Below are 72,089 nucleotides of genomic sequence, written 5' to 3' on the forward strand. Positions count from 1 at the left end.
TCTCTCCTTTGATGTGTTCAACATTTGTCTTGCCTTTTCCTTTGTCAAACTTGGAATTGGGTGTCTTTAAATTTGTTGGATAATGTTTGCTAATGTGACTAGTCTTTAAATAGCTAAAGCATGTAGTTTGAATTAAACATCTGGTGTAGTTGCCACTAAAGTGTGCCCTAATGCAAATTCTTAGGGATATGTCCATATTCTTGACAATAATGATAGCTTTGTCTTGTGTTGTAATCCCAATTATAAAAGTGTCCATGGCTTCTTCCTCTTGTTAACTTATTTGGTGACCACATGGATTTGGATCTGCATTCAAAGGCTCTATGTACATATTTATGAAAATTGTAGCAGTAACTTTCAAATCTCAGAGAATGCACGGTTCTGGTTCTGCATTCATGTCCCTAATGACCTTGCTTATTGCACCTATGACAATGAGTCATTTTCTTATGTTTGACATGCTAATTTTCATTCTTAGTCCTACACACATTAGCAGTATGTCCTTTCTTACTATAATAATGAAAAGTGGGTTTGGAGTTCTTACCTTTGTTATTCCTCTCTTTAGCAAATTTGGATGATTCTCAGGTTCTTCAGTGCTTGTGTAGCTTAGTCTTGATGTATCAATGTTGGATCTAGGGGATTTTAGTAATTGCTTAAAGTACTTGATGGCTTCATTTGGCTTGTTGGAATTTTTAGAAATCTCCCTTTCTCTTCTTAGGTCATTTTGCAATTGTTCATTTTGCAACTTCAATGCAATTATTTCAATATCTTTGACATTCAACTCATGATGAACATTCATCATCTAGCTTAGGGTATCCAATTGCATGTTGGATATTCTGGTAAGCTCTATTGACTTATCTTCTAGTCTATTTGTTAGAGTTCTTTTGTCTTATTCAATCATTGCCTTGTCTTCTATAACTCTCTTCTTTTTTTAAGTTACTTCGCATAGCATCATGGCTTGAGATTCTTGTTCTAGCTTGATATTTTTGATATCCTTAACTTGCACTCTATTCTTTTCCCCATTAGATCTAAAATTGTTGCATCAAATTCATTGGAGTCTACACTTGAAAATAGCTTGGTGATGTCAATCTCTTTGTATTGTGTGTCATTCTCTAAAATGGCTATCTCTTTCCTTCTCTTTAAGGATTTCCTTAACTCCTCTCTGGCCTCATCCAATAAATGCAGAATGAGTTGTATCTTAATTCCTTGTTTCTCAATAATCTTTCCTAGTTGTAGACTTCCATTTCAAGATCTTTTCTCTAAGATGCAAAGTTTCTCCTTCTAAGAACTAGGCTCTGATACCAATTGTTGGAATTACAAATGGGAAACATATACTTCTGAGAGGGAGGGGGTGGTGAATCATAATTTCAAACTTTAGAAATTAAAATGTTCACCATTCATTAGATACATTCAATAAATAAACTGAAATAGCATGTAAATAAAATGCATCTAAAACATGTAATCACACACACATTTCACACTTGATATTATTACTCAAAAACCATCCAAATGAGAAGGTAAAATTGGGTTGGGGATGACACCCACAAATATTTACTCCTGCAACAATATTGTGTAGCTAATTAAGGTTACAATAGGTTGACCATGAAACATGATCTGCCCTATTAAAAGCTTACAAAGACTATTAAGTCCCACCTTGTAAGAGGATTTTAGCACCCTATTAGAAGTGTACCTAGTTAAAGGACTTTAGAACATCCACTTGGAATGTCACCCTATTAAAGAATTTATTATAGCCTATTAGGGCTACTTTGCCTAGGAGATTTTACTGAAATGAACTATTAGAATGTCTCAGCATAGATCTTATGAATGGCACTAGATTGCTTGATCAAAAATCTAATTTGTACAGTGTCCTTCATGATCTATTCTGATCTCATATAACAATGTTTTGTCTTCTATACTCTGTTCGACACTTAACTGATTCTACAATTCTTGCACAATACTAAGTCACCCTGAACAATTTGATTATTCATCCCTTTCACATCTTCCTTCTATTACTACTCTCTCTATATAAAATGTTTGGGGCTTCATCTTCCTTATAAAGACTTTGGTGGCTTAGGGTTAGGTATGAATCTACAATGGAGATTCATCCATTTTGCCACTTAACTCTTCCTATTTTTTTGATTGGTTGCATGTGATTACATAAGTTAGCATAAAAGATTGAGATCTATCCATAAGTTGGCATAAAAATAGTTTATATAGTTGTTTTTTGTGCGATCACAAACAAATATGTCCAATCTAAGTTACTTGGCACTCAAAGATACTCATGCTCGACACATACTATAATCCTACTTCTAGCTCAGCACCTGAACTGCTCGACATTAACTATCTTACTTGGCACTTGAATCATCAACATTGTTTATCTGCTCGGCACTTGAGTGACTCAACACTCATTGCAACTTGGCATAGTCTATATTTACATGTTGTACTCAATATGTATGATTGGTTTGACATGAACTGAGTGAATGATTTAAGTATGTTGACACTTGATTGTCAAAACCAATATGAGATCAATAGCAACCACCTCCAAAATTTTAATTTTTTTGGTTTATAAGTAGAGGATACATTTCTCTCAAATGTCCAACAAGTGGTTTTGACAAAATTTGTAGGATTGGTGTTGAATTCCTTGTAGACTGAATAGTTTGCAGGTATATTTTTAATAGCAAAGAAGAGGATAATGCTTTATGTTTCTATTTTCATATTTGTTATTTGATTTTCATTAAAAAAATTTATTAGAGGTAGAAGAAGGGTTATATATTGCTGCTTCATTCTTTCATATAAATATTTGATCAAATATTTTAATGGAAAAGAAAGTATATTTGGATATTGGATGTTTTGAGGAGAATAGCAATACATCATACATTATTTTTTCACCAAGAAGTTGAAATTAGTGATTTATGATTTGTGTTGTAACAGATATGACCCTTTGATTTCATATCTCATTTGTTCATTTTGGAAGTTGGTGCTTCTTGTATTCATGAAGTTGGTACTTCATTTGTAAGGGATTGGTGTTTGTTGAAATTGGTATTTCTAAAATAGGGTGTTGGTGCTTCCCAAGGTTGTGGCTCTAAAAATTTTCCCAAGAGGCCAATAAAGTTTTAGATTCAAAGTTGTTTTTTTAATCCTAAGGTGTTTTCCACATTCAAATATTGTGTCACTTTGTTATTCATTAACAATCTTCCTCGTATGTTAAATTTCTATAACTTGTAATTGTTTCAAGTTTTGAAAAGTATTTTAAATCACTAATTCACCCCCCTCCCTAGTCGTGTTTGTATTCTAATATAGAGTTCCTAGGACCCCTAGGAACATATGTTGTCATTGAATGTGTCAAAATGCATCATATGTTGTCTTATGACACCTTTAGACCTAGTCATTCAAATGAAATAGGTCCCTAAGGACATATTTTTTCATAAAATGTGTTGAAAGGGGTCATAAGTTGTCCTATGAACCCTTTTGACCCATTTGATTAAACAAAATATGTCCCTAGGTACATATGTTGTTATGAAATGCATCAAAATTGGCCATAGGTTGTGTTATGACCCCTTTCCAGTTGTTTGATCAAATGAAATAGGTCCCTTGGTGTACTAGAACCCCTAAAGACATATGTTGTCACAAAATGCATTCAACGGAGTCATAGGTTATGTTATGACCTCTTTTGAGCCATTTGATCAAACAAAATAGGTCCTAGAGCCTATAGGGACATATGTTGTAATAAAATGCATCAAAAGGGGTCATAGGTTGTCCTATTACCCCTTTCAACCCATTCGATCAAAAAAAATAGGTCCTTAGGATTCCTAAGACATCTAGGGACGTATGTTGTCATGAAATGCATCAAAAGGGGTGATAGGTTGTCCTAAGAAACCCTTTCAATCCATCCAATCAAACCAAATAGGTCCCTAGGGGTCCTAGAATCACAAGGGACATACATGGTCATGAAATGTATTGAAAGAGATCATAGGTTATCCTATGACCCATTTTGACCTATTCAACCAAATGAAATAAGTCCCTAGGGGTCCTAGGACACTTAGAGACATGTTGTCATGAAATGTATCAAAAGGGGTCATATGTCATCCTATAAACCCTTTTGATCTAGGAGCCTTAGGGACATATGTTGTCATGAAATATGTTGAAACGGGTCCTAGGTTCTCTTATGACCACTTTTGACCCATTCGATAATAAAAAATATGTCCCTTGGGGTACTATGACCCTTAGGGACATATGTTGTCATGAAATGTGTCACAAGGGGTTATAGGTTATCTTATGACCCCTTTTTACCCATTCGATCAAACAAACTAAGTCCCTAGGGTTCTTATGACTCCTTAGGATATATGTTGTAATGAAATTCATTGAAAGAGGTCATAGGTTATCCTATGTCCCGTTTCAACCTAGTCAATAAAATAAAATAGGTCCCTAGGAGTCCTAGGACACCTAGGGACATATATTATCATGAAATATGTCAAAAGGGGTGATAGGTTGTCTTATGACCCCTTTCGACCCATTGACCAAATAAAATTCATTTGTAGGGGTCCTAGGAACCCTAGGGACATATGTTCTCATGAAATTCATCAAAAGGGGTCATAGGTTGTCCTGTGACCCCTTTCAACTCATTAGAACAAAAAAAAATAGGACATATGTTGTCATGATTTTTTGAAATGGGCCATAAGTTGTTCTATGACACCTTTTGACCCATTCAATCAAACAAAATAGGTTTTTTGGGGTCCTAAGACCCCTAGGGACATGTCTTGTCATGAAATATGTCGAAAGCTATCATAGATTGTCCTATGACCCCTTTCAACCCATTTGATCAAACAAAATAGGTCCCTAGGGGTCCTAGGATCTCTAATGACATATATTGTCATGAAATGTCTCAAAAGGGATCATACGTTGTTTTATGAATCCTTTTGACCCATTCAAACAAACCAAATAGGACATATGTTGTGATTAAATGCATCGAAAGGTGTCATAGGTTGTCCTATGACACCTTTCAACCCATTCGATCAAATGAAATAGGTTTCTTGGGGTCTTAGGACCCTTAAGGACATATGTTGTCATGTAATGCATTGAAATAGGTCATAGGTTGTCCTATGAGCCCTTTCAACCCATTCGATCAAACAAAATAGGTCCCTAGGGTCCTAGGATCTCTAGTGACATATGTTGTTAAGAAATGCATCGAAAGAGGTCATAGGTTGTCCTATGACCCCTTTTGATCCACTTGATCAAAGGAAACCTTAGGGGTCATAGGACCTTTAATAACATATGTTTTAATCAAATACATTAAAAGGGGTCAGAGGTTGTCCCATGACCTCTTTTGACACATTCAATCACATGAAATAGGTCCCTAGGGGTCCTAAAACTCTTAGTGACATATGTTGTCACGAAAAACATTTATAGAGGTCATAAGATGTCCTATGACCCCTTTCTACCCATTCGATCAAATGAAATATGTCCCTAAGGGTCATAGGACCCCTATGGACATATGTTGTCATGAAATGTCTCGAAAAGGGTCAGTTTTCTTCCTATGATCCCTTTCAACCTAGTCAAACAAATGAAATAGGTTCCTAGGAACCCTAGGGACATATGTTGTCATGAAATGCATCAAAAGGGGTCATAGGTTGTCCTACGACCACTTTTGACCTATTCAATCAAACAAAATATGTCCCTTGGGGTCCTAGCACCCCTAAGGACATATGTTATTGTGAAATGCATTGAGAGGGGCCATAGGTTAACTTATGACCTGTTTCAACCCATTTGATAAAAAAAAAAGTTCTTAGGGTTTCTAGGACCCCTAAGGATATTTGTTGTCATGAACTACATTGAAAGGTGTCATAGGTTGTATTATGACTCCTTTTAACTAATTTGATCAAACAAAATAGATCCCTAGGGGTCCTAAGAACCCTATGGAGTTATGTTGTCATGAAATTTATCAAAAGGGGTCATAGGTTGTCCTGTGACCTCTTTTGGTTCATTGGAACAAATGAGATAGGACATATATTGTCATCAAATGTGTCAAAAGGGGTCATAAGTTATTCTATGAGCCCTTTTGACCCATTCGATCAAACAAAAATAGGTCTCTTTGGGTCCTAGTACCCCTAAGGACATGTGTTGTCATTAAATATGTCAAATGGTGTCATAGGTTGCCTTATGACCTCTTTCAATCCATTCAATCAAACAAAATAGGTTCCTAGGCATCCTAAAAACACTAGTGATATATATTGTCATAAAATGTGTCAAAAGGAGTCATAGGTTGTTCTATTACCCCTTTCAACCCATTCGAATAAACCAAATAGGATATTTGTTGTAATGAAATGCATTGAAAGGTGTCATAGGTTGTCTTGTGACCCCTTTTGACTCATTTGATCAAACAAAATAGGTGTCTTGGGGTCCTAGGACCCCTAACGACATATGTTATCATGAAATGTGTTTAAAGGGGTTATCCATTCGATTAAACAAAATAGGTGCCTAGGGGTCCTAGGACCTCTAGTGACATTTGTTGTCATTAAATGCATCAAAAGAGGCCATAGGGTGTCCTATGACCCATTTTGACCTATTTGATCAAATGAAATAGGTTCCTAGGGGTTATAGGACCTATAGTGACATATGTTGTAATCAAATGCATTGAAAGGGGTCAGAGGTTGTCCTATGACCTCTTTTGACACGTTCGATCAAACAAAATGGGTGCTTAGGGATCATTAAACCCCTAGTGACATATGTTGTCATGAAATACATCAAAATAGGTCATAAGATGTCCTATGAACCCTTTCTACAAATTCGATCAGATGAAATAGGTCCCTAAGGTTCCTAGGACCTCTAGGCACATATGTTGTCATGAAATACCTTGAAAGGGGTCATATGTTATCCTATGATCCTTTTCAACCTATTGAACAAATGAAATAGGTCCCTAGAAACTTTAGGGACATATGTTGTCATGAAATGTGTCAAGAGTGGTCATAGGTTTTCCTATGGCCACTTTTAGCCCATTTGATGAAACAAAATATGTCCCTTGGGGTCCTAGCACCCCTAGGGACATATATTGTCATTAAATGCATTGAAAGGGGTCATAGGTTGTTTTATGAGCCCTTTCAACCCATTCAAAGAAATAAAATAGGTAACTAGGGTTCTTAGGACCCATCAGTACATATGATATCATGAAATGTGTCAAAAGTGGTCATAGGTTGTTCTATGATCCCTCTCAACTATATCAATGAAATGAGATAGGTCCTCAGGGACATATGTTGTCATGAAATACATTGAAAGAGGTCATAGGTTTTGTTATGAATCCTTTCAACCCATTTGATCAAATGAAATGGGTTCCTAGGCATCCTTAGATTCCTAGGGACATATGTTGTCATGCAATGCATTGAAAGAGGTCATAGGTTGTCCTATGACCCCTTTTGACCCATTCAATCAAATGAAATAAGTCTCTAACAACATTTGTTGTCATGAAATGCATCAAAATTGGTTATAGCTTGTGCTATGACTCCTTTCAACCCATTCGATCAAACTAAATAGGTCCTTTGGGGCCTAAGAACCCCTAAGTACATATGTTGTCATGAAATGCATCAAAAAGGATTATAAGATGTCCTATGACCCCTTTTGATCCATTTGATCAAATAAAATAGGTCCCTAGGAGTCCTAGGACACCTAAGGACATATGTTGTCATGGAATATGTTAGAATAGGTGATAGGTTGTCCTACGACGCATTTTGACCCTTTCGATCAAACGAAATAGGTCCCTAGGTACATATGTTGTCATGAAATGAATCAAAAGGGGTCATAGGTTTTCCTATAACCCCTTTCAACCGATTCAAACAAATGAAATAGATCCCTAGGCATCTTAGGACTCCTAGGGACCTATTTATTATCATGAAATGCAATAAAAGGGGTCATAGTTTGTTCTAAGACCCTTTTGACCCATTTGATCAAACAAAATAGGTCTCTTCAAGTTGTCAGACCCTTAGGGATATATATAGTAATGAAATGTGTCAAAATCGGTCATAGATTATCGTATGACCCCTTTAAACCCATTCTAGCAAATGAAATAGGTCCCAAGTTGTCCTAGGACCTCTAGGAACATATGTTGTCATGAAATGCATCAAAAGGGGTCATAGGTTGTCCTATAATCCTTTTCAACCCATTCAATCAAACAAAATAGGTCCCTTGGGGTCTTAGAACCCATAGGGACATATGTTGTCATGAAATACATTGAAAGGGGTCATAGGTTATCCTATGATGCAATTCAACCCATTCAAATAAATGAAATAGGGTCCTATAGGTTTTAGGACCCTTAGGGAAATATGTTGTCATGAAATGCATCAAAAGGGGTCATTGGTTCTCCTATAACCCCTTTTGACCTATAAAATAAGTCCCTTGGTGTCGTAGGACCCCTAGGGCCATATGTTGTCATGAAATGTGTCAAAAGTTGTGATAGATTTTTCTATAATCACTTTTGACCCATTCGATGAAATGAAATTGGTACCTAGGTGTCCTAGGAACCCTAAGGAAATATGTTGTCATGAACTTCATTGAAAGGGTTCATAGGCTGTGTTATGACACTTGTCAACCCATTGGAACAAAATGAAATAGAACATATGTTATCATGAAATTTGTCAAAAGGGGTCATAGGTTTTGATGCATTCAATAAAAAAAAATAGGTCTCTTGGGGTCATAGGACCCCAAAGGACATATATTTCCATGAAATGCATCCAAAGGGTTTATAGGTTGTTCTATGACCCCTTTTTACCCATTCGATCAAACAAAATAGGTCCCTAGGGTGCTAGGACCCCTAAGGACATTTGTTGTCATTAAATGCATCAAATGGGGTCATAAAAAAAACTGGTACCCTTTTCAACCCATTCGATCAAATGAAATATGTCCCATTGTGTCTTAGGACCCCTAGGGACATTTGTTGTTATGAAATATGTCAAAAGGAGTCATATGTTGTCCTATGACCTATTTCAATCCATTCAATCAAATGAAATGGGTCCTTAAGGGTGCTAGAACCCCTAAGGACATATGTTGTCATGAAATGCATCAAAAGAGGTCATAGATTTTGTTATGACCCTTTTTCACCCATTCAATCAAACAAAATAGGACCCATAGTGTCAAATGTTGTGATGAAATTCATCGAAAGGGGTCATATGTCATCCTATGACCCCTTTCAACCAAGTCAGACAAACAAAATAGGTGCCTAGGGGTCCTAAGATCCCTAAGGACATAATGCATCAAAAGGGCTCATAGGTTGTCTTATGTCCACTTTTGACCCATTTGATCAAATGAAATATGTCCCTTGGGGTCATGGGATACCTAAGGAAACATGTTGTCATGAAATATGTTGAAAGGGGTCATAGGTTGTCTTGTGATCCATTCTGACCCATTTGATTAAACAAAATAGGTCGCTAGGGTTCCTAGGACCCCTAAGGATATATGTTGTCATAAAATGAATCGAAAAGGGTCATAGGTTATCCTATAACCCCTTTTGATCCAATCAATCAAATAAAATAGGTTCCAAGGGACATATTGTCTCATGGAATGTATCAAAAATTGTCATAGGTTGTACTATGACCCCTTTTAACCCATTTGATCACATGAAAGATGTCCCTAGGAATCCTAGGAGCTCTAGGGACATATGTTGTCATGAAATATATTGAAAGGAGTCATAAGTTGTCCTACGACCCCTTTCAACCCATTCAATCAAATGAAATAGGTCCCACGAGACATATGTTGTCATGAAATGCGTAAAAAGTATTAATAGGTTGTGCATGACCCCTTTCAAGCCATTCAATCAAATGAAATAGGTTCCTTGAGATCCTAGAACCCCTAGGAGTATATTTTGTCATGAAATGCATCAAAAAGGGTCATAGGTTGTCCTATGACACGTTTCCATCCATTTGACTAAATAAAATAGGTCCCTAGTGGTCCTAGACCCATAGGGACATATGTTGTCATGAAATATGTCACAAGGACCTATGACCCCTTTCGTCCCATTCGATCAAACAAAATAGGTTCCTAAGAGTCCTAAGATACCTAAGGACATATGTTGTCATGAAATGCATCGAAAGCAGTGATAGGTTGTCCTACGACCCCTTTCAACCCATTAGATCAAATAAAACAGGTCCCTTAGAGTCTTAGGAACCCTAGGGAAATATGTTTTCATGAAATCAATAGAAAGGGCTCATAGGTTTTCCTATGACCCCTTTCAACCTATTTGATCAAATGAAATAGTTCTCTAGGGAAATACAATGTAAAGAAATGTGTTGAAAGGGATCATAGGATGTGTTTAGACCCCTTTTGACCCATTCGATAAAATGAAATAGGTCCCTTGGGGTACTAGAACCCCTAGGAACATATGTTGTCATGAAATGTGTCAAAAAGGGTCATAGGTTGTCCTATGACCCCTTTCTAGCCATTTGATCAAATGAAATAGGTCCCTAGGGGTTCTAGGACTAGTAGGGACATATGTTATTACGAAATACATTGAAAGGGATCATAGGTTGTATATTGACCCCTTTCGTCCCATTTGATTAGACAAAATAGGTCCCTAGGAGACCTAAGATACCTAGGGACATATGTTGCCATAAAATGCATTGAAAGGGGTGATAGGTTGTCCTATGACCACTTTCAACTCATTCATTCAAACGAAATAGATCCTTAGGGGTTGTAGGATCCCCAGGGACATATGTTATCATGAAATGAATCGAAGGGATTCATATGTTGTCCTATGAACACTTTTGACCCATTCAATCAAATAAAATATGTCCCTTGGGGTCCTAGGACCCTTAGAGACATATATTGTCATATGTTGTCATGAAATGAATTGAAATGGTTGATAGGTTGTTCTCTAACCTCTTTCATCCCATTTGATCAAATGAATTAGGTTCCTAAGAGTCCTAGGATCCCTAAAGACATATTTTGTCATTAAATGAATCGAAAGGGGTCATAGGTTGTCCTATGATCCCTTTCGATCCATTTGATCAAACATAATATGTCCTTTGGGGTCCTAAGTGTAGACACCTAAAAACTTTTAAAAAATAAAGTATTTTTATTTTTGGAAAAATTCTTGATGACATCATCATTTATTATTTAATTATTTATTTAATTAATTTATTTATTTTTATGCCATTAAATCTCTTTATCTTAATTAAAAATATTTAATTAAGGAATCCCTCTAAAAAATGTTTAAATCTTATTTAAACATTATTTCCTTATTTATTAATTATTTAATTAATAAATTGACCAAAAAATCCAAAATAAATAAAAAATTTATTTTTTTCCCAAAACTTGGCCACTTTCCTTAAGACCACTAACCTCTTCCAAAATCTTCTAATCCTTCTTTAATTTTGATTAAAGGCTAATCTCATCATTTCCTACCCCTAATCCCAACTCAAAATATTTAATTAAGATTAAATATTAATCCTCATGTTTATTAAAAAAGTTTTAATAAATATCTCCTCCTTCACCCACCCTCATTAAATGCCATCCACTTGCCTATCCTTAAGCTAATCCTAAACCATCCTAATCCATCCTCTAATCATTTGCACAATCCTAAGCAAGCTTAAAAACCTCCTAATCAAGCCCAATTCGAAATTGCTCTCATCTCCCTCAAAATATCCCAACCATAAAACTTTATGAAGCCCACTAGGCCATAAATGACTCTTCCAAGCCCTTTTATTGCTCTTAAAAGCCATTATGAGGGTCTTTATGAAGATTTTATCCCTTGTGCCTCCTTTGTTGACTCATCCTTCCCCTTTCCTACATCCTCTCACCCTGTGACATGTGTCACTCCCTGATTGGATGTAAGGAAGCACAATCCATGTGCTCTCTTCTCATGCAATCTGAGCCCTCCATGAGCTTTTTCCCATCCTTGCATCTTAGCCCTCAATACCTCAAGCCTCTTGCCTATAAATTGGATCCTTCCCCTTTGCAAAATAACACAATCCATGAAGTAAAGTCATAATGTCATTTTAAGAAGCTATTTTACATCAAAATCATACACTCACACCCAAATTCCAACTCCATTTGAAGCCCTTTTTGAAGCATAAGCTTGAGCATACATCCTATCTATTTAGACAAAGCCACTCAACAAGAGAGCTTCTTATTGAGAGAGTCCATTAATGGCTCATATTCTCAATTGAGAGCTCATCTTAGTCTATCTTGAAGTTTATGAATTTTGTTTAGTTTGTAGAAGCTTTATTTAAATTTGGTTTCTATTAGCATACTAACATTGCTCATATACATTTTGGCACGCCCAGTGGGACCTTGCATGGGTCATCTTCATTAGCTTTTTTAGTCAAGTTTTGTATGTCGTTTGCTAATTTTGGCTAATTTTACTTGTTTTTGTGATTGGTAAGATTGTATAAATTGGTTTTGTAGGTCCACATGAGCATGAAGAAGACAAAGGAACTCATAGTCTATCTCATAGTGTTTTCAAAATTTTCAAGCTTATAGGTGGACAAAGCACTTGGAATTCTTCTTCCTCTTCTTGTCTATATTCTTCTTATTCCATCTACTTCTTCTTCTTCTTCTTGTGGGAGATCTTGGCCATTTTTTTTGAGGAAGCAAAATCATACACACTTCTTTTTAGTGCTTAAAATGAACCCCCAAATCATTATTAAATCCATTAAAAAATTAAAAATTTGCAAAAAAGAAAAAAAAAAAAAACAATTGAAACTAAACCAATCCAATCATTTGCATCCTTGCAACATCAAAGTTTTAGATGCATTCATGCAAAGTTAGGAACACTTCTTTTTTGGGAATTTAAAAAGAACTTCAAGTTTCCATTTCAAAAGGTTCAAAATCAACACTAAGTGCACACTAAAATCTAAATCAAACTCAAAGCATCAATCAAGGATAAAATGAATCTCATTTGCAAATATTTTAAAGTTTTTTTAAAAATCTCATGAAAACTAAGAGTCCTAAATGGTTGCCAAAAATTGTCCTAAAAGCTTTGTTATTTGTTCGAAACAAATGTCTTGTTGCAAAATCTTGAATGTTTCTTAGGTTTTTCATGCATCAAAAGAATCTAGGATTATCATTTTTGGGCTTAAAATATGCAAACTAGAACACAAAATCTTGAATGAAAACCAAAGTCCAAAGAGTCATTTTCACTTTTGAGTCCAAAACAATCTTGAATGATCTAAGGTTAAAACAAAGCACTTCAAAGTTCTTAAAACAACACACAAAATCTCAATCTTGAATGCTCAAAGAAAAAAACTTGAATGTTTAATCACTTGTCTTTGAATGCATGTTGCTAAAATCACTCTTGAGTGCCATGGATTAAAATCAAGTTTTTTTTTATTTTATGAATGCATGATTAAAACAACAAATCCAATCTTGAATGCCATAGATCAAATAATCATCTTTTGGAGCATAAAAAGAATCTACATTTTTGTAATCTTTTAAGTTATAAAAACAAATAAAAATGCTTTGAGTGAGTTTGTCATTGGACTCACCCTCTTTAATCACCCATCAATTTAACCATTGGTTGCAATCTCAGCGCCATCTATGCGGATGGGTCCACCTAAGAGGGTGTTAAGTGCTCCACACAAATCAAACTCCACTCACTTGGATTTTTAGTGGTTTTTCTAAGTTAAAAAATTCCTTGAATGTGCATTAATCTCGCTCACACTTCATTTGGGCATAAAAATTGGACAAATTTTGATGTGGAGGGCCTCCGGGTGTCCACTTGGCAATCGAGTTTCACACATCTTTGTTTTAGGCTTAAAAAAAACTCACACTCAATCTTGAATGCCTAACAATCAATGAACATTGCATGGTTTGGACGCATTTTCAATGACGCTTGCATTTCTTATGGTGACGATCTCTCAACTTTCATTATGCTGACGATGCTGTCAAATTGGAATGAACATTGTATGCCATAATCACAAGTGTCTTCAATCATAGCTTACAAAATCTAAATCATCAATTGGAATAAATGCCTATCTTTTAAAGCCCAAGATCATGTATGTGGTCTTGTTTTACACTTTTTAGGAGGCCTGCTTGAGGATTTCATCACCCCTTGGGACGACCTCAACTCCAGCGTTCTGGCAGAGTGTAAAAATTGGGAGGTGAATCCAAAGACACCTCTCTTGGAATCAAGATTTTTTCACTCGAGCTAAGCCTCAAGGAACTTTATACCCTTGAGAAGTGAAAGAGGAGAAGTGGGTTACCGCTCCTCTCGGCTATATGACATCTTTTTGGTTTCATCTATGGATTTGGGCCTCATGTACCTTGTGTATATCGAGGACTCCCTAGCTATAAAAAATTTCATCCTTGTAGAAGCTTCCTAGGATGTTGGTGTGTTTGATGTGCTTGCTCCAAAATTTTGTCTTCTTGTTTGTTCATAGCTTTTGAATGAATGTTTGCCAACTTTGGTCAAAATCCCAAAAAAGAAAAAATCTCCCAGCTCAAGGCATACTTAGCATAGTCACTGCCTCATCAGAAAATCATCCAAGCTCCCCCGCTGCAACCGAATCTATCTCTAGTTCCTTGCTTTAGAACAATCTCAAGTCCAAAGTCTCTCCAAATCATCCCCCCCAGCCAGCTAGCAACCCAATCCAAAATCACACCCAAGCCTTTAGAGAGTTATTGTCATTCTGCTAGAATTTTCTATCAAATCAATCCAACCAATCCACCAACCTCACCAAGGTTATCCCTTTGACAGAGCTTTGTCTAGGGTAATCTAGCTTTGTCACTTGTTAGCCCTCATCACCTTGAGCTAAAGGTTGGGATCCACAAGTGGCCAATCTCATGTCATGCCCATAGGATCATTAGTCTATCCTTAATTTGACACAATCTCCACCAATCTAGCGCATAGGAAAGAAAAACTCACTTTTTGACAGCATGCCCCTGAAGTCTTCCATCCACAGGAAAGCCAAAAATCTCCAGCCAATCCTCCTTAGGTCTGTCATACAACTTTGACTCTCCCTAGGAAATCCTTCATTAGCCAATCCAAATTTTGTGCTTAATCCAAATCCAACAATGAGCTTCTGTGTTCATCCATATGCAAGACCCCATCCCCATCGGACTCATCATCAAAACATGAAATCCCAAACCTATCATGATGTGTTCGGTCATATTGTCCTTGCTCCTGCCACCTCCTATTCCAATGATGATGAAAATCTTGTTGACTATGACGGGTATATTGAAAGCCTTAGAAACATTCCCCCAAGCATCCCACAAAATCCATGCATTCTTCCAAACTATCTAGTCATGACATCTGATATCCCAGCTTCTCCTCCATCACCCAATCAACCAAGATTCCAATCTTCCACCCCCATCACACTAGCTATTCCTGTCAATCCACCTCCACCTCTGACACACGAGTCTCCAAGGAATCTCCTAGAGGAAATACAAGAAAAGTCATTTCCAGTAGTCGATAAGCCATGTCATCTAATCCAACCATGTGAAGTAGTCAGTAATGAAGCTTCCCCATCTATAATATCACCTCCATCTCCCATAGCTATCATCCCCATACCATCCATCAAATTGCTTAAAATCCTTCCACTTCCCGCAAGCATCAAAATCCCACCATCTGTCAAAACCCTCCAAATCCTATCCACATCACCTCCAAGCATTTCCCAAATCTCCCATAATGGCCCTTATGCATCCATCTTCTACTCAGCCTTCTCCACTACTAAATCTCCAATCTATCCATCCGCTGCCTTTGAAGAGTCCATCCCTTCACCTCCTATCACACCATCCACTCCAAACCAATCCTATCAAAATCTTGCCCAAAATCATGTTGACATCCCCCAAAGCATAAATGAAGATATCATCGTACCATGTCTTCCATCCATAGTGCAGTCACTATCCCCTCCATCTCCAAAACCTCAAGCCATACTTCCTCTATTGCAGGATATCTTTTCATCCCATCAGCTAAATCAAGATCCTATCCTACCATCTCCTCCACTCCGTGCTTCCATCTTACCACCTATCCAAGCTATTTCACCATCTATAATATACCTTCTTGGTTCACTTACATTCATCCATAGTGGCCTCCTCTTAGCAGAAGAATTAAGAATAGTATCTCCCTATTGCAGTACATTTGATAAAGCACTTCCACCATTTTTTGCAAGCAAAAAGTATCCTCAGCTAGTTCAAATGCTCAATCAATGGCATTATCAAGGTCAAGGTTTAGGACTACAAGAGCAAGGAATTCGAAAGCCTATTATTGCACAAAAAAATCTAAGATTTCATGGTCTTGGATATGTATCCAAAGGCTCACCATCTAAAGGTGTTGGTACACCACACCCCCAAACCAAGCCTATCTCCAAACCCCCCATGCCAGCCTCCCATCACTCCTTCAAGAAATCTTATGTCATCCCCCATCCACCATCTTTGCAACCTAAAATAACCTACCATATCCCCCCTTCATCTGCTAAATCCATTTTGGGTCCCTATGTCCCAAAATCTACCATCCTCCATCCTCCTATCAGCCATGATTCAAATCCTATTCCCTCCATTCCTATGCAAGATCAGCAAAGGCACATATCGAGGCACATCATCCATCATCATCCCCCTACATGCTCTCCCATATCCTCTCCATCTCACAAAGCTTCTCCTAACCATCTTCTCAAAGCTTACCAAAAAAATCTAAATGCCAACTTCAAAATGCATAAAGCTAAAAATCCACATCCTAGGCAATCATATGTCTATTCTAAAAGACATACTCCAAAAAGGAAAAATCCCATCAAAGAATGCAAAATAATGCAAAAGAATATGAAAAGAAAATCCAAAACCATGTGGATCCTAAAGAAAAAAGTTGAAAACCAATGCATAATGGCATCCACCATTGCTAATCCCCTATCCAGTGACTCATGTCCCCTATCTCCTAACTCCATCTTGGGTGCCTATATCCCCAAGCGCGCTTCCACAAATCCTCCACCAAGCCTGCATCTACTATCTATCCCTCATATGCTCTTTTCACACCTATCCCAACATGTGCCAATTTTGATCTTGCAAGCATCCCCAGCTCATGCTCCTTTCCAGCCTTTTCATTCCTCCATATCCTACCATTCATCCCATCTAATCCCATCTGTTGCATAAATCACACATTTGGTGTACCAACAACTAGCAACAAAATTGAACATTCCAACAGCCAGTGAAAACTCCCAAAAAAGCCAAAAATAGCTGAAGAAAGCCAAAATCATTCCAGCTAAGTCCAAAGTCAAATAATAATAATAATAATAATAAAGAAAAATAAAGCGTCCACTAGTGAAAACTTGGCAATTCAAGCGCCATGGACAAGTACCATGATGAAAACTTGGCAAACAAGCATCATGTGTAATCCAACCATCCCCAGCTTAGCCTATCATCCTCATTCTTTTGGTCACATCTTGCCATCCAACTCCATCTTCCAATTTATCCACCTATCTGTCATCCTCCAGCTTTTATCTATCACCATCCACTTATTTCCTGCAGCTTCAGCTAACCATCCCAGCTATCATCCATCTCCCTAGCCCCTTCAGCTTTTTCCATCCTAGCTTCAATCCTATCACATCCATCATAAGACCTCCTTCTGCATGTTATCTTCTGATTGGGGGCACTATATTCCTTGGAGATCTTGTCTTGTCCATCCTCCCTTATCATTAGTATCTAGCTCTAGGCTATCCTCATGCAAACCCTATGTCATCTCCTTATATCCATCATAATCCTAGCTATCTACCATCCTATCCAACCATCTCATCCTACTCCTCTAGCTATCCTTGGTCACAAAATCTCTCATCATCACTGGATGCATCCTGCCAAATCCATATTTTTCGCTATCACCCCACCCTTAGCTTTCGCATCTTGCACAACATCAAACCATCCCGCTATCCTATCATCCTGAGATTTTGCTTGCTTGTAACTATCTTGGTCAGCTTTAGCTTGTAAATATCTTGGTTCATTAGCTTGTACATCCTCTTTAGCTTAGTACCATTGTATCTATCCAGCTTTTGTGTTAGTTCCTCCTTGATCAGCATCTTGCACACATCGCACAACCCTTGGTTAGCTATTCCAATGCATCCTTTAACTAGATCTCCTATCACCAAAGTGTTATCCTTCTTAGTTCAGCTTGCCAGACCCATCACTCATCCAGATCCACCAGCTTAGGTGCTCTCCAATAGATCCTTGTAGGATATAGCTTTCCTCATGTCTGATCTTGGTCTGTTAGTACCTCGTCCTACCCATCTCATTGGAAAATATTTCTCTTTTGGATTTTCACTTTCTTTTGATTTGGAATCTTCCCTTTTGGGTCTTGAAATATCTTTTCCAAGCAATCTCCTTGTTCCCTCCTCAAGGTTGCCACGATCTTCCATATCATGGTATACTGTGAATGGGGCAATCAGAGCGTAAGGTCTTGATCATGTCTTTTGCTTGTTTTCTTTTCTGCTTGTGGGTTACCCAGTGTCATTTCCACACTGCTTCCTCTGGGATTCATGTGTGATACTAGGGCAATCCTTGCGTGTTTGTTTTGAGTCAGTTCGTCAGTCCTCTAGACAGTTGGTGAAAAGGCATTGATGTTCTTGGTAACCTTGGCAATTAACCAACAGTCCTATAGCAAATCTAGTGCTCAACTACATGGTGGTACTTCTATTTGAAGTATCCCCCTGCTCAAAAAGCTTCAATGGTTTTCCTTCATCTCCATTATCCCCCATCCATATCCAACATTTGTCTCTCCTACCCAAGCTTATGTATCAGTATATCTTTGAATCACTCCTCAGCTTTAGCTTTAGAGATCCACAATCTTAGTCTTAGGGATCTACCAATCCAAATCAATCCACCAAGCCTCATCTTTCGAGATCCACAATCCTAGTCCTAGGGATCTCCGAAACCCATCTTTCGCTAATCTGACTCTTTGAAATCCTATTGCATCAGCTTTATAATCCCCTCATCCATCTCCCTATCTTGGATTCCTTTTTATAGCACTCCGCTCCTTCATCCTTCACCTTCCCTAAAGTCTTAAGCTTGCTTCCTCTTGTGCATCTGATTCTCCTTTATCATTCTCCCATAGTTAGAGTTTGAGCTAATTCAGCCCCTTCTCTTTGCCAATCTGAGTTTCCTTGCTCATCCAAGATTCTTGTACTTTTCAAGAAGCCATCGAGCCTCGCTTTCTCTCCCCGCCGCCTTCTCTAAGGGGCATCTCATAGTCCATTCTCTCCTCTTCTGCTCTAGCCTTGGGCATCTTATTTTCTTATCTTTGATGCCATGCCACTTGCGGCATCACATCAAAGAGGGGCAAAATGTAGACACTTAAAAACTTTTAGAAAATAAAGTATTTTTATTTTTTGAAAAATTCCTGATGACATCATCATTAATTAATTAATTAATTATTTAATTAATTTATTTATTTTTATGCCATTAAATCCCTTTATCTTAATTAAAAATATTTAATTAAGGAATCCCTCCCAAAAATGTTTAAATCTTATTTAAACATTATTTCCTTATTTATTAATTATTTAATTAATAAATTGACCAAAAAACCCAAAATAAATAAAAATTTTATTTTTTGCCCAAAACTTGTCCAATTTCTTTGAGACCACTAACCTCTTCCAAAATCTTCTAATCCTTCTTTAATTTTGATTAAAGGCTAATCCCATCATTTCCTACCCCTGATCCCAACTTAAAATATAAAATTAAGATTAAATATTAATCCTCATGTTTATTAAAAAAGTTTTAATAAATATCTCCTCCTTCACCCACCCTCATTAAATGCCAATCACTTGCCTATCCCTAAGCTAATCCTAAACCATCCTAGTCCATCCTATAATCATTTGCACAATCCTAAGCAAGATTAAAAACCTCCTAATCAAGCCCAAGTCAAAATTGCTCTCATCTCCCTCAAAATATCCCAACCATAAAACTTTATGAAGCCCACTAGGCCATAAATGACTCTTCCAAGCCCTTTTATTGCTCTTACAAGCCATTATGAGGGTCTTTATGAAGATTTTATCCCTTGAACCTCCTTTGTTGACTCATCCTTCCCCTTTCCTCCATCCTCTCACCCTGTGACATGTGTCACTCCCTGATTGTCTGTAAGGAAGCATAATCCATCTCTTCTCATGCAATCTGAGCTTTCCATGAGATTTTTACCATCCTTGCATCTTAGCCCTCAATCCCTCAAGCCTCTTGCCTATAAATTGGATCCTTCCCCTTTTCAAAATAACACAATCCATGAAGTAAAGTCATAATGCCATTTTAAGAAGCCATTTTACATCAAAACCATACACTCACACCCAAATTCCAACTCCATTTGAAGCCCTTTTTGAAGCATAAGCTTGAGCATACATCCTATCTATTTAGACAAAGCCACTCAACAAGAGAGCTTCTTATTGAGAGAGTCCATTAATGACTCATATTCTCAATTGAGATCTCATCTTAGTCTATCTTGAAGTTTATGAATTTTGTTTAGTTTGTAGAAGCTTTATTTAAATTTGGTTTCTATTAGCATACTAACATTGCTCGTATACACTAAGACCCTTACAAACATATGTTGTCATGAAATACATTGAAAGGGGCCATAGGTTGTCCTATAAACCCTTTTGACCCATTCAATCAAACAAAATAGGTCCCTTAGGGTCTTGTGACCCCTAGTGATAAGTGTTCTCATGAAATGCATTAAAAGGGGTAATAAGTTGTCTTATGATCCTTTTTGACCAATTTGATCAAATAAAATAGGTCCCTAGGACTCTCAGGACCCCTTGGGATAGATGTTGTGATAAAATATATTAAAAGGGGTCATAGTTTGTCCTATGATGCCTTTCAACCCATTTGAATAAATGAAATATGTCCCTTAGGGTCCTAGGACTCCTAGGGAAATACGTTGTGATGGAATGTGTTAAAAGGGGTCATAGCTTTTCCAATGACCCCTTTTGACACATTCAATCAAATGAAATAGGTCCCTAGGAGTCCTAGGACCCCTTGGGACATATGTTGTCATGAAATGGATCACAAGGGGGCATAGGCTTTCCTATCACCCCTTTCCACCCATTCAAAAAAATGAAGTAGGGCCCTAGCGGTCTTGGGACCCTTAGGGACAAATGTTGTAATCAAATGTATCAAAAGGGGTCATAGGTTGTCCTACAGGCCCTTTCTACCCATCTCATCAAATGAAATAGGTCCCTTGGGGTCGTAGTATCCCTATGGACATATGTTTTAATGAAATGCATCGAAAGGGGTCATAAGTTGTACTATGACCCCTTTCGACCTATTTGATCAAAATAAATTGATCCTTAGGGGTCCTAGGAACCCTAAGGACATATGTTGTCATAAAATGCATTGATAGGGGTCATAGGTTCTCCTATGACCCCTTTCGACCCATTGAAACAAATGAAATAGGACATATTTTGTCATGAAATGTGTCAAATCCATTCAATCAAACTAAATAGGTATCTTAGGGTCAAAAGGGGTCATAGGTTGTTCCATGACTCCTTTCAACCCATTCGAACAAATGAAATAGGATATACATTATGATGAAATACATCGTAAGGGGTCATAGGTTGTCCTATGATCCCTTTTGACTCATTATATCATACAAAATAGGTCTCTTGGGGTCTTAGGACCCCTAGGGACATATGTTGTCATGAAATGTGTCAAAAGGGGTCATAGGTTGTCCAATGACCCCTATCATCCTATATGATCAAAAGATAAGGTCACTAGGGGTCCTAGGACCTCTAGTGACAATGTTGTAATGAAATGTGTTGAAATGGGCCATAGGTTATCCTATGATCCCATTTGACCCTTTTGATCAAATGAAATAGGTCCCTTGGGATCTTAGAACCTCTAAAGACATATGTTATCCTAAATTTCATAGAAAGGGGTCATAGGTTGTCCTCTAAATCCTTTCAAACCATTTGACCAAAACAAAGAGGCCCTTAGAATTCCTAGGATCTGTAGGGACATATATTGTCATGAAATGGGTTGAAAGGGGTCATAGGTTGTCCTTTGACCCGTTTCGACCCATTTGATTAATCAAAATAGGTCCCTAGAAGTCTTAGAACATCTAGGGACATATGTTGTCATGAAATGCATTGAAAGGGGTGATAGGTTTTTCTATCACCCCTTTTGACCAATTCGATCAAACAAAATAGATCTTAAGGGGTCCTAGGATTCGTAGGGACATATATTATTATGAAATACATCAATAAAGGTCATAGGTTATCCTATGACCCCTTTCGATCCATTCGATCAAATGAAATAAGTCCATAGGGGTCCTACAACCCCTAGGGACATATGTTGTCATGAAATGTGTTGAAAGGGGTTATATGTCCTATGAACCCTTTAAACTTAGTCAAACAAAAAAAATAGGTCTAGGACCCCTAGGGACATATGTTGTCATGAAATGTTTCAAAAGAAGTTATAGATTGTCCTACGACCACTTTTGATGCATTCAATCAAAAGAAATAAGACCCTAGAACCTCTAAGGACATATGACATCATGAAATGTGTCGAAAGGGGTCATAAGTTGTCTTATGACCCATTTTGATCCAGTCAATCAAACCAAATACGCCCCTAAGTTTCCTAGGACTCCTAGGGAGATATATTTTCATGAAATGCATCCCTTTTCATGCAGTCAATAAAATGAAATAGGTCTCTATGAGTCCTATGATACCTAGGGACATATGTTGTTATTAAATGCATCGAAAGGGGTGATAGGTTGTCCTATGACACCTTTTGACCCGTTTGATCAAACAAAATTGGTTCCTAGGGATCCTAGGAAGTCTATGGACATATGTTCTCATGAAATTTATTGAAAGAGGTCTTAGGTTGTCTTGTGACCCCTTTTGACTCATTAGAAAAAATGAAATAGGACATATGTTATCATGAAATGTGTCGAAAGGGGTCATAAGTTGTTCTATGACCCCTTTCAACCCATTAAAACAAACCAAATATGACATATATTATAATGAAATACATCAAAAGGTATCATAGGTTGTCCTATTACCCCTTTCGATCCATTTGATCAAATGAAATAGGTCCATAGGTGTCTTACAACCCCTAGGGACATATGTTGTCATGAAATGCATCGAAATGGGTCATATGTCGTCTTATGACCCCTTTCGTGTTAGCTAACCAAATGTAATAGGTCCCTGGAACCCCTAGGGACATATGTTGTCATGAAATGTGTTGAAAGGGGTCAATGATTGTCCTATGACCACTTTCAACCCATTTGATCAAGCAAAATATGTCCATTGTGGTTTTAGGACATCTAGGGACATATGTTGTCATCAAATATGTTGAAAGGTATCATAGGTTTTCTTATGACCCCTTTTGACTCATTTGATTGAACAAAATTAGTCCCTAGATTTTCTAAGGACACTAGGGATATTTGTTTTCATGAAATGAATTGAAAGCAACCCATTCTATCAAATAAAATTGGTCACTATTGGTCCTAGGATCCCTAGATATATATGTTGTCATAAAATTTATCGAAAGGGGTCATAGGTTGTGTTGCGGTTCCTTTTGACTCATTAGAACAAACAAAATATGACATATGTGGTCATGAAATGCATTGAAAGGGGTCATAAGTTTTTCTATCACTCCTTTCCACCCATTCAATCAAACAAAATAGGTATCTTGGGGTCCTAGGACCCCTAAGGACATGTGTTGTTAGAAAATATGTTGAAAGGTGTCATAAGTTGTCCTATGACCCCTTTTGACCCATTAGATCAAACAAAATATGTGTCTTGGGGTCTTAAGACCCTTAGGGACATATGTGGTCATGAAATATATAAAAAAGTGTCATAAGTTGTCCTATAACCCCTTTCAACCTATTCAATCAAACAAAATAGGTCCCTAGGGGTCTTGGGATCTCTATTGACATATATTGCCATGAAATGTGTCGAAAGGGATCATAGGTTGTTCTATGACCTCTTTCAAGCCATTCAAACTAAACAAATAGAACATATGTTGCGATGAAATGTGTTGAAAGGTGTCATAGGTTGTCTTGTGACCCCTTTCAACCCATTCAATCAAATAAAATAGGTGTCTTGGGGTCTTAGGGCCCCTAAGGATATATGTTGTCACAAAATGCATTGAAAGGGGTCATAGGTTGTACTATGACCCATTTCATCCTATTCAATCAAATAAAATAGGTCCCTATGGGTCTTAGGACCTCTAGTAACATATGTTGTTATGAAATATATCGAAGGAGGTCATAGGTTGTCTTATGACCCCTTTCAACACATTTGATCAAATAAAATAGGTCCCTAGGGGTCATAGGACTTTTAGTGACATATGTTGTAATGAAATGTGTTGAAAGGGGTCAGAGGTTTTCCTATGACCTCTTTCGACATATTTAATCAAATGAAATGGATCCCTAGGGGTCCTAAAATAACTAGTGACATAAGTTTCCATGAAATGCATTAAAAGAGGTCATAATATGTCCTATAACCCCTTTTTACCCATTCGATCAAATGAAATAGGTCGCTAGGGATCGTAGGAACCCTAGGGACATATGTTGTCGTGAAATGCCATGAAAGGGGTCATATGTCATCCTATGATCTCTTTTGACCTAGTTAAATAAATGAAATGGGTCCCTAGGACCCGTAGGAACATATGTTGTCATGAAATGCATTAAAAGAGGTCATAGATTGTCTTATTAACCCTTTTGATCTATTCGATCAAACAAAGTAGCTCCATAGGGTTCCTACGACCTGTCGGGACATATTTCTTCATAAAATGTGTCAAAAGGAGTCATAAGTTATCCTATGACCCCTTTCGAGTCAGTCAGTCAAATGAAATAGGTTCGTAGGAACATATGTTGTGATGAAATGCATCAAAAAGGGTCATAGGTTGTTGTATGACCACTTTCAATGCATTTTATCAGACAAAATAGATCTCTAGGGGTCCTACGACTCTTAGGAACATATATTGTCATTATATGCATTGAAAGGGGTCATAGGATGCATTCAGTCAACTGAAATAGGTCCCTATGAGTCCTAGCAAACCTAGGGATGTATGCTATCATGAAATGTATTGAAGTGGTGCTAGGTTGTCCTATGATCCCTTTTGACCCATTCAATCAAATAGAATAAGTCCCTAGGGGTCTTAGTATACCTAGGGATGTATGTTGTCATGAAATGAATCAAAAGGGATCATAAGTTTTGCTATGACCCCTTTTGACCCATTCATACAAATGAAATAGATCACTAGGTCTCCTAGGACTCCTAGGCATCTCTTTGTTGTCATGAAATGCATTGAAAGGGGTCATGTGTTGTCCTATGACCCCTTTTGACTCATTCAATCAAATGAAATAGGTCCCTTGGTGTCCTAGGACCCATAGGTACATATTTTGTCATGGAATGCATCAAAAGAGATCATAGGTTGTCTTATGACCCTGTTTGACCCATTCAATGAAATGAAATTGGTCTGCAAGAGTCCTAGGACCCCTTGGGGTATATGTTGTAATGAAATGTGTCTAAAGGGATGATAGGTTTCCCTATGATGCCTTTCAACCAATTCAAATGAGCAGAATAGGGCCCTATAGGTCCTAGGACCCCTAGGAACATATGTTGTCATGAAATGCATCAAAATGGGTCATAGGTTGTCTTATGGACCCTTTTGACCCATTCAATCAAACAAAATAGGTCCCTTGGGGTCATAAGATCCTTAGGGACATATTTTTTCATGAAATGCATCAAAAGTGGTCATAGGTTGTCCTATGACCCCTTTCAACCCATTTAATCAAATGAAATTGGTCCTTAAGTGTCTTAGGAACCCTAGGGACATATCTTGTCATGAAATTCATCAAAAGGGGTTATAGTTTGTCCTATGACCCCTTTTAAGCCAATGAAATAAAATGAAATAAGACATATGTTATCATGGAATGTGTCAAAAGGGGTTATTATTATTTGTGCATTAAATCAAATGAAGTAGGTCTCTTGGGGTTGTAGGACCCATAGTGATATATATTACCATGAAATGTATCCAAATGGTTTATAGGTTGTCCTATGACCCCTTTTGACCCATTCAATCAAACAAATTAGGTTTATTGTTTGTCCCTAAGGTTGCTAGGAGCTTTAGTGACATATGTTGTCATGAAATGCATCAAAAGGGCCCATAGGTTGTTCTATGACCTCTTTTGACCCATTTGAGCAAATAATATAAGACATATGTTGTGATGGAATGCATCAAATGGGTCATAGGTTGTTGTATGACCCATTTAAGCACATTTGGTCAAATGAAATAGGTCTCTTTGGGTCCTAGGATGCCTAGGGACATATGGTGTCATGAAATGGATTGAAAAGGGTCATAGGTTTTCTTATGACCCCTTTAAACCCATTTGATTAAGTAAAATAGGTCTTGAGGGGTCCTAGGATGTCTAGTGATGTATGTTGTCATAAAATGCATTGAAAGAGGCCATAGGTTGTCCTATTCCCTTTTTGGCCCATTTAATCAAAAGAAATAGGTCCCTAGGGGTCTTAGGACTCCTAGGGACATATGTGGTCATGAAATGCATTGAAAGGGGTCATATGTCATCCTATGACCTACTTTGATCCATTCAATCAAATAAAATGGGTCATTAGGAGTATTAAAACTCCTAAGGACATATGTTATCATGAAATGCATCAAAAGAGGTCATAGTTTGTCATATTACCCCTTTCCACCCATTCGATCAAACTAAATATGTTGCGTAGGGTCTTAGGACCCCTAGAGACATATGTTATCATGAAATGCATTGAAAGGGGTCAAATGTTGTCCTTTGACCTATCTTAGCCCATTCAATCTAACGAAATAGGTCACTAGGAGTCTTAAAACCCCTAAGTACATATGCTGTCATGAAATGCATCAAAAGAGGTCATAGGTTGTCCTATGACCCCTTTCGACCCATTTAATCAAATGAAATGGGTCACTAGGGGTCATATCGCCTCTAGGGATAGATGTTCTCATGAAATGCATCAAAAGAGGACATATGTCATCATATAACCCCTTTTGACCTAGTTAATCAAATGAAATAGGTCCCTATGGGTCCAAGGACCCCTAGGGACATATGTTGTCATCAAATACATCAAAAGGGGTCATACATTGTCTTATGACCACTTTCAACCCATTTGATCAAACTAAATATTTCTCTTTTGGTCCTAGGACACCTAGGGACATATATTGTCATGAAATGTGCTAAAAGGGGTCATAGGTTTCCTTATGAACCCTTTCAACCTATTTAATCAAATGAAATAGGTCACTAGGGTTCCTAGAATCCCTAGAGATATATGTTATCATGAAATGCATCAAAATGGGTCACAAGTTGTCTTATGACCCCTTTCAACCTAGTCAATCAAAGGAAATAGATCCCAAGGGACATATGTTCTCATGAAATTTATTAAAAGGGGTCATAGGTTGTACTGTGACACCTTTCAACCCATTTGATCACATGAAAGAGGTACCTAGGCGTCCTAAGACCCATAGGGACATATGTTATGAAATATATTGAAAGGAGTCATAGGCTATCCTATGAACCCTTTTGACCCATTCAATCAAATGAAATAGGTCACTAGGGACATATGTTGTCATAAAATGCATTGAAAGGGTTCATAGGTTTCACTATGATGCCTTTCAACCCATTCCATTAAATGAAATAGATCCCTTGAGGTCCTAGAACCTCTATGTATATATGTTGTCATAAAATGCATCGAAAAGGGTCATAAGCTTTCGTATGACCCTTGTCTAGACATTTGATGAAACAAAATAGGTCCCCAGGGGTCCTAGGACTCATAGGGACATATGTTTTCATGAAATATGTTTAAAGGACCTATCCTATTCGATCAAATGAAATAGGTTCCTAGGAGTCCTAAGACACCTAGGGACAAGTGTTGTCATGAAATGCATCAAAAGGGGTGATAGGTTGTCCTATGACCTCTTTCAACTCATTCGATCAAACAAAATAGGTCGCTAGGGGTCCTAGGATCCCTAAAGACTTATTTTCATGAAATGAATAGAAAGGGCTCCAAGGTTGTCCTATGACACCTTTCAACCGATTCAATCAACATAGATAGGTCCCTAAGGACATATGTTGTAATGAAATGCATTGAAAGGGGCCATAGTTTGAGTTGTAACCCCTTTTGACCCATTTGATCAAACAAAATAGTTCCCTTGGGATTATATAACCCCTAGCGACATATGTTGTTATGAAATGCATCAAAAAGGGTCCTCGGTTGTCCTATTACACCTTTCTAGTCATTTGATCAAATTAAAGACATCCCTAGGCATCTGAGTACCTATAGAGAAATATGTTGTCATGAAATATGTCAAAAGGGGCCATAGTTTGTCCTATAACCTCTTTCGATGCATTTGATCAAACGAAATGGGTCCCTTGGGATCTTAGAACCCTTAGAGATGTATTATGTCATGAAATACATCAAAAGAGGTCATAGGTTTTCCTATGACCACTTTTCACCCATTGAATCAAATGAAATAAGTCCCTAGGGGTCCTAGGATCTCTAGTGACATATGTTATCTACTAAGCTCACTCAAGCATCAAAGGAAAGTTCGCATGGAAACAGTGTTAACTGAGCTCACACTATTATCAAAGAAATTTAGTTTAAGATGTAGTGTCATGAAATGTGTTGAAAGAGGTCATATGTTTTCTTATAACCACTTTTGACCCATTTGATCAAACAAAATATGTCCCTTAGTGTCCTAGGATCCCTAAGGATACATGTTGTCATGAAATATGTCAAAAGGGGTCAAATGTTGTATTATGACTTCATTCAACCCATTCTATCAAATGAAATAGGTCCTTAGGGTTTGTAGGACCCCTATGGATATATGTTGTCATAAAATGCATTGAAAAGGGTAATAGGGTGTCCTATAACCCCTTTTTACCTAATCAATCAAATGAAATAGGTCCCTAGGGACATATATTGTCAGAAAATGCATCGAAAGGGATCATAAGTTATATTGTGACCCCTTTCAATCCATTCAACCACTTGAAATAGGTCCCTAGGCATTGTAGGACCCCTAGGGACATATATTATCATGAAATTCCTTGAAAGAGATCATAGGTTGTCCTATGACCCTTTTGGACCCATTTAGTCAAATGAAATAGGTCTCTAGGGACATATGTTGTCATGTAATGCATTTAAAGTGGTCATAGGTTGTGCTTTAAACTATTTCAACCCATAAGATCAAACAAAATAAGTCCCTTGGGGATCTAGAATACCTAGGGACATATGTTGTCACAAAAACTGTCAAAAAGGATCAGAGGTTGTCCTATGACCCCTTTGAGCCATTTGATCAAGTGAAATAGGTCCCTAGGGGTCTTAGAATCCATAGGGACATGTTGTCATGAAATGCATCAAAAGGGGTCACCGATTGTCCTATGATACCTTTCGACCCACTCAATCAAATGAAATAGGTGCCTAGGAGTCCTAGGACATCTAAGAATATATGTTGTTGGTAGGTTGTCCTATGACCCCATTCGACCCATTAGATCAAATGAAATAGGTCCCTAGGGGTCATAGGATCCCTAGGGACATATGTTATCATGAAATACATCAAAATAGGTCATAGGTTATTCTATGACCCCTTTCAACTCATACGATCTAATGAAATAGGTCCATAGGGGCCCTATGACCCTTATGGACATATGTTGTCATGAAATGTGTCAAAAAAGGTCATGGATTATCCTATGACCACTTTCGAATCATTCAATCAAATGATATCTATCCCCTAGGGTCCTAGGACCCCTGAGGACATATGTTGTCATGAAATGTGTTGAAATAGGCCATAGGTTCTCTCATGACCTCTTGTGACCCATTCGATCAAACAAAATAGGTCCCTAGGTTTCCAAGGACCCCTAGAGATATATGTTTTCATGAAATGTGTCAAAAGGGGTCATAGGTATTCCTATCACCCCATTTGACTTAGTTAATAAAACAAAATAGGCCCCTAAGGGCCCTACGACACCTAGGGATATATGTTGTCATAAAAAGCATCAAAATGGGTGATAGATTGTCCTACGACCCCTTTTGACCCATTCAATCAAATGAAATCGATTGCTAGGGGTTGGAGGAATCCTAGGGACATATGTTGTTATAAAATTAATCTGAAGGGGTCATAGGTTGTTCTATGACCCCTTTCAACTGATTCGATCAAATGAAATAGGTCTCTTGGGGTCTTAAGACCCCTAGGGATATGTGTTTTCATGAAATACATTGAAAGGTGGCATAGGTTGTCCTATGAACCCTTTCAACCTATTCAATCAAACAAAGTAGGTCCCTAAGGGTCCTAGTATATTCAGTAACATATATTGTCATGAAATGTGTCGAAAGGGGTCATAGGTTGTTCTATGACCACTTTTGACCAATTCAAACAAACCAAGTAGGACATATGTTGAAAGGTGTCATAGTTTGTTCTATGATCTATTTTGACCCATTTGATAAAATAAAATAGGTCTCTTGGGGTCCTAGGACTCCTAGGGACATGTCTTATCATGAAATATGTTGCAAGGTATCATTGTTAGAATTCCTTTAGAATAATTGTGAAGAGGGGGGGGGGGGGGGGGGGGGGGGTTGGGTTGAATCAGTTATTCAAGGTCCAGATGTCCTAGCCAAACTATTCACTAGGTATAGTGAATCCATTTAACCATTCATTTATCCATGCTTTAACTAATCAACAAGTTACTGTAAATCAACATGCAAGTATAACGCATACGAAATCAACACATGACACGATGATTTATGTGGAAACCCAATTTGGGAAAAACCACCAATAACATGCTACTCAATTCTCACTCTTCTAAAGTGATGCCCTATGAAAGGCCTACCTTGTTGAAGGGTTACAACACACTGTTAAATGTTACCTTATTAGAGCATTTAACCACCCTGTTAGAAGTGGGCCTGGTTAGAGGACTTTAGAACATTCACTTGGAATGCCACCCTGTTAAAGGATTTACAAATGGTTTTTAGGCCAACCTAAGTCCATAGGATTTTTAGATCTAATACAATTGCTAGAGAGTATTAAAAAATCTTGACCTAATTACAACATATAACTTATCTTGTAGATTTCAGATCACTTCTCAGCTCATACCCTTGCTCGGCCTCTCAATCACTACAACTCTTAACAACTTGCCCTTGTTTCAAGGTTTGTCTCCTTGAGTCTCCACACTCAATATAGCATTGCAATCATGAATTCATAACTACTTGTAGAAGTAGAGCCTCTGTGCTCTTTCTTCTCCTAGATTTCTCCTCCTTGACACCTTTCTAACCACTTTGCAGATTTGGCTCTTTAGCAGCAATAGTATCAACAAATCTTTGCTTCTTGGTCTATGACTTCTTCAATAGAAGTCTTGGAGTACCTTTTTCCATTCAATTCTTCCATTCTTTAATTTCCAATTCACATGGATTAGGTAGGATTCATTACATCTAACCCATATTATGTTTCCTTTGGAAACTTGAATAATCCTTTAGAATTTTCTCAAAAAATGGTTTATATAGGACTTTGTGCCACCAAATCATCATTCTTATCTTCCAACTCATTCACAAAATTCAATGTAACCACTATGTTGGCTTAGATTTGGAAAATCTTCATCTTTTGAAATAATGCAGCAGCTTGACACTATCAAAAATACTAGTTTTCCTGATGCTTGGCACCTGAAGATCACTCGACACCAACTCAAATTTTTTTGATACTCGGCATTTGATCTTCACTCAACACATGAAGATCATTCGGCACACACTAGAATTTTTTGTTGCTCAGCTTCTACTAAGAATTTGCTTGGCTTCAACTAACTTGGTCAACACCCACTTATGATCTTAGTTTAAGCTTTGTAGTCAACCTTGTTACAACTTCTTCCTCTAATGTTTCTAAGTGTGACCAACCTATTTATCTTTGAGTATGTCTTCAATACATTATTTAACCATTGTCTTAACTAATCCTTGCACTTTATTACAACATCATAACTCAACCTTTCCTATAGGTGTTCTTGTTACATCTTGTTGATCAAATCCTCTTCATCAATCACCTAAGTGATAGTACTTGGATCTTATAAGAAAATATCATCCCTGCAAATAGTAGGTTTGACATTAATGACAAAATAATGATTGAAAAAATTCTTTTACAACAATCTCCCTCTTTGATCTTCAACAACAATGAGCTTTTCAATTAGATTTCCAACAATCTTCCTCTTTGGCATTAATGGCAAACCAAATTGATCAACCATCAGACTAAACTATTCAACCACAAGCTTACTAGGTTATAATAGTAAGTCAAATTCCAAAAAGTAAATTGTAACATTATATCTCCTTCTACTTTTTTGATTGCTTCATGTCAGCTTCTCCCTATTTGTTGTTGTATCCTTGTTCCTTGTTCATTCTCCCTCTGTATTACTTATCTTCTTCTATTCTGATTAACCTCAAACATCTTCTCCCTCATACTATTGATTAGTTTTCTACTTCTTCCTCCTTGCCAACAATGCCAAAGACATATTAGCATCTTTCATATGTAAGTCTAGATTTTACAGGTTTATTTGAAATGTCTCCCTCTGTCACCATACTTGTGACTAATTTAAAATTTTAGCATTTCTACTACTTCAGGCATGGATCCCAAAGTAAACATTCTCTGCATCAATGTATAAAATCTTCAACATCCAACTTATTTGATGTAGGGCATACTTTCTTTTTGGTTCAAGTAGCCTTAGCTAGGGGTATCACCCCTAACTTTCCTCTAAGATACTCAAAAACATCTTTTGGTAGTGCTTTTGTGAAGATATCAAAAATTTGTTCCTTTGAGCTAACATTTTCTATCTTCACTTATTTGTCTTCCACCAACTCTCTTACATAGTCATAATTGACTGCAATTTTCTTAGTTGTAGGATGCATTATTGGATTTTTTGATATGTTAATAGCACTTGTATTATCACAATAAAGAATCATAGGCTCAATTACTTCTTCCTTCATACCTTGCACCAAATGTTTGATCCATACAATATTGGTGCAATTTATAGTAGCTGCCACATATTCAACTTCAATAGTAGACTGTGAGGTGCAACTTCTCTTTTTACCTTTCCATGTGATCAACCTCTTTCCTAAGAAAAGTGCTCCTCCACTGGTGCTTTTTCTATCATCAATGTTACCTTCCCAATCTGCATCAATGTAGGCTTTCAATTCAAACTTCTCATTTCTCTTTTAGTACAAACCAAAGTCATCAATTCCTTTCAGGTATCTCAATATTCTCTTTACTGCCATTAAGTGATTTTCTCTAGGATTTGCAAAAAATCTTGCTACTATTCCAATAGCTAATGCAATGTCTGGTCTACTATGTAAAACATATTGCAGCTTTTGAATCATTGACCTATACAATGCCTAATTTACTTCAACAGACTCATCTTTTTTGGATAGTTTATCACCTATTTCCATTGGTGTGCTGATTGGTTTTGAGTCTTCTAACCCAAATGTTGAGTACTTCCTTGATCTATTTGGATTGGGTTACAAATATGTCATGCTTCAATTGATGTACTTGTAATCCATCAAAGAATTTGATTTCTCCAAAAATTGACATCTCAAACTCATGTTTCATTTGTTCAGCAAAATCTTTGCATAAAACATCTTTTCCTCCAAATATTATATCATCAACAAATATTTTTGATATCAAAATGTCTTTACCTTCCTTAGTTTTGATGTATAAGTTGTTGTTGTCATGTGTTCTTTCAAATCCTATCTTCACAAGATATTTGTGCAACCTCTCATACCATGCTCTAGGTGCTTGCTTCAATCCATAATGTGCTTTGTGTAGCTTGCAGGCCATGTCTTTGTTCTTCTCATCAACAAACCCCTCTAGTTGTTCTATGTAGAATTCCTCTTCTAGTATACCATTCAGAAAAGATAACTTCACATCCATCTGGTAGACTTTGAAACTTTTATATGCAACATATGAAAGTAATGTTCTTACTCCTTCCATTCTTGCAACAGAGGCAAATGTCTCTCCATAATCTAGTCCTTCTTCTTGAGCATAGCCTTTGCAAACTAGTCTTGTTTTGTTTCTTGTTATCTCACCATTCACATCAAGTTTGTTTCTAAAAACCCATTTGGTACCAATCACATTCTTATTAGCTAGTCTAGGAACTAGAGACCATGTTCTTTCTTCTCAATTTGATCTATCTCTTCTTCCATGGCTTTATACCAGTCATCATCTTGTAGTGCATCTTTTACTATTTTAGGTTCAACCTTACATAATTAACTTCTTAGCCTATTCCTTGTCATTGGTCTGACATCCTTGTCACCAATTATTTGATCTATAGGGTGATGTCTTCTTACATACTTGGCTAATCTGGGTTCAGTCCTTCTTTCCATGTTTGATCCTTCAACTTCAAAGTCATTTCATTCTTCTTCACTGGGCATTTCATCATTTCTTTCATGCATTCTATTTTTAGAATTAGAATGTACATTTTTTGTATTCTGTAGCTCAGCTTCTAAATGTAACTTGACACTCACAGGCTGAGACTCAGCAGATACTAAAGTTTGTTTCTAATTCCCAACTTGGTTTACAACATTGTCTTCAATGATCATTCCTTCATAGAAGTATACAAAGGATAACATTCAAACACTTATATGCCTTACATCTAGTGGAGTATCCAAGAAATACACCTTCATCACTTTTTGCATCAAACTTGCCATTTCTTGTAGAATATAGCATTTACAATCAAATACTTTGAAATTTTCAACATTAGGTGAATGACCATACCATAATTCAAAAGGTGTTGCATTTGTACCTTTCTTGACTTGAACTCTATTCAGTGTGTAGACTGCACTACTTATAGATTCTCTCTAGTACTTTAGTGCAACATTTTTCTCCATCATCAAGGTTCTAGCATAGTCAATCATTGACCCATTCCTTCTTTCAGAAATACCATTATGTTGTGGAGTTCTTGATATTGATGTTTTCCTTTTGATACCTTTGTCATTGTAGAATGTTTCAAACTGTCTTGATGTGAACTCACCTCCTATATCTAACCTTAGGAATTTTAGGTTCTTTCATGTTTCCTTCTCAACTCTAGCCAAATAACAATTGAACATTTAAAATGCATTAGATTTTTGTTTTAAGAACATAGTAGTCATTATTCTATAGTAGTCATCTACAAATAGCATTATGTATCTGTGTCCTAGGTAGCTTTGCACTTCTATTGGGACACATAAGTCTATATGGACTAACTCTAGTACTTCATTGGAAGTGTATGTTTTACTTTTGAAACTAGACTTAGTCATCTTCCCTAGTTGATATTGTTTGCACATTGTGTTTTCTGGTTTCTTCAACTTGGGCAACCCTTTGACTTTATTTTTGTTGCTAATGCTAATTAGATTATCAAAGTTCACATGACACAACTTTTTATGTCATAACCATACATCATCAACTCTAACAACAAAAAATGTTGCATCTTCCATATCTAGGTAAAATAGATTACTCCTAGTTTGTTCACCCTTTCTTGTCAACTTTCCATTAATATCATAGATTTTGGCAGTTTTGTTTCCAAATTCAACTTTGCAACCTACATTGCCTAACTGTGATACACTTAATAAGTTGTAGTTCAATCCTTCAACATAGTATGCATTATCACATGAAATTTTCTCTATAATTTTGATAGAGCCTTTTCCTTTGATATGACATTGGGCATCATTACCAAATCTAACACTATTTCCATCATATTGAGTAAAGGTAATGAACTTAATTTTATCTCCTGTCATGTGATGTGAGCATCCACTATCTATGATCCACTTGTCATTCTTGTTCACACAAGTAACCAATATTGTTTCTTAATCTTCATCTTTTTCTGATTCATCCTTCATGGCTACATAGACTACTTCATCATTGCTCTCATCAGAGTCTTTTTCAAAAATGTAGCATCTCTTGCCTTTTTCTTTATTGTCATCTTCTCTTTTATTCTTGTACTTGTTTCCTTCTTTGTAGTTCTACTTCTGTAGACATCTTGCAGCTATATGACCTACTTCATTGCAATTGAAACATATGATAGGGAGCTTACCTTTGAATTTTCCTTTACCTCAATGGAATCTTCTAGCTAGTAGTGCTTCTAACTATAACACATCTTTCTCATCTATGCTACTATCACTAGATGCATGTTTTTCTTTTCTTCTTTTCTTGCTTGATGAGTCCTCCTTAGTATCTTTTATTTCCATCTTGATCTTGAAAGTAGATTCAAGGTTCTCAGGTCTGTAGTTGTCAAAATTGGATAGCTCAAATGCAGTAAGTCTTCCAACCATTCCTTCAAAGGTTAGCGTGTTCCCTTGTACACACTTTAGCTCTTGGATGGCTCAAACTCTAATAGCATAGATAGAAAGCAGAGTTCTTAAGTATTTGTTGATTGCTATTTCTTCTTCCAATTTTCCACCTAGACTTCTTATTGCACTCACCACTTCTTTCATTCTTGTAGCGTACTGAGCAACATTTTCACCTTCCTCCATTTTCATGTCATCAAACTTTCCTCTCAAGCTTTCTCTCTTTTCTCTCTAGACATTCTAATCTCCTCCATAGATCTCCATAGATTTTTGATGAAGATTTCCACATTTTGAATGCAGTATCACAATCTTTGATGTCATCATATTTTACATAGCTGAGTGCAGAGGCAATCTCCAACATTGCTTGGTTATGCTCCTTCCTTTTATTTAAATCATCTGTAGTAAGAGGTCTTGCTAGAGTTACATGTTCTGATCCAATTGAGGTTTGTGCATAGTCATCTATTGATCCAAGGTATAATTTCATTAGAATCTGCCATGCAAAAAAATTTTCTTTGTTAAGCTTGTGAACTTTTCTCTTGGACATCTTGATCTTTATGCTTCTAGTACCTTGAAACTAAATCAGTAGATGGCTCTGATACCAATTGTTAGAATTCCTTTAGAATAATTGAGAGGTGGGGCAGGGGGGGGGGGGTGGTGAATCAATTATTCAAGGTCTAATGTCCTATTCAAACTTTTCACTAGGTACAATGGATCCATTTAACCATTCATTCATCCATGCTTTAACTAATAGCAAGTTACTATAAATCAACATGCAAGTATAACACATAAAAAATCAACACATGAGATAGTGATTTACGTGGAAATCCAATTTGGAAAAACCACCAGTAACATGCCACTTAGTTCTCACTCTTCTAAAGTGATGCCCTATGAAAGGCCTACCCTATTAAAAGCTTACAACAAACTATTAAATGTGACCTTGTTAGAGGATTTAACCACCCTATTAGAAGTGGGCTTGGTTAGAGGACTTTAGAACATTCACTTGGAATGCCGCCCTATTAAAGGATTTACAAATGGCTATTAGGCCAACCTAAGTCCATAAGATTTTTAGATCTAATAGAATTTCTAGAGAGTATTAGAAAATCTTGACCTAACTACAACATACAACTTATCTTGTAGATTTTAAATCACTTCTCAGCTCATACTTTTGCTTGGCCTTTCAGTCATTACGAATCTTGACAGCTTTCCCTTCTTTCAAGCTTTGTCTCGTTGAGTCTCCACACTCACTATACTAGTGCAATCATCACTTCATTACCATTCATAGAAGTAGAGCCTCTATGCTCTTCCTTCTCCTAGATGTCTCCTCCTTCACTCCTTTCTACCTACTTTGCAGATTTGGCTCTTCAACAACAATAGTATCAACAACTCTTTGCTTCTTGGTCTATGACTTCTTAAATAGAAGTCTTGGAGTACCTTTTTCCACTTGATTCTTCCATTTTTTAATTTCCAATTTGCATGGATTAGGTAGGATTCATTACATCTAACCCATATTCTATTTCCTCTGGAAACTTATTGAATAACCCTTTAGAATTTTCTCAAAAAAATGATTTACATAGGATTCTGTGCCACCAATTCATTGTTCCTATCTTCCAACTCATTCACAAAATTCAATGTGACCACTATGTCAGCTTAGATTTGGTGAATCTTCATCTTTTGAAATAATGTAGCAGCTTGGCACTATTGAAATACTGGTGCTTGGCACATACTGTGTTAGTTGGCATCCATTGTGTTTATCTTGATTCTCAGCACCTAAAGATCACTCAGCACCAACTAAAAATTTTCTAATGCTGAGCACCTGATCTTCACTCAGCACTTGAAGATCACTTGGCACACACTAAATTTTTTTTTTACTTAGCTTCTACTAAGAATTTTCTCCGCTTCAACTAACTTGCTCGACACCCACTTATGATTTTAGTTTAAGTTTTGTAGTCAACCTTGTTACAACTTCTTCCTCCAATGTTTCCAAGTGTGACTAACCTTTGTATTTTAGATTATTTCATCAATACATTACTTAACCATTGTCTTAATTGATCCTTGCGCTTTATTACAACATCATAACTCAACCTTTCCCTTAGGTGTTCTTATTACATCTTGTTGATCAAATCCTCTTCATCAATCAACTAAGTGATAGTACTTGGATATTATAAGAAAATATCATCCCTACAAATAGTAGGTTTGACATCAATGGAAAAAAAATGATTGAAATTTCAACCATTCATATGTCAACCTATGATGCCTTTTGACTTAGTCGAAGAAATGAAATAGGTCCCTAGGGGTCTTATGACCCATAGGGACATATGTTTTCATGAAATGTATCAAAAGGGGTTATAGGTTGTCTTATGAGCACTTTCAAACCATTCAATCAAACAAAATATCCCCTTGGGGTCCTATGACACCTAGTGACATATGTTTTCATGAAATGTGTTGAAAGGGGTCATAAGTTGTCTTATGACCCCTTTTGGCCCATTCAATGAAACAAAATAGGTCACTAGGGATATATGTTTTCATGAAATGCATCAAAAGGGTTCATAGATTTCCATATGACCCCTTTTGACCTAGTCAATCAAATGAAAAAGTTCCCTAGGAACATAAGTTCTCAAGAAATGCATTGAAAGGGGTCATAGGTTGTACAATGACTCCTTTCAATCCATTTGGGCACATGAAATAGGTCTCTATGCATCCTAGGACCCCTAGCAACAAATGTTGTCATGTAATGTATCAAAAGGGGTTATAGGTTGTCTTATGACCCCTTTTGACCCAGTCAATGAAATGAAATAGGACATCTGGAACATATGTTGTCATGAAGTGCATCAAAAGTGTTCATAGGTTGTGTTATGACCACTTTCAACCCATTCAATCAAATGATATAGGTCCCTTGAGGTCCTAAAAATCCTAGGGACGTATGTTGTCATGCAATATGTCGAAAATAGTCATAGGTTGTCCTATGAACCCTTTCTGGCCATTTGATAAAATTGAATAGGTCTTTAGGGGTGCTAGGACCTGTAGGGACATATGTTGTCATGAAATATGTCGAAATGATGTATGACCCCTGTCATCCCATTTGATCAAATACAATAGGTGCCTAGGAGTCCTAAGACACCTAAGGACATATGTTGTCATGAAATGCATTGAAATGGATGATAGGTTCTCCCATGACCCCTTTAGACCATTCTATCAAACAAAATAGGTCCATAGGGTTCCTACTAGGGTTCCTAGGATCCGTAGTGCCATATGTTATCATGAAATGAATAGAAAAGACTCATAGGTTTTCTTATGACCCTTTTTGACCCATTCAAACAAATGAAATAGGTCCCTAGGGAGATATGTTGTAATGAAATGCATCAGAATTAGTTATAGGTTGTGTTGTGACCCCTTTTGACCCATTCAATAAAAAAAATAAGTCCCTTGGGGTCATAGAACCCTTAAGGACATATGTTATCATGAAATCCATCCAAAAGGGTTGTAGGTTGTCCTTTGACCCCTTTCCAATCATTCGATCAAACAAAATATGTCCCTATAGGCCCTAGGACCCATAACAACATACTTTGTCATGAAAGACGTCGAAAGGGGTCATAGGTTGTCCTATGACCTCTTTTGACTCATTTAGTCAAACAAAATTGGTCCCTAGGGGTCTTAGAACCTCTAGGGACATATTATGTCATGAAATGCATCAAAATAGGTCATAGGTTGTCCTATGACCCCTTTTGACCCATTTAATCAAATGAAATAAGTCCCTTGCAGTCCTAGAACACCTAGTGACATATGTTGTCATGAAATGTGTTGAAAGGGATCATATGTCATCCTATGACCCATTTTTACCTAGTTGAACAAACAAAATAAGTCCCTAGGGGTCATATGTTGTTATGAAATGTGTCGAAAGGGGTCATAGGTTGTCTTACGACCACTTTCAACCCATTCTATCAAATAAAATAAGTTGCTAGGGGTCCTAGGAACTCTATCAACATATGTTCTCATGAAATGTATCGAAATGGGTTATAGGTTATTTTTCGATCCTTTCAACCCATTCAAACAAATGAAATAGGATAGAAGTTATGATGAAATACATCAAAAGGAGTCATAGGTTGTCTTATAATCCCTTTTAAGTCATTCAATCAAATGAAATATGTCTCCTGGGGTCCTAGGACCCCTAGCAACATATGTTTTCATGAAATGTGTTAAAAGGGATCATAGTTATCCAATGACCCTTTTCATTTGATATGATCAAACAAGATAGCTTCCTAGGGGTCCTAGGTCCTCTTGTGACAATGTTGTCATGAAATGCATCAAAAGAGGCCATAGGTTATGCTATGATCCCCTTTGACCTATTTGATCAAATAAAATTGCTCCCTTGGGGTCCTAGAACCCATAGTGACATATGTTGTTATGAAATGCATGGAAAGGGGTCATAGGTTGTCCTTGATCCATTTTGAGACATTTGACCAAATGAAATAGGTCCCTAGGGGTTGTATGACCTGTAGGGACATATGTTATCATTTCCATGAAATGCATCCTTTTGACCCATTCAATCAAAAGAAATAGGTCCTTAGGAGTCTTAGGACATATAGGGACATATTTTTTTATACAATGTGTCGAAAGGGGTGATAGGTTGTTTTATGACTTCTTTTGACCCATTTAATCAAATGAAATACGTCTGTAGGGGTCCTAGTATCCCTAGGGACATACTTTGTCATGAAATTCATTAAAAGAGGTCATAGGTTATTGTATGACCCCTTTTGATCCATTCAATTAAATGAAATAAGTGCATAGGGGTTCTATGACCCTTAGGGACATATGTTGTCATGAAATGCATTGAAAGTGGTCATATGTCATTCTAGGACCTCTTTCAACTCATTCAAACAATAAAAATAGGTCCCTAGTAGTCCTAAGACCCCTAGCGACATAAAGTTGTTATGAAATACATCAAAAGTATTCACAGATTGTCCTATGACCACATTTGACCCATTTGATCAAATAAAATATGTCTCTTGGGGTCCTAGGGTCCCTAGCGACAAATATTTTCATGAAATGAGTCAAAAGGTGTCATAGGTTGTCTTATGATGTCTTTCAAACCATTCGATCAGAAAAATATGTCCCTAGGTCTCCTATGACCCCTAAGGATATATGTTTTCATGAAATTGGTTGAAATGGGTCATAAGTTGTTTCATGACCCCTTTCGACCCATTCAATCAAATAAAATTGGTCCTTAGAGGTCCTAGGAACCCTATGGACATATGTTGTCATGAAATTTATTGAAAGGGGTCATAGGTTGTTTTCTGACCCCTTTCGACTCATTGGAACAAATGAAATAGGACATATGTTGTCATGAAATGCATTGAAAGAGGTCATAAGTTGTTCTATTACCCCTTTCGACCCATTCAATCAAATAAAATAAGCTTCTTGGGGTTGGAGGACCCCTAGGGACATGCATTGTGATGAAATATGTTGAAAGGTGTCATAAGTTGTCTTATGACCCTTTTTGACCCATTCAATCAAACAAAATAGGTCCCTAGGCATTCTAGGATCTCTACTAACATTTTTTGTCATGAAATGTGTCGAAAGGGTGTTAAATTGTAGTGACTAATCAGGAAAGTACTGTACATACTTCTTACATTCTTTTGGGCCCTATTTTATTGAGATTTTGGGCTGACATGTAATTATTAATTATAGCCCTAAAGTGATAAAATTACTTGTATAAAAGAGCTTAAGGTCAGGGATTGTTTCATAGTTGTGATGCAAAATTGGTTCTTGTGGATATATTGATCTGTAAGGGATTATAGACTCTAATCAGGTTATAATCACTGGATCTAATAATATCAAACTTGCTATTTGGTGGACCTAGCCCAGGGATTGGGTGAACCATGTTAAATCTTGTTGTCTTGTGTTCTTTTTATCTATGATCTATTATTATGTTATTGGTTATATTTGCATGTAATTGTTATTTATGTCTGTGGTTTAATCCTAACAAAGGGGCCATAGGTTTTTCTATAACCCCTTTCGACCCATTCAAAAAACCAAATAGGACATATGTTGTGATGAACTGCATCAAAAGGTGTCATAGGTTGTCCTATGACCCCTTTTGACCCATTTGATCAAACAAAATAGGTGTCTTGGTGTCCTAGGGCCCTTAAGGATACATGTTATCATGAAATGCATTAAAAGGGGTCATAGGTTTCCCTATGACCCCTTTTGACCCATTCAATCAAACAGAATAGGTCCCTAGGGGTCCTAAGACCTCTAGTGACATATGTTGTCATGAAATGCATCAAAAGAGGTCATAGGTTCTCATATGATCCCTTTTGACACATTCGATCAAATGAAATAGGTTCGTAGGGGTCATAGGAACTCTAGTGACATATGTTGTAATTAAATGTGTTGAAAGGGGTCAAAGGTTATCCTATGAGCTCTTTTGACTCATTTGATCAAACAAAAAGGGTCCCTAGGGGTCCTAATACCCCTAGTAACAAATGTTGTCATGAAATGCATTGAAAGAGGTCATAAGATGTCCTTTAACCTTTTTCTACCCATTCAATCAAATGAAATAGATCCCTAATTTTCCTAGGACCCCTAGTGACATATGTTGTCTTGAAATGCCTTGACAAGGTTCATATGTCATCCTATGATTCCTTTCGATCTAGTTGAACAAATGAAATGGGTTCCTAGGAACCATAGTAACATATGTTATCATCAAATGTGTCAAAAAGTGGCATAGGTTGTCCAGTGACCACTTTTGACCCATTTGATCAAATACAATATGTCCCTTAGTGTCCTAGCACCCCTAGGACATATGTTTTCATGAAATGCATCAAAAGGGGTCATAGGTTTTCTTATGAACACTTTCAACCCATTTGATCAAACAAAATAGGTCCTTCGAGTTCCTAGGACCCCTCAGGACATATTGCTATGAAATGTATCAAAAGGGGTCATAGGTTGTCTTATGACCCCTTTCAACTTAGTTAGTGAAATGAAATACGTCCCTAAGGACAGATGTTGTCATAAAATGCATTGAAACTCATCATAGCTTGTGCTATGAATCCTTTCGACCCATTTGATCAAATGAAATATGTCTCTAGACGTCTTATTATCCCTAGGGACATATGTTGTCATTCAATGCATCAAAAAATGTCATAGGTTGTCCTATGACCACTTTCTACCCATTTGATCAAATGAAATAGGTCTCTAGGGACACATGTTGACATGAAATGTGTCAAAAGTGGTCATAGGTTGTGACCCCTTTCAACTCATCCAATCAAACTAAATAGTTCCCTTGGGGCTGTAGAATTCCTAAGGACATATGTTGTCATGAAATGCATCAAAAAGTGTCATAGGTTGTCCTATGACCCCTTTCAATCTATTCAATCAAATGAAATAGGTAACTAGGGGTCCTAGGATCCCTAGGGACATATGTTGTTATGAAATGAATTGAAAGGGGTAATAAATTTTCCTATGATCCCTTTCAACCCATTCAAACTAACGAAATAGATTATTAGGCGTCCTAGGACTCCTAGGGACCTATTTGTTTTCAAAAAATTCATTGAAAGGGTGATAGGTTGTCCTAAGACCCCTTTTAACCCATTCGATCAAACGGAATAGCTCCTTTCAAATCTTAGGACCCCTAGGTACATATGTTGTCATGAAATGTGTTGAAAGGGGTCATAGATTGTCATATGACCCCTTTCAACCCTTTCAAGAAAATGAAATAGGTTCCAAGGGGTCTCAAAAGCTATAGGGACATATATTGTCATGAAATACATCAAAATGGGTCATGTGTTGTCATATGACCCCTTTTGACCCATTCAATCAAATGAAATAGGTCCAATAGGGTCCTAGGACCCATAAGGACATATGTTTCATTAAATGCATCAAAATGGATCATAAGTTGTCTTATGATCCTTTTTGACTCCTTCAATCAAATGAAATAGGTCCTTAGAGTCATAGGACCCCTTGGGATATATGTTGTCATGAAATGCATCTAAAGGGGTCATAGGTTGTCCTATGACGCCTTTCAACACATTCAAACAAAAGAAATAGGGTCCTATGAGTCCTAGGACCCCTAGGGACATATTTTGTCATAAAAAGCATTGAAAGTGGTCATAGATTGTAATAACCCCCAATAGGTTATAACTTCCTCAAACACCAAAATCTTCTCTAGTTGAATTGTTCAACCTTTTTGTCAAATTCTTTGCAAGAAAGCTTTGATACCAATGTAATAACCTCTTACAAGGAACTAATAGGAAAGTGCAATTCTTTGGTATTATCAGTACAAATACATGGAAACAAGATACAAAACAATGATTACAATAATGCCAAAATTTGGATTTTAAATTATCACAGTAAAATCATGTGTTGATGAGTAAAATGATAATATTGATGCTCAAGAATAGAAATGAATCAAAAATAGACATTGTAGTGCGACATCATGCATGTCTACTATAGTAGCCAAAATTTATTCTCCAATTTAAGCACAAAATAGAACTCCTGAAATGAAGCTCTCCCAAATACCAAATTCAATGGATATTTCATCACCTCAAATGGTTGCAACATTGAAATGTTGTCATTCTCCAATGGTTGACTGAAATTGGAAACCTTAGTTTCTTCTCCCAACTTGATATCAAATGCAATTTACAAAATTGGATAATAAACAATGAAGCTCTCACCTCTATTTATACTTTTCCTTCACCCTTCTAGAAGGTAATAATATATTTAATAATTGCATTCTCTAGAAGTTTCTTCCTTTCCAATAATTAATGTGCTTTTAGGAAATTAAATTGCTAGAAATTTCCCCCTTCCAATAATTAATGCATTTGCTAGAAGGTTCTCTCTTACAATACAATAATTAATTGTGCTTCCAGAAAATTAAATTACTGCAAGCTTCCGCCTTCCAATAATTAATCCATTCTCTAATAAATTAAATTAATTAAATATAAAGTCACTCTTTTTTTTTTTGACTTTATAAGAAATTAATTTAATCAATTTCTCCTTATTTCTCCACTTAGCCTTCAAAGAACATAAAGGCTAAGAACTCCACTGATATCCTAAAAAGATGGGGACATTACAATTTCCCTCCTTGAAATTGCTTCTCCTCAAGATACTTCAAGTCCAGATGCTGCAAAATCTCCTCATACTCCCATGTCACATCCTCTATTGGTAGGTCCTTCCATTTCACCAAATAACCCCTTATAGTGTGCCACCTCAAGTTCCTTTCCTTGAAATCAATGATAGCCTCTGGTATCAAAATCAACTTACCCTCATCATCTAAGGGTGGTAGAGCTGGAGAAAGAACCACATGATGTCTCGCTGACTTCTTGAGGCATGATAAATGGAAAATATTGTGCACTTTTATGTCCATAGTATCATGGCTTGAGCTTTTTTGTACCACTCTTCTTGAGAGTAGACTGTCTATAGGGCTGCAAAATAAAATGCACCATGTCCCCTACCTCAAAAGAGCATTCCACTCTCTTCTAATATGCATATTGTTTTTGTTGGTTTTGTGCCTTCTAGATGTTTTCATGAAGAGCTCTCATGATATCCTAATTTTCCTATAACATGTCTCTAGCACTAGGCACTCTACTATCACTCATCAAAAAATCAAGAAAGCTAGGAGCCTCATAACCATACAAGGCCTTGAATGGTGTCATCTGAATAGAAATATGGTAGGTGATATTGTAGTAGTACTCACAAAGATATATCCACTTAACCCACCCGTTTTCTTGCCCAGCAATATAATTTATGAGGTACCTTCCACCCATTTGTTGACTATCTCCATTTATCCATCTATCGAGGGGTGGTAACTAGTACTCAGAGAAAGCTCGGTCCTAGACAATCTAAAAAGGTCCTACCAGAAATTGGTTATAAACTGGCTATCTTGGTCACTAACAATGTTTCATAGTAATCCATGCAATCTAAAAACTTCCTGAAAAAGTAGTTTAGTAACATGTGTGGCTGAATATGAAATAGTGTCTAGAAATAAATGTGAAAACTTGGTTAAGTGATCAACCACCACATATATGCAATCCTTACCTTGCACTTTTGGCAACCTTGTGATGAAGTCCATGGATATACATTCCCACTTCTTTTCTAGAATTGGAAGTGGCTATAATAAACCAGCAGGATATGTATGCTCCTATTTTGTTCTGCTGACAAACAACAAACTCCCTAACATATTGTAGAACATTAGATTTTAGTCCCTTCCAAGTGAACCTTTCCTAAACTTGTTGATAGGTTTTGAAATACCTAGGATGGCCTGCCAATGGTGAATCATGAAAGAGCCTCAATACTATGTTCTTTACTTCTGATCCTGGAGTCACGAAGATCCTCCCCTTATAAATGATAAGATCATTCACCACCATGTACCTATCATCCTATAGTGACCTATCAATAATACCTGAAGCCAAAGAATTCTTAGCATATTCTACCACAATCAAATGACTCCAATCCTCTGAAACCTCAGCCATAGAGCTTAAATGTGGTGGCTAGACAAGGCATCATTGACTATATTCTGTGAACCTTTGACAAAAGAAATGTCAAAGTTATAAGATTGCAACTTTCCTACCCACTTCTGTTGACAGTCATTAAGATCTTGTTACCCAAGGAAATGTCTCAAGCTATTATGGTCTATTTTTACAACAAACTTGCAGCCCACTAAGTACTACCTGAACTTGGCCAAAGCATGCACAATGGCCAACGTTTCCTTGTCATATATACTATAGCTCCTCTCAGGACCTCTTAGCTTCTTGCTCTTATATGCAATTGGATGTTTCTCTTGCATAAGAATAGCTCCAATCCCCTCACCTGAAGCATCACACTGTAACTCAAAGGGTTTAGTGAAATTAGACAATGCAAGCACTAGGCAAGTAGTCATAAGTCATTTGAACATCTCAAAGCATTCTTGTGCCTCACAAGTCCAAATAAAAGCCCCTTTCTTGGTCAAATTTGTAAGTGGTGCTGCATGGCGAGAATACCCATTGAAAAATTTGTGATATAATCCACATAAGCCCAAAAATCCTCTAAGTTGTGTCAGATTCATCAGAGTAGGCCACTCAACAATTTCATTGACCTTATTTGGATCCATCCAAACTCCTTCTACACTAATGATGTGACCCAAATATAATAATTTTTTCATGCCCAAGTCACATTTATATTCCTTGGCATATAGAGATTCGTTACCAAGAATACACAAAACTATGTCAACATGTGCAAGATACTCTTCCCATGTCCTACTCAAAACAAAAAACTATTTCTCATTCAACCATGTCATGACACATGAGATGTTCCATTTTCCTGAAAGAATTAGTCTTGCAACTGGTGTCTCTGAGTGCTTTCAACACATGAGTTTTTCCATCCATCTCAAATCTCATTTCCATCTCACAAAGGTTGAGGGTGGATATTCCTATGTCATTTAACCATGTCATTCCCAAAACCATATATGTGTCTTCCATGCTCACCACATAAAAATATTCCTTGAACTCATAATTATTCAAAGACACGGGCAATTTTGAAATCATCTTGTCACACCTAAGAGTGAAACCATTAGCAACCTTAACTCAAATCCCCTCAAACTCCTCAATGTGCATACCACGCCTCTCAACAAGCCTAGCATCAATAAAATTATGTGTCACACCTATATCAAGAAGGGTAATAATCTTTTGACTAGCAAGAACCCCTTGCATCCTAAAAGATCCTTCTCACTGAACACTTGTGAGATGAGCCTCTTTAAGCTTCACTTCTTCCTCTAATTCTTCATCATGTTCTAATTTTTATGATTCTAAATCATTAATTTTAGATACTAGTCTGAATTAGAATCTTCAATTAGTGCCCACATTGCATGATTTGAATTCCCCTTAAGATTCATAGGCCAGCCATGGTTAATATCATATGGTCCCTTACAATAGAAGCATAGTTTCCTCTTCCTTAAATCATTAAGAGTCTCACGGTCAAGTGGAAAAGTAGAGTTTATCTTTAGCTTTGTATTCCTTCTTAGTAAACCTTTTGTTGTCATGATTGGAAAATGTTCCCTTGATGTAAACTTGCTAGTAAGGGCAGTGAACTCCATGCTTCATGCCTTCTTCATTGCTTCCTATAGTGAGGGAGGACCAAAAGATTTCAACCAACCTTTCAAAGGCTCCATCAATCCTTCCATGAATAAGACCACCAATCTTCTAAATCATTAATGTTAGGAAGGTCCATGATCGATAACTATTGGAAGTCATTCATATAAGAATTAAGGGAACCATGCTATTTTAGTTGTGCCAATTCATGAAAACTCACCTCAGGATATTTAACATCAAACCTTTCAATCAACCTATTGGTAAACTTGTCATATGTAGTGATAAGGTTGTGTCTAAGAGTGACTAACCCATGATACCACCACTCAAGAGTAGCTTCTTCAAGATGTAGTGTGGAAAATCTTATAGCATCCTCCTCAAGCATTGGTCTTAAAGAAAGATAATTATCAAGCTTTTGAACCTAAGACTAGCTATGCACTTGTTACTTCCATCATAGTAAGGCATGGAAATCTTACCAAGTGTTTGTTGATAGTCATTTCTTGGAGCATAGTGATCATTCCTTCCTCCTCTCCTATCTCTTTCCTTCATAAATTGATTAAATGTCCATATTTCTCTCATATATGTAGGGAGAGTGGTATATTCCAAGTAGGATTGTCTAGCTTTGTCTCCAAAAGAGATAGCTGGAGTAGCATGTGGTTGTTCTTCTCTTGGTAAAAAGGTGGGAAAAAGAGGCCTAGAGGTTGATCCTCTAGTGTCTTCAGTGTGGTGTATAGACCTCTTCACTATGTTCAACTATGTTTTGATTTTGAGTAGTTTGCTAATCCATTTTTACTAATAAGCGTGACATCATATCAAGCATGGTATCGAATTTCCTTTGAGCTCTTGCATCCCTATTTTGTTCTTTTTCTATATTTTGAACCATTATGGTAATATATCTTTCTGTTAATGCTTCTGAGACTGTATCCCCTTCAACCTGAGGATTCTAAGATTGTTGTCTCCATTGTTCCCTATTATAACATCTAATTTATCTCTCACTCATTTGCTACTTGACTAATCAAAGGATGGTAGGATGAAATCTCTGATACCACTTTAATAACCCCCACCAAGTTATAACTTCTTCAAACACCAAAATCTTCTTTAGTTTAATTGTTCGACCTTTTTGTCAAATGGTATGCACGTTTGCTCTGATAGTAATGTAATAACCTCTTACAAGCAACTAATATGCAAGTACAATTCTTTGGTATTATTAGTGCAAATACATGGAAATGAGATGCAAAATAATGATTAGAATAATGCCAAAATTTGGATTCTAAATTATCACAGTAAAATCATATGCTGATGAGTACAATGATAATAGTGATGCCTTAGAATGGAAATGAATAAAACATAGATATTGTAGCGTGACATCATCCATGTCTACTATAGTAGTCAAAATATATTCTCCAACTTAAGCATAAAATAGAACTCTTAAAATGAAGCTCTCCCAAATACCAAATTCAATGGATATTTCATCACCTCAAATGGTTGCAACACTAAAGGGTTTTCATTCTCCAATGGTTTACTGAAATTGGAAACCTTAGTTTCTTCTCCCAACTTGATATCAAATGCAATTTACAAAATTGGATGATAAACAATGAAGCTCTCACCTCTATTTATACTTTTCCTTGACCCTTCTAGAAGGTAATAAAATATTTAATAATTTCATTCTCTAGAAGTTTCTCCCTTTCCAATAATTAATGTTCTTTTAGGAAATTGAATTGCTAGAAATTTCCCCCTTCCACTAATTAATTCACTTTCTAGAATCTTCTTTCTTACAATACAATAATTAATTGTGCTTCTAGAAAATTAAATTATTGGAAGCTTCCCCCTTCCAATAATTAATGCATTCTCTAATAAATTAAATTAAATAAATATAAAGTCACTTTTTCTTTTTTTCTTTTTTTAACTTTATAAGAAATTAATTTAATGAATTTCTCCTTATTTCTTCATATAGCCTTTAGAGAATGTAAAGGCTAAGAACTCCACTGATTTGCTAAAAAGATGGAGACATTACATAGGTTGTTCGATGACCCCTTTCAACCCATTTGATAAAACAAAGTAGGTAACTTGGGGTTGAAGGACCCTTAGGGACATATGTTGTCATGAAATACGTTAAAAGTGGTCACAGGTTGTTCTATGACCCATTTTGACCCATTCGATCAAATGAAATTGGCGCCTAGATGTCTTAGGAACCCTAGGGACATATGTTGTCATGAAATCTGTCAAAAGGGGTCATAGGTTGTCCTATGACCCCTTTCAACCTAGTAGAACAAAATGAAATAGGACATATGTTGTCATGAAATACGTTAAATGGGGTTATACGACTTGACACATTCGATCAAATAAAATAGGCATCTTGGGGTCATAGGACCCCTAGCAATATATATTGCCATGAAATTTGTCCAAAGGGTTCATAGGATGTCCTATGACCCCTTTTGACCAATTTGGTCAAACAAAATAGCTACCTAGAGTTCCTAGGAGCTTTAGTGACATATGTTGTCATGAAATGTGTCAAAAGGGCCCACAGGTTGTTCTATGACCCCTTTCAACCCATTTCAACAAATAAAATAGGACATATTTTGTGATGAAATTCATCAAAATGGGTCATAGGTTGTCTTATGACCCCTTTTGACCCATTCTATCGAATGAAATAGGTCTCATGGGGTCTTAGGACCCCTAGGGACATATGCTGTCATGAAAAATATAAAAAAGGGTCATAGGTTGTTGTATGATCCCTTTTAACCCTTTTGATAAGGAGAAATAAGTTCGCATGGGTCCTAGGACCTCTAGTGACATATGTTGTCATGAAATGCATCAAAAAAGGTCATAGGTTGTTGTATGACCCCTTTCGACCCATTTGATCAAAAGAAATAAGACCCCTAGGGACATATGTTGTCATGAAATGCATAAGAAGGGGTTATATGTTTTTGTATGACCCCTTTCAACCCATGCAAACAAATGAAATAGGTTGCTAGGGGTCCTAGGATCCCTAGGGACATATGTTGTCATTAAATGCATAGAAAGGGGTGATAGGTTGTCATATGACCCCTTTCAACCCATTCAATCAAATAAAATATGTTGCTTGGGGTCCTAGGTCTCCTAGGGACATATGTTGTCTTGAAATGTATTGAAAGGGATCATATGTTGTCCTCTAATTTTTTTCAACCCATTTGAACAAATTGAAATAGGTCCCTAAGAGTTTTAGAATCCCTAAGGACATATGTTGTCATGAAATGCATTGAAAGGGGTCATAGGTTGTCCTATGACCCCTTTCAACCCATTCAATCACATGAAATAGGCCACTAGGAGTCATAGAACCCCTAGGGATAGATGTTGTCATGAAATGCATTGAAAATATGACCCCTTTTGACCTAGTAGAACAAATGAAATAGAGAACTAGAGATCTAAGGACCCCTAGGGAGATATGTTATCATCAAATGTGACAAAAGGGGTCATAGGTTCTCATATGACCACTTTCAACACTTTTGATCGAATGAAATATATACCTTGGGGTCCCAAGACACCTAGGGTTATATGTTGTTATGAAATGTGGTAAAAGAGGTCATAGGTTATCTTATGACCCCTTTTGACCCATTTGATCAAATGAAATAGGCCACTTGGGCTCCTAACATCCCCAAGGATATATGTACTCATGAAATGTGTCAAAAGGGGTCATAGGTTGTCCTATGACCTTGTTCGACGAAGTCAATCAAACAAAATCGACCCCTAGGAAGATATGTTCTCATGAAATGCATCGAAAGGGGTCAATATAGGTTGTACTATAACACGTTTTGACCCATTCAATCACATTAAAGAGGTTCGTAGCCATCCTAGGACCCCTAGGGACATATGTTGTCATGAAATGTATCAAAAGGGTTTACAAGTTGTCCAATCACCCCTTTTGACCCATTCGATCAAATGAAATTGATCCTTAGGAATCTTGGGACACCTAGGGATATATGTTGTTATGAAATGCATTGAAATGAGTGAGAGGTTGTCCTATGACCCCTTTGGAACCATTTGATTAAACAAAATAGGTCCCTAGGGGTCCTAGGATCCTTAGGGACATATGTTGTCATGAAATGAATAGAAAGGGCTCATAGGCATCCTAGGACCCCTAAGGACATATATTATCATGAAATTTGCCAAAAAAGGTCCTAGGTTGTCCTATGACCCCTTTCCAGCCATTTGATTAAACAAAATAAGTCCCTAGGGTTTCTAGGACATAGGGAAATATGTTGTCATGAAATACGTCAAAAGGACCTATGAACTCTTTTGTCCCATTTGATCAAACAAAAAAGGTCCCTGCGAGTCCTAGGACACCTAGGGACATATATTATTATGAAATGTGTCATAATGAGTGATAGGTTGTCCTATGACACCTTTGGACCCATTCGATCAAACAAAATAGGTCCCTAGGGGTGTTGGACATATGCTATCATGAAATGAATAGAAAGGGCTCATAGGGTATCCTATGCCACCTTTTGACCCATTCAATCAAACAAAATAGGTCCCTAGGGACATATGTTGTAATGAATTGCATTGGAAAGGGTCATCAATTGTGCTATGACCTCTTTTGACCCATTCGATCAAACAAAATAGGTTCCTTTGTGTTGTAGAACCACTAAGGACATATGTTGTCATGAAATGTGTCAAAAATGGTCATAGGTTGTCCTATGATCCCTTTCCAGACATTTGATGAAATGTAATACATTCGCAGGGGTCCTAGGACCTGCAAGGACATATGTTGTCATGAAATATGTTGAAAGGGGTCATAGGTTTCTATATGTCCACTTTTGACCCATTAGATCAAACAAAATGGGTCCCTAGGGGTCTTAGAAATCCCAGGGACATATTATGCTATGAAATACATCAAAATAGGTCATAGGTTATCCTATGATCCCTTTTGACCCATTGAGTCAAACAAAATAAGTCCCTAGGGGTCCTAGGACCCCTCGTGACATATGTTTTCATGAAATGCATTAAAAGGGGTCATATGTCATCCTATGACCCCTTTCAACCCAGTTTAACAAGTGAAATAGGTGCCTAGGGGGTCTTAGGACTACTAGGGATATATGTTGTCATAAATTTCATTGAAAGGGGTCATAGGTTGTCTTATGACCACTTTCGACCCATTCAATCAAATGAAATATGTCCCATGGGGTCCTAGGATTCCTAGAGAAATATGTTGTGATGAAATGTGTGAAAATGGGTCATAGGTTTTCTTATGACACCTTTTGACCCTTTCAATCAAATGAAATAGGTCCCTATAGTTTGTAGGACACCTAGGGATATATGTTGTCATGAAATGTTTCGAAAGGGGTAATAGGGTGTCCTATGACTCCTTTCAACATATTTAATCAAATGAAATAGGTCCCTAGGGATAAATATTGTCATGAAATGCATCAAAAGGGATCATAGCTTGTACTATGAACCCTTTAGATCCACTCGATCACATGAAATAGGTTCCTTGGCCTCATAGGAGCCCTATGGACATATGTTGTCATGAAATGCATCAAAAGGGGTCATAGATTGTTTTATGACCACTTTTGATCCATTCAATCAAATAAAATAGGTCCCTATGGACATATGTTGTCATGAAATGTGTCAAAAGTGGTCATAGGTTGTGCTATGACGATTTTGACCCATTCAATCAAATTAAATATGTCCCTTAGGGTCTCAGAACCCTTAGAGATATATGTTGTCACAAAATATGTTGAAAAAAGTCATAGGTTTTTGCTATGACCCCTTTCAAGCCATTTGATCAAACAAAATAGGTCCCTAGGGATCCTAGGACTGATAGGGTTATATGTTGTCATTAAATTCTTTGAAAGGGGCCATAGGTTGTCCTTCTGATGCCTGTCAACCCATTCAATAAAAAAAATAGGTCCCTAGGAGTCTTAGGATATCTAGGGATATATATTGTAATGAAATATGTCGAAAGGGGTGATAGGTTGTCCTATGACCCCTTTTGACTCATTCGATCAAATGAAATAAGTCCCCAGGTGTCCTAGAACCCCTAGGGACATATGTTGTCATGGAATGCATCGAAAGAGGTCATAGTTTATCTTATGAGCCCTTTTGACTCATTTGATCTAATGAAATAGGTCCGTAGGGGTCAAATAATCCCTAGGGGCATATGTTATTATGAAATGCATCAAAAGGGCTCATATGTCATCCTATGATGCCTTTGACCTAGTCAAACAAACTAAATAGGCCCCTAGGGTCCTAGGAACCCTAGGGACATATATTGTCATGAAATGCATCGAAAGAGGTCATAGATTATCCTATGATCATTTTTGACTCATTTGATCAAACAAAATATGTCCTTTGGGGTCCTAGAACCCTTAGGGACATATGTTATCATGAAATGTGTCAAAAGGGGTCATAAGTTGTATTATAACCCCTTTTGACCCATTCAATCAAACAAACTAGGTCCTTAGGTTTCCTAGGACCCCTAGGGATAAATGTTTTCATGAAATGTGTCAAAAGGGGTCAAAGGTTGTCCCATGATCTGTTCCGATCCAATCAATAAAATAGAATAGGTCCCTAGGCATAAGTTGTCCTATGACCCCTTTCGGCCTAGTTAATAAAACACAATATGTGCATAGGAGTCCTAGGACACCTAAGGACATATATTGTTATGAAATTCCTCAAAAGGCATGATAGATTTTCCTATGACTCCTTTCAACCATTAGATTAAACCAAATTGGTCCCTATGGGTCTTAGGAACCCTAGGGACATATGTTGACATGAAATTTATCAAAATGGGTCATAGGTTGTCCTGTGACCCTTTTCAACTCATTAGAACAAACAAAATAGGACATATGTTTTCATTAAATGCATCAGAAGGGGGTCATAAGTTGTTCTATGACCCCTTTCAACCCATTTGATCAAATGAAATAGGTCTCTTGAGGTCCTAGGACCCCTAGGGACATGTGTTGTGATGAAATATGTCAAAAGGTGTCATAGATTGTCCAATGACCACTTTCAATCCATTCGATCAAACAAAATAGGTCTTTAGGGGTCCTAGGATCTGTAATAACATATAAAGTCATGAAATGTGTGGAAATGAGTCATAGGTTTTTCTATGACCCCTTTCAACCAATTTAAACTAACCAAATTGGACATATGTTGTGATGAAATGTGTTGAAAGGTATCATAGGTTGTTCTATGACCCCTTTTGTCCCATTCAATCAAATGAAATAGGTATCTTGCGATCTTAGGACCTCTAAGGACATGTGTTATCATGAAATAAGTTGAAAGGTGTGATATGTCATCCTATGACCCCTTTCAAGCCAGTCAAACAAATGAAATAGGTCCCTAGGGGTTAGGACATATGTTGTCATGAAATATGTCAAAAGGGGTCATAGGTTGTCTTATGACCACTTTTGAATCATTCAATCAAACCAAATATGTCCCTTGGGGTCCTAGGATACTGAGCGACATATATTGTCATGAAATGTGTCTAAAGGGGTCATAGGTTGTTTTATGAGCCCTTTGGACCCATTTGATCAAATGAAATAGGTCTTGAGGGATATATGTTGTCATGAAATGTATTGAAACGGGTCATAGGTTGTCTTATGGCCCCTTTTGACCCATTCGATCAAATGAAATAGGTCTAAAGGGACATATGTTGTCATGAAATGCCTTGAAAGAGTCCATAGGTTGTGGTATGACCCCCTTTGACCGATTTAATCATATGAAATAGGTCCCTTGAGTTCTTAATACCCCTAGGGATATATGTTGTCACAAAATGCATTGAAAAGGGTCAAAGGTTATTCTATTACCCTTTTCTAGCTGTTTGATCAAATAAAATAGGTCCCTAGGGGTCTAAGGACCCATAGGGATGCATGTTGTCATGAAATACATCGAAAGGACCTATGATCCCTTTCACCCCATTCGATCAAACAGAATAGGTTACTAGAAGTCAAATGACACGTAGGGACATATGTTATCATGAAATGTGTTGAAAGGGCTAATAGGTTGCTTGATGACCCCTTTGGACCCATTCAATCAAACAAAATAGGTCCCTAGGGGTCCTAGGATCCCTAGGTACATATGTTGTAATGAAATGAATAGAAAGGGCTCATAGGTTGTCCTATGACCTCTTTTGACCCATTCAATAAAATGAAATAGGTCCCTAGGGACATATGTTGTGATGAAATGTGTTGAAAGGGGTCATAAGTTGTGTTATGATCCTTTTTGACCTATTCAATAAAAAAAAAAGGTCCCTTGGTGTCGTAGAACACCTAGGGAGATATGCTATCATGAAATACGTCGAAAAGGGTCATAGGTTGTACTATGAGCCCTTTCCAGTCATTTGATAAAACAAAATACATTCGTAGGATCCTAGGACCCATAGCGATATATGTTGCCATGAAATACGTCAAAAGGGATCATAGGTTGTCTTATGACCTCTTTTGACCCATTCGATCAAACAAAATGTGTCCCTAGGGGTCCTAGAAACCCTAGGGACATATTATATCATGAAATACATCAAAAGAGGTCATAGGTTTTCCTATGACCCCTTTTGACCCATTTAATCAAATGAAATAATTTCCTAGGGGTCCATGGATCCTTAGTGACATATGTTGTCATGAAATGTGTCGAAAGGGGGTCATATGTCATTCTGTGTCCCCTTTCGATTCAGTCGAACAAATGAAATAGGTCCCTAGGGTCCTAGGACCTTTAGGGACGTATGTTGTCATCAAATGCATCAAAAGGGGTCATAGGTTATCTTATGACAACTTTTAACCAATTTGATCAAATGAAATATGTCCCTTGGGGTCATAGGATCCCTAGAAATATGTTGTTATGAAATGTGTCGAAAGGGGTCATAGGTTGTCTTATGACACATTTCCACCCATTTGGTCAAATAAAATAGGTCCCTAGGGTTTCTAGGACCACTAGTGATATATGTTGTAATGAAATGTGTCAAAAGGGGTAATAATGTGTCCTATGGCCCCTTTTGACATAGTCAATCAAATGAAATGGGTCCCTAGGGACATATATTGCCATGAATTGCATTGAAAAGGGTCATAGCTTGTACTATGATCTGTTTCAGACCATTTGATCACATGAAATAGGTCCCTAGGCATCATAGGACCCCTACAAACATATGTTTTCATGAAATGCATCAACATATAACCCCTTTCAACCCATCCAATCAAACAAAATAGGTCCTTAGGGACATTTGCTTTCATGAAATGCATCGAAAGGTGTCATAGGTTGTGCTATGACCCATTTTGTCCCATTCAATAAAATGAAATAACTCACTTAGGGTATTAGAACACATAGGGACATATGTTGTCATGAAATGTGTAAAAAAGGGCCATAAGTTATCCTATGACCCCTTACTAGACATTTGATCGAAAGAAATATGTCCCTAGTGGTTTTAGGACTAGTAGAGACATGTGTTGTCATGAAATACATTGAATAGGGTCATAGGTTGTCCTATGGCCCCTTTCGACAGATTCAATCAAGAAAAAGGTCCCTAGGAGACTTACGACACCTAGGGACATATGTTGCAATAAAATGCTTCAAAAGGGGTGATAGGTTGTCCTATGACCTCTTTCGACCCATTTGATCAAACAAAATAGGTCGCTAAGGGTCCTAAGATCCCCAGGGACATATGTTCTCATGAAATGAATTGAAAGGGCTCATAGGTTGTCCTATGAACCCTTTTGATCCATTCAATCAAACAAAATATGGTATTTTGGGTCATAGGTCCCTTAAAGACATATTTGTCATAAAATGCATCAAAAGTGGTGAGAGGTTGTCCTATGACCCCTTTCAACCCATTCGATCAAATGAAATAGGTCCATAGGGGCCCTAGGATCCCTAGAGACATATGTTGTCATGAAATTAATTGAAAGGGGTCACCAGTTGTCCTTTGAGCTCTTTTGACCCATTCGATCAAACAAAATATGTGTCTTGGGGTCCTAGGAACATTAGGGACATATGTTGTCATGAAATGCATTGAAAGGAGTCATAGGTTATCCTATGATCCCTTTCGGCCCATTCAATCAAACAAAATAGGTGCCTTCAGTATTTAAGACTCCTAGGGACATGTTTTGTCATGAAATGCATTGAAAGGGGTCACAGGTTATCTTATTACCCTTTCGACTAATTCTTTCAAATGAAATAGGTACCTAGCTGGGACTCCTTGGGACAGATATTGTCATTAAATGCATTGAAAGTGGTTACAGGTTGTTCTATGACACCTTTCAACTCATTCGAGAAAACAAAATATCTCCCTTGGGGTCCTAGGACCCCTAGGGACATATGTTGTCATCGAATGCTTCAAAATTGATCATAGGTTTTCTTATGACCCCTTTTGATCTATTCGAACAAATGAAATAGTTCCCTAGGTGTCCAAGGACTTATGTTGTAATGAAATGCATTGAAAGGGGTCATAAGTTGTTCTATGATGCCTTTCGACCCATTTGATGAAATGAAATAGGTCTCTAGAGACATTTGTTGACATGAAATGCATTGAAAGAGGTCATAGGTTGTGCTATGACCCTTATCAACCTATTTGATCAAATGAAATAGGTCCCATGGAGTCGTATAACCCCTAAGGACATACGTTGTCATGAAATGCATCGAAAGGGGTCATAGGTTGTCATATGATCCCTTTCAAGCTATTTCATCAAATGAAATAGGTTCATAGGGATACTATAACCCTTAGGTACATATGTTGTCATGAAATGCATCCAAATGGGTCATAGGTTGTCCTATGACATCTTTCTACCCATTTGATCAAATGAAATAGATCCCTAGGGATCTTAGGACCCTGAGGGAGATATGTTGTCATGAAATGCGTCAAAAAGGGGTGATAGGTTGTCATATGAACCCTTTCAACCTATTCGAACAAATGAAATAGTTCCTTAGGGTCCATGACCCTTAGGGACATAAGTTGTCATGAGATGCTTTGTAAGGGGTTGTAAGTTGTCCTATGACCCCTTTCGACCCATTCAATCAAATGAAATAGGTGTTTATGGGTTATATGATCCCTAGGGACATATGTTTTCATTAAGTTCATTGAAAGGGGTCATAGGATAACCTATGACTCCTTTTGACACATTCAATTAAGTCAAATAGTTCCATACAACCATTAGGGACATAATTATAATATATGGCTATATATTAAATAGAATAATAATCAAAATATATGACTATTAAATATAATAATAATTATAATATATGACAATATAATAATAATAATCATAATAATAATGATATATATTACAATATTATATTTAATAATAATAATCATAATAATAATTATATATATTACTATATTATATTTAATAAAATACTAATGTATAATAATATATAGTTTTCTTCACAGTGCCCACTCTTGCCAAATTTTTACTTCCCTCAAAATTTGGGCATCCATATCAAGTACTTGATATTGTATTGAGTATTTGATCTTGGATCTCATACCTGATATGGGATTGGGTAACATAAATACTGGCAAACCCTTTCCAAAATATTTTGTCACTACAGTCTCGACAATCGCATTTTTTGGGGTCCATTTTCACAGGTTTGAAGAAAAATAATTTCTTTGGGCCCATATGATAAAAATGTTGTCATAATGTATGATTAGGTGTCTGATATTGTTTTCAAAATGGGAAGCAATAGTCATTGAAAGACTAAATCCAAAAGGAAGGTATCAAATGAAGATATTGTAGCAAATAGGGAAAGGAACAAGGCAAATTGCTGAAGGAAGAGACAAGGTATGTTAAATGTGAATCAAGTTGACAATGTATTGATCCAAGGTGAAATCATAGAGTTAGATAATGAATATGTATGGTTGGGGAATGAAAATGTATCAATTGATAATGATAATGTTGGGATTGAAAATTTAGCGATTGAAAATTTATGAAAATGGATAGGAACATTACATATCTCCTAATTATAATTGAAATCCTAGAACACCAAAATGGATAATTAAAATTGATGAAATGATTATTAGTAATTTGGAAGGAAAGATATCACAAAGAATCATTCGGGTATGGGCTTTAAGACTATATAAAATATTTTTTGACAACAAGATAGTCGTGGAGCAATGTAAAATTTTTATGAACTTATTAAACATGCAAAAGATGAGACCCATGCTTTTCAAATTGAATATTCATGTTAATAAAAAATTCGAAAGAACTGTCATTATTATGAAGAATATTTTTAGTGATCTCAATAGCATTGGAAAAAATAGCAAGGATAAGGATAAGAGAGCTATTTGAAGAATTATTACAACCTCTTTGGTAAGTCATCATTTAAGAAAGGGTAGATATATGAGACAAAGTTGTACTGACTTGAATCTAAATAATACTACTTTGAGAAGAACACTTAGTAGATGAGAGAGAATTGATAATGTTCTTCAAGATGAAGTATGGACTTTAGGTGGGAGACTTCCACATTTTGATAAGAAGCTATCCAATGATGTGAAGGAAGAAATTATATAATTTTGGTAGTCTAGTTGAAGAGTATCAGCCAATGCTAAAGACATGTTGAAGTTGAGAATTTGCATAAAAATCTGCACATCACATCCTAAACATTATTTGAAGGTGAGTCAAACTATGTTGTTCAAAGAATTTAGAGAGAGTCATCCAAGATTGCATATATCAAAAAGGGCTTTTGAACCTTTGAAGCCATTTTATTGTGCGCCACTTAAAATTCAAAATACATGTTGTTGCAAATATCATGTCTAGTTTTCTATGCACCATAACTATTATGCTCCATCCATTCTACTTTACATAGTAAAGAAATATTGGAGAATTGTGGTGCTAGTGGGCTTCCAAAATCATCAAGAGACTTTATAGATCAATTTTTATGTCATAGAGTTGATGGTTGTTTCTTTTATAGAAATGCTTGCTTAAATAAGAAGTGTTCAGAATGTGGTGACTTATCTAAGTTTGACACGTGTTTCTATGAGGGGTGCAAACAAGATCTTGGGAGGACAATAGTAAAAAAAATGGTATATGAAAAAATGAAATACAAATTGAATAATGGGGGTGAGGGCTCTAGATGTGAATTGGTTGCAAAAGAAATCAATGTGGCTAGTTTTATTTCATATTTTAAGACAAATCTTTTCTACAAGTATGCAAGGCATAGTGACAAGTCTCAGTGTTTGGATCAACAATTTAGAATGTGTAAGGAGACTTCTCCCATTGACACTATTATATCAATTTTTGACTTTGCAAAGAACTACACATTGCAACCTCAAAATGAGACACAATATTAGTATTACAACTCCATTTAGATTGCTATTTTTGTCTACATAACATATAGACATGCCCTTGATAGTGCAAAATATAATTGAAATATTATTAGAGAGTACTATTTTTAAATGACTGATGATAGATCTCAGTCTCACAAGTTTGTGCAACATTTTTTCAAGAATTATTTTTATTTCTTATAGGAGCATGACATTTCTATGGATAGACATATCATTTGGTTAGATAATTGCATAACTTCAAGAATGCATGCATGTTTTATTGGTTGTGTAGGATGTATGTAGAGAGGGGGGTGCCTCATATTTGGAGTTTTCTTGAGTCTATCCATGGGAAAGGGGAACATGATGGAGTAGGGGCATATGTGAAGATAGCTCTAGTTAAGGAGAAAATGAATATATCAAGAGCATAGCTTCTTGATGATCATAGCATTGTTGATTGGTGTAGTTCAACATTATCAGAGGGGGGACTCTTGATTCGGTATTATCTAGGTTCTTTTGGTTGGTTGAGGAAGGGTCCATAAGTGATAGATCAGATTGTGCTATAGCTAGAGACTCATTAAAAAATATTAATTTTAAAGCTCTGATTCTAGTACATGGACCATTTGGACATGACATCTAGCTTGCTTTTGTCTTAGTTGTTTCTAATGTAATTGGGATCACTATGAGTCAAGCGAGTGGGTGGACACATGCACTCCACATTATCCTACTCTATTGTCTATCATGTTGAGATAATGAGTGTTGCACACATTGCATAATATTGCTTAAATTTTATTATTTAATTTTATTATGTAATGTTGCACCTAGATGGATGTGAAACATGTAAAGATTCCCATGAAATATTCTTCATGAGTTGTATTGTAACATTGTGATAATATTTCATGTAATTATTTAATATTGGGGAAAAGAACTAAAATTCTAATATTAAATGTGGGTCGGTGGGCTAGGTACCACATGGTTTATGTAATAGCACTTAGTTATTTTTGTGGAACTTGCTACTATATAAGAAAACACAAGAGTAATTGTTGGTGAGAAAAGAGTGAGAAGGGAGTCAAGTAGGACAAGGCTTGATAGGTTAGCCAAGGGAGCATTTGTGAAGATTGGAAGCATGGCATGGGATGTATGGATTCATGCTTGTTCAAATGGATTGCTCAATGGTGGCTATGGCTTTGAAGGGTTCCCTGGTTGTATTGCACTGGTATTTTTGTTGAATAATAAATGGTGATGGATGCTTTTGGAGGCTAGGTTTTTCCCTTAATGAGGGTTTCCCAGGGTATATCTTGTGTCACAATTTTGTGAGTATGTTGTCTGTTGTCTTGCATATGGATTTTAATTGCATATTTTTTTTCAGATCTATTATGGGTTATGTGGAAATGGTTATATTCTTTATTGCAAGTTTCCTTACATATCATACCCTCTATCATAAATGATGACATGGAAAGTTCACTTGAGCATAACCATCTATCAGATCTTCTTCAACCAGGGCATCCCTTTGTATTGGTTGCACCACAGGGGAATGATGAGAAATTAGATTATTGGTTAACACATTATGTAATGGGTAAACAAAATATTGCATAAATAATCAGAGATGATGATGGATTCACATATCCTACTAGTTTAGTTTCTATTGTTGGAACATGGCCATAGACATACATGCTTAGAATGAACAGAATTCCTACATTCAATGACTATTAGAAGCACCAAATAATTCTCATATATTCACATCTTATTATAGCAAGAACTGTGAAGTTATTGAAGCATCTAGGAAGACCAAAAGTAAAAGAAATTTTTACTATTAGTAATGTTGATCATGAAGTGCTATTACAGACCCTAAAACATATATAGGACCCTTTAGGAACACTCAACTAGTTATATTTACTTCTTATGTTCTTTTGTTCATAATGATTTGGTGAACCAATCATTATCTTGTTTAATATAAAAATTTACTAATAATTTTTATGATATTGGAATGTAGGTATATCATGAAGAGTAGCCATGCATGAAGATAAAAAACTAAATAAGGAGTAGAATGAAGAAAAATCTATTCTATTTTTCACACTGCTATTTTTGACACTATGATTTTTGACACTAGTATTTTTTACACTAGAATTTTTGATAGTTGTGTATTGATGTAATAATGATGAAATAGTTGGGATATTGAAAATGTAAAATTTTTTATTTAATGTAAAAAATAAAGATGTTTTTACTTAATCCGATCTATGTGGAGGGACCTAAAAAATGATGATTTTAATACATGCTAACACCGAACTTGCACTGTGCCCAGTGCCAAAAACTTGAGAGAGGTAAAAAATAATATTTTTACTTAATACTAACCATAGTGACAACCTTATTCTAGCCATAGAGAGCTTTCATCATTTGCGGACACCTTGTACCAAAGAGTCTCCAAGGTGCTCTAAGTGTATTTTGAGGTCAATCTTCCAAGAGTTGTAACTCAGAGGTCATGAGGGCTATCAATAAAATGTAAAATATTATAGGACAATCATACCAAGGCCTACAATAACCTCTCTCATTTTTGAGAGATCACATTCCATTTGGATATGACACAGTGATCTCGCTCGATGCAAAAACTCATAGTGTGCCTCAATTTATAAGTGCATCACTGCATAACTTTGAAACTAATGATCTTGGCATAAAATAATTAGTTTCATTAGCTCTAGATGGGTGGGTGAACCCTAGTGATTCTCTTCTTTTAGCTATAGAGAGCCTCCATCATTCGCAACCACCTTGTACCAAAGAGTCTCCAAGGTGCTTTTAGTGTGTTTCAAGGTCGATCTTTTAAGGGTCATAACTCAAAGCTCATGTGGGCTATTAATGAAATTTCAATGCTATAGGATGGTCATGCTAAGGCCTACAATAAAATTTCTCATTTTTAAGAGATCACATTCTATTTGAATTTGGCACAATGATCTTATTCGATGCTACAACTCGTAGTGTGCCTTAGGTCATAGATGCATTACTGCATAACTTTGAAACTACTTATCTTGGCATTGAATTGTTAGTGCCATTAGCTCTAAATGGGTAGGTGAACCCTAGTGATAGTATTCTTTATGTCATGGAGAGCTTTCATCATTTGCACCCACCTTTTACCAAATAGTCTTCAAGGTGCTTTGAGTACATTTCGAGGTTGATTTTTTGAGGGTCATAACTTGGAGCTCATTGAGGACATCAATGAAACATTAAATGCTACTAGATGGTCATGCTGAGGCCTAAAATAATCTATCTCATTTTCAAAAAATCACATTCCATTTGGATTTGGCACAAAAATTTTGCTTGTTGCCAAAGCTTGCAGTGTGCCTTAGTTCATAGGTGCATCACTATGTAACTTTGAAACTATTGATCTTGGTATCCAATTATCAATGCCATTAGCTTTGGATGAGTAGGTGAACCCTAGTGGCACTCTTCTTCAAGATTCTAAAATGATAGAAGATGAATCTGTAAGAAGTTATGTTGGGAGAATATTTGAGATTGTGTCAAGAATCACATATCATGATGGAAATAAATTTGATGGTGAAGTGATATGGAAGATTTGGAAAAGTTTGACACCACCTTTCAAGATAGTAGCAAAAATGATTTAGCTGATGATACCCTCTACTAATAATTTCACCAAAGAGACATTGCTTCAAAGATTGGAAGCTGTAAAATTTGATTTGAAACAATTTTAATAATTGGAAAAAGTTGAGACAACATTTAGAGAACTAAACATCAAACCTGGTATAGCAAGGAGCACAAAAGCATAGAGAGACATTGCCAATAGCAATAAGTCCATTGAGAAAAAGATCCAACAGGGAGTAGCTCTTCTTGTGGAAAGAGAAAATGATGGTAAGAATATCTTCAAATGGTAGACATGTAATGAATATGGTCATTATGCATTTAAGTGTCCTAAAAGAGAAAGAAAGTTTAAGGGAAGGTTCAAGACTAGAAGACCTAGAATATGTTGATGAAGAAGAAGAAGGAGATGAATTTGATAAAAACTTGAGTGAAGATGAATTAGGGTTTATAGCTATAAAGGAGGATGATCTTGATAGAGAAATTAGAGAAAAAATTGTGCTGATCTCACAAGTTGAAAAGAAAGAATGGATCATTGATAGTGGTTGTTCATATCACATGATTGGCAATATGAACAAGTTTGTCAAATTAAAAAAACATGATGTAGGAATTTTTAGAGTAGGAAACAATGCAACCTATCATATTACAAGAATTAGATCTATCCAACTTGATGGAAAAACATACACTGATGATGTTTACTTTGTTGATGGACTAAAGCATAACCTGTTGAGCATTGGACAACTTATGGACAAAGGTTACAAACTGTAGTTTGGCAATGACACTTGCATTATCAAGAAAAAAGAAAGGAAAATACTTGGTACTGGCACAAGAACCAAAGGTAATGCATTTTAGTTAACTCCACTTAAATAACATGTCTGGTAGCAAAAATTAACAACAGTTGGTTACGGCACAAAATATTTTGTCACATTAACTTTGATTACATTGTGAAAGCTATTAATACATTTGCTGTGAGAGATTTACCTAAGATCACTAAACCCATCGACACTATTTGTAAGGAATGCATCTTGGCTAAGAAAAAGAGAGTCTCATTTCCTAGAAAATAGTTTTTTACTACACAAAAGCTAGAATTGATTCATATAGATTTGAGTGGCCCTACAAGAACAAGATGATTCTATCGAGAAAGGTACTTTATAATTTTTGTTGATGATTTTACTTGAATGATGTGAGTAACTTTTCTTAAAGAAAAATATAAGGCATTTGAAAAATTTAAGATGTTTAAGAACAAAGTTGAGAATGAATCTAGAGTCAAAATCAAGAGCTTAAGATTAGATAGAGGAGGAGAATTCACCTTTAGAGAATCCAATATCTATTGTGAAGAACATGGCATCTAAGAAAACTAACTTCACCCCATACACCTGAACAAAATGGGATTACTGAAAGAAGGAACAAATCAATTGTTGAAGCAACAAGAGCTATGTTATTTGAGAATGATGTACCAAAGACTTTTTGTAGAGAAGTAGTCAATATAGCAGTATACACATTGAACAAGCTGCAGATTAGGAATGGTATGGACAAAACATCCTATGAATTATGGTTTGGTCACTCACCATCAGTCAAGTGCTTCAAGATATTTGGAAGAAAATGTTACATCAAGAGAGATGATGATATTGGTAAGTTTGATCCAAGGATTGATGAATTTATGTTTCTTGGCTATTCATTAAAAAGTAAAGCCTATAGATATTTTAACTATAGAAAAAAACTATCGTGGAGTGCACAAATGTTAAAATTGATGAAAATTTTGGTACTAAAGCAAAGATAATGGATTATAACTCTGATGGGGATGATTACTTTGGGATGACTAACAAAAGTAATGAGTTATTATTCAAGACTAACAATGACTTGCAGAATAATGTACAAGTTGAAGATATGAGAAAAGAGTAGAGCACAATGCATGAAGTAAGAGTTGAAGAAAAAAATCCTACCCCAAATAGGAACATGATAAGAAATCATTTTTCCGATTAGATACTAGGAAGTAAAGAAAAGGGACTAATGACAAGGAGCAGAATTAATGAAGAACTATGTCTGATATCTCAAGTAGAACCAAAGAGCATAAATGAAGCAATCAAAGATGATCATTGGATAAAAGGAATGGAGGAAGAACTTTAGTAGATAACAAAAAATAACATATGGGAATTGGTTCTTAGACAAAAGGAAAAAAAATTGATTGACACAAAGTGGGTATTCAAAAATAAAATGAATGAATAGGGAGAAGTGATAAGAAACAAAGAAAGAATTTTATGCAAAGTCTACTCTCAACAAGAAGGAATTGATTATGAAGAAACATATGCACCTTTAGCAAGAATGGAAGTAGTCAGAATGTTCTTGGCATATGCAGCAAATAAGAATTTTAAGGCATGTCAGATGGATGTAAAGTTAGCTTTCTTGAATGGAGAACTTGAAGAAGAAGTATACATTGAGCAACCAGAGGGTTTTCCTTTGACAAAAGAAAGAGACACAATTAGCATATTAAAGAAAGCCTTTTATGGATTAAAGCAAGCACCTAGAACTTGGTATGCAAGGTTGGACAGATACCTAGCAAAGGTTGGATTTGCTAAAGGAACAACAAATAGTAACTTGTACTTGAAGAAAATAGAAGATGGTTTGCTAATAATCATTTTATTTGTTGATGACATTATTTTTGGTGGAAATGATGAAGCTAGTAACAAATTCTTAGAAGACATGAAGAATGAGTTTGAGATGAGCATGATAGGAGAAATGAAAATTTTCTTGGGATTGCAAATTGTTCAAAACAAAGAAGGTATCTTCATTTCTTAGACCAAATATTTAAAAGATTTGCTAGAAAGATTTGGTTTAGGAAGTTGTAAACCTATTGGAACTCCTATGATAACTGGTCATAAGTTATCAATCAAAGATGAGATGCTTATTGTTGAACAAAAGAAGTACAGATCTATGATTGGAGGATTGTAGTATCTAACTCATAGTAGACCAGATATAGCAAATGTAGTTGAAATTGTGGCAAGCTGATCCTAAAGAATATCACTATGAAGTAGCAAAGAGGATATTTAGATATCTAAAAGGAACATCAAATTATGACATTTGGTATAACAAAAGCAATGACTTCACTCTTTACACTTATACAGATATTGATTGGGCTAGAGATAGGGATGATAGAAAAAACACTAGTGGAGGAGCATTTTTCCTTGGAGGAAGACTAGTTTCTTGGCTCAACAAAAAGCAAGATTGTACCTCACAAAGTACTATAGAAGTAGAGTATGTTGTAATAGAAGATAGCTATAATCAAGTCATATGGATTAAGCAGATGATGAATGATATTATAATTAAATTCATAAAGCCTGTTATCATTTACTATGATAATACAAGTATTGTCAATATGTCTAAGAATCCTATTTTTCACTCCAAAACTAAGCACATAGCAATAAAGTATCATGTGTTGAAAGAGAAAGTTGTAGAGAAAGAAATCAGATTGGAGTACATTAGCACTAAGGAACAGATTGTAGACATTTTCACAAAAGCCTTACTAAAGGATACATTTGAGTACCTGAGAGGTATGCTTGGGGTTATGCCCCTACCTAGCTCACAATAGAGGATTCAGAAGTATATTAGTCCAGGGAAAATAGCACCATTGTTAGACTAGATTGAATGTTGATGCTTCCTCAATGGGGGAGTATCTGTGATAAATAGAGTTAGTCAAGGACTCTTGGTAATTGGTAATAGGTATGCAACAATGTCTTTAGATACTTGTATTGTTTATCAAGCTATATGCATAAGTTGTAGAGTAATAGACTAGCTTGTGTTCATGCTCATAGATTGTTGTATGTTCAAAAAATTGAACCATTCCTATACTATCTTTGACATTGATGTCAATGGGAGAGGAAATGACATGAAGAACATTAGAAAGAACTTGCACTATGTGGGAGAAGTTTTGAAGGACTTGCATGAAGAAAGATCTAATTGATGAAGAAACTTTTTGGTATTCTTGGAACTAAATGTTTTACATATATGTTGTCATCAATTCCAAAGGGGGAGATTGTTAGCATGAATGCTAATGTTATGGGGGAGCATTGCAGAACAATGTTATGACTATGTTTGTCATTGATGACAACATAGTAATAAGTCTACAAAAGTCTAATAGAGAATAAAATTGAGATTTATGTATTAAAGACATCACATTGCATATAATCCTTTGCATAGTCACCAACATATACTACAACATGTATTTGACATGTGGGCAAGTGCACAGAACCTGAATCGACAATGGATGAAAGATATTAATGATTTACAGAGAACCAGAAGGGAATAGAGCATTGGGAAAATAATTTATGTTGTATGATCAATATATCACATTGTGTTTGTAATGAAGGATTACACAGTTAACTAGAAGAAGTACATTGACAACTAATGATGTTAGCAAGTGTGCAAGTATGCAAGTCACATGTGTGAAAGTTTGTATATAAGTGTGAGTTGAAAACATTAATTAAATGTGTATTTAATTTAATTAACTTAAAATAAATTACAGAGACAACTAAAGGAATTAATGATTGACCATGGTATAAAGGAAAAATGTTTTCCAAATTTAGTGAATATGATTGAGATCAAGAAGTAGAGAAGACTTGTGAATGGCGAAGTAGAAGAGCAGAGTAATCTACTAATGGGTGTGACCTTAAGGGTTACTAATGCTAAGTTTCAGAACTTATTGCATGATCTGAGGGTAAAAAGGTCTAATGTATTGGACAAAGGGAGAGTTAAGAGTTTGTTCCACATCTATTATTCTAAAAGGAATAGTACCAAGATCAACTGGACACTAGGTTTGTTGACATGATCCTGAAGTTGTTTGGATAGTGGATTCAACTACCTTCTTCAACTCATAATAGGGTTAGAATCTCCTAACAGGGATTCAAAGTATCCTAACAAGGACTTTTTGTACTAAGTATTGTAATAGACTCCTAACAGGGTCCATCCTCTAACAAGGAATATTTAGATTAGTACATTATTTCATGGGCATCATTCCCACAGGGGTTTTCCCTTTGATCAAGGGTTTCCCTAGTCAACATATTTGGTGTAATTATGTATGTGCATTTCTTGTGGTTACTATTTACTTTGGTTGAATGACTGAGAATTGTTTAAGAGGTTTAATATTTTAGATTGTTGTATAACTGATTCACCCTACCCACATCCCCCACCCCCACCCGTTCTTAGTTATATATGAGGACTACTCTTTCTAACACCATCCACCAATGATCCCAAAAGTTTTCATGCATAGCCTCATTTGTGTACCATTTAATTGATATTTTAGGCTTTGTATGTTCTACTTTTTTACTAGTTTTTGGGTCCGCAAAAAGGTTAACAATATCATCTTTAGTTATATTTAGGGCTGCAATCTCATCATAGTCTAACCCATCATCAAACATGGCATGCATTTCCTCATGCCAATGAAGAGAAACATTGTGTTCATTAGTAAGTGTTTCAATATTAACCACTATGGTGTTTAATGTGGATAACATGGGAGTCAATGCAGGTATATTGTTATATGTGGTTTGCAAAACCCTCAATTCGACGAGATTTTCAATTATCAAATCTTCAATTCAAGGAGGGTATTGAGGGGCAAGGGGATTATTTGGTGGATGGTTTTGAGGGGGTACTGGATCATTTGGTGGAGGGTTGTGAGGAACATTATTTCCTGGCTCAGTGTCATCATTTGTGTCACCATACCTATTAATTTGCAAAACATAATTTGTATTAAAAACTACCTAAATTTCAACAATTTCTATTAAAAAGGAACCTAATTCTTAACAATTTATATTTAAAATAACTAATTAAAATAATATTCATTAAAAAAATTAAAAAATACAATAAAATAACCTTTATTCGATACTAAATGGAGCACAACAATAAAACTCAAAAAAACACAATGGAAAATAGATATTGAGTTTTCTTAAAAAAATCTGTCACATTTTTTGGGTATCTAATTTCATATCAGATACCCAATATCATATTAGATCCAATATGAAATTGAATACTCAATTACGGATTAGATACACAAAAAGCCTTGGCCCAAACATTTTAGCCTTAGTATAAGGATGGGTGGAAAAAAGTTGGAGAAAATTTTGAAACACTTTTAGACATTTTCAAGCTCCACTTTTTTCACATCACCACTTTTTGGTACACCACAATCTTGCACATACCCTAAATGCTCTAGATATCAGAAAGATCTCCACTTGTAGTCTAATAATCTTCATCCTCTTCATTATTGACCGCTTCTTGATCATCCTCTTTCTCCTCATCATCCTTGTCAACATCATCTTCATTATCCTCTTTTTCTTCATCATCTTTTTCATTATCTATTTGCACAACCACTTCACTAGGCTTGTGCAAACCATAGATGTTTTTCCATGTAGTTGTGTTTAATTGCACAATAGATTCAATATCCTTAGATAGGACCAAGAATGCATTGAACTTAGTTTCAACTTTTGTTCATTATTCTTCAATGATTCCTTCACTTCCTTATTAGATAAGTTTGACATAAGTTGTCTCAAGGTTTTTTCTCTAATTTCTTTAGAAACATTTACTAGATTATCCCATATAGGTGTTAATGCCTTTAGTATGTTATCTAGAACTTGAGAAGTTAGCTTACTCAGAGAGTACTTCCACTTTGACATTTTAGCCACTAAGGCTTCCTCTATTTGTTTCTTCTACTCTATGCTCTTAGTGTCATACTCAATAGACTTAAAATATGACATACCTCCTCCTTTTGTTAGTCTTTTCAAGCTTTCTTCCAAGGTAGGGGTAGTCTTCTAAAATATAATTTATTTCTCTTCTTCATCTTCATCATCATCCTACATTTTAAGCTTCTTCTTAGAATTTTCAAGTCTCCTTTTGAATACTGTAGGAGAGGATTTTATAGGTTTGGTTATGATAACCTTCCCTTCCCTCTTGGGAGGCTTCTCCTCTTTAGATTCTTCTTCCTCTACATGTTCCTCAAATTCTTCCTCTTCCTCAATGTCATCTCTT

The sequence above is a fragment of the Cupressus sempervirens genome, chromosome 7 (assembly GCF_028749045.1).
Source record: "Cupressus sempervirens isolate cs-2001-9-10 chromosome 7, ASM2874904v1, whole genome shotgun sequence".
Taxonomy (NCBI): domain Eukaryota; kingdom Viridiplantae; phylum Streptophyta; class Pinopsida; order Cupressales; family Cupressaceae; genus Cupressus; species Cupressus sempervirens.